The sequence below is a fragment of the Apium graveolens genome, chromosome 3 (genome assembly GCF_009905375.1).
Source record: "Apium graveolens cultivar Ventura chromosome 3, ASM990537v1, whole genome shotgun sequence".
NCBI lineage: Eukaryota > Viridiplantae > Streptophyta > Magnoliopsida > Apiales > Apiaceae > Apium > Apium graveolens.
The window spans coordinates 140,263,053-140,335,141 of NC_133649.1; the positions used below are offsets into that span (position 1 = coordinate 140,263,053).

General features: G+C 37.1%; 1 non-coding gene across 1 annotated transcript; it reads right to left on the reverse strand.

Annotated features, from left to right (window-relative positions):
• Positions 1-33,852: 33,852 nt before the first annotated feature.
• On the reverse strand, positions 33,853-33,959 carry LOC141715476 (small nucleolar RNA R71). Its single transcript, XR_012572238.1, has one exon. It is a non-coding gene; the product is annotated as a small nucleolar RNA R71 (small nucleolar RNA).
• Between the last annotated feature and the right edge of the window lie 38,130 nt (positions 33,960-72,089).

A 72,089-nucleotide genomic window follows, 5' to 3' on the forward strand; every position in this document is an offset into this window, starting at 1 on the left:
GAGAAACCAGTAGTGGATCAAGAGAAGGCTGACACAGTTAAGGCTTTTGCGAAGTGGGCTGAGAAGGATGGAGTGGCTAGAGCGGCCATTCTGGCGGCACTAACAAACATTTTGTTTTATGTCTATTCTTCTGATGCCTACTCTGCAAAACTCTTATGGGAGAAGCTGGACCAGACACATAATACTGACTCACAAGGTCTAGAAAAGTATTATGTGGCAAGGTTCCTCGAGTTCAAGCTGGTGGACAATAAGTCCATGACTGAGCAGGTGCATGAGTTCGAGATGATAGTGCATGCTTTGAAAGAGTCTGGAATGAATCTCCCGGAGAAGTTCAAGGTGATGAGTGTGATTGAAAAACTCCCGAAGTCTTGGGAAGAGTTCTCTCTCTCCCTGAAAAGACAGAAAGGAGAGATCACCTGGACCAACCTTATGCTGGACATATCGGTACAAGAACAACACAAGTCCAAACAGGGACATGTGATGCCAACTGAACACGGTACCTCGAAGGTAAACATAGCAACTGTAGGACAAAAGAGGAAGGCTTTTGCTAAGAAAGCTAATAGTAATAAACCTAAGAGTGACAAGGACAAGGCCAAGAAACCCAAGGCAAACAAACCATGCTGGTCTTGTGGGCAGGTTGGGCACTGGAGTAAGGACTGCCCTACGAAGAAAGCGAAGAAAACCGAGGTAGCACAAGCAAATGTTGTGCTTGGAACCGCAAGTGGGCCTGTAGTGAACATGGTTGTTGGTGAGGCTACGGCTTCTGAAACCAACGTTGACCGGTATGTATCCTACAACCCTGTGATATTTTCTACCTATCTGTCAAATGAATGGTTGATAGATACTGGAGCTAATGTACATATTTGTGCTGATATTAGTTTATTTGTATCTTATCAACAGAGTCATAGCCTGACTGTGAAGATGGGGAATGCTAGTGTTGCTCAAGTACATGGAGTTGGAAACGTGGATCTGAAGTTCCCTTCAGGACGTATTCTATCTCTGACGAGAGTGCATCATGTTCCCAACATGCGTAGAAATATAATAAGTGGAAGCTGTTTAGTTTCTAGTGGTTTTGAAATTTCGTTTAAGTGTAATAAAGTAGTTCTTATTCACACTGGTACATTCTTTGGCAAGGGTTACTTGTCAAATGGTTTATTTGTTATTAATGCGGATCCCATTTTGGGGAAATTTGATTAATAATGTTATTCCTACTGTTAACTGTATCGAATCCTCAAATATATGTCATGCTAGACTAGGTCATTTAAACTTTGGTGCTCTTAAGAACATGATGAACTTAGAGTTGATTCCAAAATATACCATAGAAAAGAATTCTAAATGTCAAGTATGTGTGTCTGCTAAACAGATAAGGAAACCTTTTCATAACGTTGTTAGGGATTCAGACTTGTTAGATTTAGTACACACTGATATTTGTGAATTTGGTGGTGTGTTGACCAAGGACCAGTTTAGATACTTCATTACTTTTATAGATGATAGTAGTAGATATTGTTATGTTTATTTACTTAGACATAAGGATGAAGCACTTAGTAAATTCATTATATATAAAACTGAAGTAGAAAAACAAACTAGTAAGTTACTTAAAAGATTGAGATCTGATAGAGGTGGTGAGTATACGAGTAATGCTTTTAATGAATTTTGTGCAAACAATGGTATAGTTCATGAAGTTACTCCACCATACACACCTGAGTCTAATGGGGTTGCTGAGCGAAAGAACAGAATATTTAAAGATATGATTAATAGTATGCTTATTAACTCTGGGTTGCCTAAATACATGTGGGGAGAGGCTCTAAATACGGCTTGCCATATTTTGAATAGAGTCCCTCTGAAACACATGGATAAAACACCCTTGGAGTTATGGAAAGGCAGGATGACTAGTCTTAAGTATCTTCGTGTGTGGGGGTGCCTTGCGAAGGTGCTTGTTCCTGAACACAAGAGAAAGAAACTAGGTCCAAAGACTGTTGACTGTATCTTTCTGGGCTATCTTGAAACCACTACAGCTATGTGATTTTTAGTGTTAAAATCTGACATAGATGGTATAGTGGCAAACACGATAGTTGAATTTCGAGATGCGACATTCTTTGAGGATGTCTACCCTATGAAGACTGGAATACCTGAAACGACTTCTGAGGAAGATCCTACTCACACATCAAGTTACATTCCTGATCATGTGGAAAAGATGACAAATGTGGGGGCAGAACCTAGTAGTAGCTCTATTCCTAAGGAATTAGAGGAACCAAGGAGGAGTAAGCGTGCAAAGGTAGTCAAGGATTTTGGAGGTGATTTCATCACTTACAATATCGAGGATGAACCTTTAACTTTCCTGCAAGCTATGGATTCTTCTGAGTCAAGACACTGGAAGGGCGCTGTCAAGAGTGAAATTGACTCTATTGTTTCCAATGGAACATGGGAGTTGGTTGATCTCCCTCCTGGGTGTTCTACTATTGGATGCAAATGGGTCTTTAAAAGGAAGTTGAACCCTGACGGCTCAATAGATAAGTACAAAGCTAGACTGGTAGCTAAGGGTTTTAAGCAAAAGGAAGGAATTGATTATTTTGATACATACTCTCCGGTTGCAAGAATGGTAACAATCCGAATGCTTATAGCATTGGCTTCAGTCCATGGTCTTATCATTCATCAGATGGATGTAAAGACGGCTTTTCTTCATGGTGAACTTGAGGAAGAGATTTATATGGATCAGCCTGATGGATTTGTTGCATCAGGCAATGAAAGGAAAGTATGTAAGTTGATCAAGTCCATCTATGGCTTGAAACAAGCTCCCAGAGATTGGCATAAAAAGTTTGATGAAACTGTATTGCCTTTCAGTTATAAGATTAATGAAAGTGATAAGTGTGTCTACACTAAAGTTAAAGGTAATGAGTGTGTTATCTTGTGCCTATATGTGGATGATATTTTATTGTTTGGAACCAATATTGAGATTATTAACGAGACTAAAGAATTCTTGAAAAGGCATTTTGAAATGAAGGATATGGGTGAGGCAAGTGTGATTCTTGGAATCAAATTGATTCAGTCCACTGAAGTAATAACCTTGACTCAATCTCATTATATAGAGAAATCTATACTTGAGAAATATGGTTATTCACAGTGTAGAATCGCTAGTACACCTTATGATTCGAAAGTTGTCCTTGTCAAGAATACTTCAGGAGTGCCTGTGTCTCAGTTAAGGTATTCTCAGATTATTGGGAGCTTGCAGTATCTTGCTAACTGTACTAGACCAGATATTTCATATTATGTGTCTAAATTAGCTAGATATACAAGCTGTCCAAACAGAACTCATTGGGATGCTCTTGATAGAGTACTTAGATATCTAAAAGGCACAACGAACCTTAGTTTACACTACAGGAGATTTCCTGGTGTGCTTGAAGGGTACAGTGATGCAAGTTGGATAGCTAAGAAGTCTGGTTCCAATGGAGTGACTGGATACGTATTCACCTTGGCTGGTGGAGCAATATCCTGGAAGTCAAGCAGACAGACTATTGTTACTCGGTCTACTTTTGAGGCTGAGTTGTGTGCACTTGATGCCACAGGGATGGAGGCTGAATGGTTACACAGACTTATGTCTGCAATACATGTAGTAAGCAGACCGCTCCCTGCTATTGCTATTCACTGTGATAGTCGAACAACTATCGACAAGATTAGCAGTAAAAAGCATAATGCTAAAACTAAGAGACACATCCAAGTTAGACTCAAGTCTATAAGGGGTTTAGTGACTGATAGGATCATAGCTATAGAGTTCATAGGAACTCAGAATAATATAGCTGATCCTCTTACTAAAGGACTGGAACCTGCAGTGGTCCTTAAGTCAAGGTTGGGGATGGGATTGTCAACCCATCATAATTCATCAACAGTGGGAACCCAATACACATGAGAGGAGATCCCTCGAAGTGTATTCAATGGGTAATAACAAGCTGTAAGGATGAGTTGGTAGTACCTTTGCTACATAGATGATACTATAGTATCTGAATCTATCCCCTGTAAACCTAGAAGGTACTGACACTGCCAGAAAAGCAAGAGTGTTAAAACTCTGAATGGGATCAAGTTATTTGACGAGATAGAGGCAGTATATCTCTGGAGATGCCCAGCTAAGCGAATGTAATTGTGTGGTCGCAATTAGAGGATAGGGTTAATCCTTGAAGCATTCGACGAACAGGATCGAGACATGACCATTAATGTCTCAAAGCCGTAGATTGGCACCATAACCTTTGACTTGTCGTCGTCTATGGAATATGGTTATACCAAACGGATTAAGATTCAAGGTGAAACATTCCATCTGAGTCCGATAGCCATTGAAGTAGAGGAATTAGGAGGGTTCAAACCCGGAAGGGTACCGACTCTGAAAAACAAGTCATGATGGGAAATTGATCACATTTCTGTATGGATTTGTGGGGGATTGTTAGAAAATTAGGATTTTAGAGCTTAATTTAATTATGTTCTTGATGTTAATCCTAAAATCTAATGATTGGAAATTGTTCAATGATATTTGAACTTAAATTTTCATGTATGGTTTTAAGAATTTTCTTAATGAAATCCATATGAAATGAGAGTTGAAAGTAGCTTGGAAAAGCTTGGAAAATTTGAGAATGTTTGTCCCACATTGAAATAAATAAAGGGGGTTGTGTGCTTTATATGGTATTACACACATGAGTAGTATACAACTACTAAGGTGTGTGATGGTCCATTGTGTTGTTATGTGCTTCACGCGCACACACGCGCGCGCCCGCCCCGCCACGCACCGCACCGGACCGGACCGGACCGGGTCGGGTCGGGTCGAAGGGCGATTTGGGCGAATGTCTCGGCGTCTCGCGTACGCGAGGCGACCTGGGCGAGGATTTTATTTTTTTGAGTACTGATGAATCAAATCAGAACTTAACTTAAGTTCTGATAATAATGTGGGTGTTAATGTGAAAAGCTGTTACAAATAATTTAAATTTAAAAGCTGATCAGTTTTGATTTTTTCATTAATGAATTCAAAATCTGATCAGTTTTGATTTTTTTTATTAATGAAGCAGTTTAATTCAGACATTAAGTGTGTGGACAGTTTCATTTTTCCTCTCCTATAAATAGAGGCTAAACTGAATGAATAAGATAGAACACACTACATTCTCATCTCTTCTCTTCAACCTCTCTGCATTTCTCTCCCATAAGTCCTGAAGTGCTGATATTTTCCGGCGACTGAGGTGCTGGTCGAAGTGGAGGTTTTGTTGCTGCTGTTAACATAAACTCCGAGCTGTTTTATCCTGGTGGAGATATTGCGCACATCCCAAAGGCAGCAGGTAGGGGGCAATAATCTCTTCAAGAGCAGTCAGGACTTCAAGTAAGGCCTGGTGACTCAGCTGTAATCATTTTCTTGGCGTTTTGTATCTGTAAACCTTTATTTCAGTAACTGTTGAAAGCTATGGTTTCGGGTACATCTTTCTTTCTCTCTACGTTATTTCAGTTACTGATTTTGTTTACCTGCATGTTTTGTTTTGTTAACTGTGGTCTTGGCCTAAACTTGTTAAATTCTTTATACACTTGCCTCTATGTTGCTATACTTGTTAGTGAGATTCTCAACAGGAAGTACTATAAGCATTTCGAAGTTGGAAGTACTTCAGGCATTGCTATGTAGAAAGCTGAAAAGATTCTTGAATAATGCCTGATTGGCTTCCCAGTTTTACAACGTTGATACAGCCCTCTAATCGTGTTACCAAAAGTACGTCTATTTGTTTATGATATGTGTAGTACAATTTTTATAAATAAAGCTTTACTAATCATTCTTATTTGCTTACGGTGCATTCCTGCAAAATTATTTACAACAAATTTATCATAATGTCAAAATCTTTAGCAATGAGGAAACTGTGACACAAGTTTGCATTGCTTCACCTAAAGTTAGCATTAGCTCATTCCAGTTATTTGGTAAGATCATCCATCTGCAACAGTCTGTTAAAATACCCTATTAAAGCTATTATCAAAGAAACTAGCTATGATGGTAGAGGAATGTACAAGTGAAAGAAAAGCTTGTATACAATGAGATCATAGTAGTGTAGTCAAAATATTTATACACTCAAACATTATAATATTTCAATGGTTATTGCAGTCTATGTTGAAAGGTTACGTATTGTACTCTCACCTTAGTATGAATCTGTTGTGAGTAATGACTAGGATATGTATATAAATTGTATCAATAAGTGATGTTTATATATTTTTGCATATAAATTTTCACCAAAAGTTTGAATTTGACACAATTGCACCGATGTGTTTTGTTCGAACCAAAACACATCATTTGTTGAATAACAAAATGGCAGTATTTATAATACAGCTCTACAATTAGGTCTTTTTCATAAGACACACATATTGCAGGATTCGAACTGGTGACCTCCAGCAAGGGCACACGAGCTCTATAAATATGTCTTTTTTAGTTGTTTCATTTGTTTCATGCCTAATCTTGAAATGTTGCCATGTTTGTCTTAAGATAGACTAGAGCAGTTGGAGAAATAGTGATTTCTTTGAAGATCAGCTTTCGTGTTTGAAGAAAAATATGGGGTTACTTGTTCATCTCAGTTTTTATTTATAATATTTAGCATTAAATTAATTCTAGAATACATAACACGGAAGGTTACTTGAGTGTTGATAAGCTAATGCAGTGTACTAAATGTATGGTGAGGGAGAATCTATTTTTTGTTAATTAATTACATACACATGCAAGGAATCGAACTCCTGACCTCCAATAAGGGGTACCCCTCAACCCCTTCACTAACACTTCTTTAGTGGAGAATTTTTTCTCAATGCGTAGTTTCAAGAAGCAGATTCATAAAAACCCGCAGCTTGCTTTCTTACATTTTAGGATGATTTATACTTCGCTAGTATAGTTAAACCTCTTTAAAGTAATAATACCCTTGGGACCGGGAAAAAATATTACTTTACCGAATTTATTACTTTATCGATATAATAATATTTTATTACTTTATCGATAAAGTAATATTTTATTACTTTACCGAATTTTTATGTTTACGTGGTACAGTATAATATATAATGCACGTATAAAAACTAGAATTAATCACATGCAATGAATTTTTATGATGCGGTTATGGAATCACCTACGGATGAAGAAATCATTGAGTCGGTAATGAGCACTGATGAAGGGACTGATCCTGAACTCGACGATAGCAATGTCATCCCAAGCGTGTCATCAAAGAAAGCATTTCAAGCACTCACCACTTTGAACAATTACTTGTTACAACACGAGCAAAACATACGGAGTTATTTTTGCTTTACATAAAGTCAAGGACGAGATTAATTTTGGCTTTGGTGGAAAGAAGAAACAAGCTACAATAGATTCATATTTTAATAAGAATTAAATTTTGTAATCATATACATTATACAGTATATATATATATATATAATTATGGAATTATTACTTTACATATTACTTGGGCCCTTAATGACTTTCGAATTTTTTATTATCTTATGCTTTTAGCGAGAATATTACTTTACAACATTGACCCAAGTTGGGACCGATAAAAATTATTACTTAAGCGAGGTTATTACTTTATCGGATATTACTTAATCGAGGTTTAACTGTAAGTGTTGTTTAGTTTGGATACATTGCTAATGTGTAATAATTTGTAATGCATTAGTTAATTCCTTTTTCAGCAAGGTATGCCCTCAGATTTTGTACATTTGTTCTATTATAAAATTTTAAGAGTTAAATATGTTTTGCATGCTCAAACTTTCTTCAAAAAAACATATTTGCACCCAAACTATTAGAAACTCAGTTTGCAAGCATTCAATATGCACTCCTTTAATGAATTTCATGCAATTGGTCACATGCAAAATTGGAAATTTAGCAAAAATTTAATCAAAGTAATTTCATAGTTTTCAAAAAATATTAAAAATTGATTTTTTTAACAAGCTACAAAATAATAAATTCTAAATTTTCAAATCATATTAGTAATTTCAATTTTATAATTCTATTAAAAATTATTTTTTAACATTAATTTTTATATTCTTAAATTTAATTTTAGTAGAATTGTAAAATTTAAAATTATTACTTTGAAATGAAAATCGAAACTACATTTAATACTGTAATTTGACAATTCATAATTTATTATTTTGTAGTTGGTATAAATAAAAATTTAATTTTTAATATTATTCAGAAAATATGAAATTGATTTTGAATTATTTTTTTGCTCATTTTATGATTTTGCCCTTACTCAATTCCATGAAATTCTGAGAAGGGGTATTTATTAAATGCTAAAGTCTAAGTTAAGGGGTGCAAAGTGAGTTTTCAAAATTTTAGTACTCGTTTGTTTTTGAAACAAAGTTTGAGGGCCCAAAGTAAATTTAACTCAAATTTTAATTAGCAACAAAATTAGTTTGCAGGTACTTTCTAATAAGAGCCATTTATTTATATCCCTTTCTTCAAACATTGATTAAAAAATCAATGTACATAAACGAGTTTATATACTGTTATAATTCTGTATTTAAACAGACGGCGATTATTACACTAGTAAATTATTAAATTTTTATTCTAATTCACATACATATATTTGATTTATTTGTTTTTAGTTATTTGTATATTAATATATTTTTAAATTTTTTACTTCAAAATTTCGGATTAAATGAACATAACTTTAACAAAAAAAATTAACTTATAATTAAAATATCTTTAATCACTTTTAAACACATAAATAACTTATAATTAAAAACATACTTGTTTAAGTTATAAGTTATTTTAAGATCTCAGCTCATGTAAATTTTATTATTCGTTTGTTATTCATGTCTGAGAAGATTAATCCTACAATCCTATAAGTCACACATAATACATGTATCTCTTCTCCTTTGGGAGCCTAGGTTTTCTCTCATCTCTGAGTTGTGAGAGTTCTTTTTTCTTGCAATCATGGCAAGGGTGGAAGATATCAATGAACGTATGGCTACTATGGGTATTAAAGATGAATAAAATGAGGGGTTATACTTTAGAGAGGAGGCAGATGAGACAGCCAATAAGTTTGAGTTATGCTTGATGGGGCATTTTTTGACAAAAAAACTCAATATTAGAGCAATGAACTCGAAGCATGCAGATGTATGGCGGCAGGTTCGTGGAATCAATATCATGGATCTTAAACCTGGTATTTTCTTATTTCAAATCTATCATATTGATGATTCGTAGTGGGTCATATCTGGTGGTCCATGGTCGTTTGATGGGGCAATGCTTGTCCTCAACACCATTGACAAGGGTGCGGATCCGCTTGAAGTTCCCTTGTTTGAATTACCCTTTTGGATTCAATTACATGAATTTTCAAATGGTTTCATGACTAAAGCAGCTTGCAAACTATTATGAGATTTTTTTGGTTCATTCTTGTCCTATAATCCAAACAACCCCCCCATCATCTAGCGAGAGTGTGTGAGGGTTATAATCATGATTGACGTAAGGCGACCTTTGAAAAGGAAGAAAAAGATTTGTAAAATGAATGGAGCTGAGTGCATTGTACAATCAAATATGAGAGATTGGGAGACTTATGTTTCACATGTGGCATGATAACAGACATAGAGAGATTTTGCAATAAAAGACTGAACATGAGTCCTAATGATTCTTTCAGAGAGTGGGTTGGCTGGCTGAGAGCGCTGCCACGACGCATGGCGGGGAAAGAACGGAGCAAATGGCTTGGTGATGAGAAGGACGAAATATGGGGTGCAAATTACGAGAATACCAATTACTTTCAGGGCTATTCGAAAGGAAATGTAGATGATGACAGAGTCAAAGATCAATCAAATAGTGAAATATGGAAACACTACAACAACAATGTTATTATCTCGGGATCAGATTGTCATCTGGATTATTTAAATGTATTGGAGGGAAATAACATACCTAACAATGTTATTGGCCCGTCTGCTCAAGAATTAATTGGGCTTAATATGGATGAGCGTAAAGGAAGACGCGGCCTTGCTGTTACTGAGTTTATGGAAATAGAAGGTGGAAATAATGGTGTTTTCTCTAAAACTGCTATTTCTCATAGTGATTTTGCAGCTTCTCCTCCTAGACTAATGGCTAAGCATGCAGAGCAAGCTAGCAGGACGCAGTAAATGCCTTAAGATGGAACTGTTAAGGGTTGGAGAGCCCTCGAAAAGTTCGTGTTCTTTGTGATTTAATTAAATCACATAACCCGGATGTACTTTTTCTTTCTGAAAGTATATCGAGAGCAAATAGAATAGAGCAACTTCATATTAAGTTTGGATCTTCTCAATGTTTTGCAGTAGATTATATTGGCAGTAGTGGTGGCCTTGGAGTTTTTTAGAAAAATAATGTAGCGTGTGAAATAACGAGGTATTCCCAGAATCACGTTGACTTATTTTTTTTGAATAATAATATTATTGTGTAGCGACTCTCTTGTTTCTATGGTTTCCCAAACGAACGAGGAGACAAAACTCGTAGGATCTTATTCGCACTATGGCTAACAAATTAAATCTCACTTGGTGCATTATGAGATACTTCGTTGATCAGTTATTTGATTCAGACAAATGGGGTAATGTGCCTCATCCAAAAAGCTTAATGGAGGGTTTTAGAAATGCTATTGATGACAGCTTGCTTGCAGAGATTGATTAGCAGGGTGGCAAATTCACGTGGGAAAAATGTCGGGGAAAACCAGATTGGGTCAAGGAAAGATTAGATAGATGTTTTGTTAATCAGGCATGGTGGATCCTTTTCCTCTCTATAAGTTAACTATTTACCATGCTTCTATCTTTGATCAGAATCCCATATTTCTTGACCTAGTTAATGTCTCGTTCCCGAAGAAAGTATTTCAACTAAGGTTCAAGAATACGTAGTCGAGAGAGCCTAATTTCAGGAAGGATATTGCAGACTTCTGGCTTGACATGCCTTCTATTAATATCTTACGCAAACTTATCTCGGTTTTTGGTTTTATGGCTCATTGGAGCAGGAGTTTTTTTCACAAATTCCATAACAAAATATAAAAGCAGAAGAAAATCATAGCCAGTTTGTGTGATAAAACTAATATTCTAGGTGTGGAATAGTATTTCAATGAAAAAGAGAAGCTCAATACTTTATTGTTTGACGAGAAAACTTATTGGAAACAAAGAGCGAAGAACTTCTGGTTAGTTGAAGGGGACGCGAATACCAAGTTCTTTCATGCTACTGCTACAACATGGAAGAAGAAAAATCATTTATCATTTTTGGAATATGAGATGGTGAACGAATTCATGAACATAAGGCAATGTGCCATATGGTTAAGAATTATTTTACAAAGGTATTCACAACTGATCGAGAGGTGGGTGATGTCCTAGAAGTCACCATTGACAGGTGTGTCATAATAAACAAAATCAAATACCTGGTTAAAGAGTTAAATTTTAATAAGTTCACGACAACAGTAAAACAGATGCACCCAGACAAAGCAGCTGGGCCAGATGGATTAAACTCGGCTTCCTTCCAATAATTATGTCCTATTTTAGGACATGAGGTCTTCAACTATTATAAGGAATGGTTATCCAGTTGCTCAATTCCAACAAACTTAAATGTACGAACGTGGTGCTTATACCAAAGAAGGAAAATGCCAATTTTATGAGAGACTTGAGACCAATTGCTCTATGCAATGTCTTGTACAAGATATTGGCAAATATTCTAGCAAATCTCTTGAAGGTCATTCTTTCCTCTCTTATTTTTGAACACCAATCTGCATTTATACCTGGAAGGAGTATTACTGATAATATCTTGGTCGCATTTGAGGTCATTCATTTTACGCAAAGAAAAAATCAAGAGAGGAAGATGAAATTGCTCTAAAACTCGACATTCATATGGGTTACGACAGGGTTGACTGGGCTTTTCTCAAGGAAAAAAATGAGGAAAATGGGCTTCAACCAAAAATGGATAAGTTGGATGATGATGTGTATTACCACTGTATCGTACGACTTTTGTTTTAACGGTTCTTCTGTGTTATGTTTCGTGGACATAAACATAACGGAAACAGTAATTAAAAACATAAAAAAATCAGAATTTTCGAAACCCACCGCAGGATCCATGCGAAAAACATATCGTAAGTCAGATTGTTTACCTTAAGAATCTTACCAATTGATTGACTATTGGAGATCCAAAGCTTGTTCAATCACCACGCATCCCGCTCTCGTGATCTACGCTCTATCGGTATATAAGAATGTTTGAACTCAAGGATTGGATGTGTACTAGTTTAAACCCGTTTCTTTTTGTTATGGATAAAAAACTAAGGTTATTATTTGCTGTACTTATTACTAAGGCTCGGGAGCTCAAGGCCTTTAATGGCTGCTCTCGTGTTTCGTAGCTTAACTCTGCCTTTACGAGATGCCTACGTATCTCTGTGAATTAGATAATCAAGCCAAAAAATGTAGTTCTGATTTGTGGGGGTGAGGCCCCTTATATAGATGTTGGTGGTCCTTGAATTGGACTTGGTATAGGATACTTGGTAGCCAAGTCTCAGAATTAGAATGGACTTTGGAGTCCTAAATAGTAGGAAACCATTACCAAGGCTAGAGCAAATTTCTCAATAGTTGAATAATTCAACTCAACACCATGCAGAATTTTGCTGACATAGTATACGGGTTTCTGGATTTTCAGTTCCTCCTTAACCAACACAGCGCTCAAGGCACTCTCTGAAACGGCCAAGTACAAGTATAAAACTTTATTCAAAACTGGTTTGGCCAACAACGGAGCCTGGGCCATATATTTCTTTAACTCCTTGAAAGCCTTCTGGTTTTCCTCACTCCATACAATGTCCTTAATGTTTTTTAGTGACTTGAAGAATGATAAGCACTTGTCTCCTGACTTGGAGATGAATCGTCCTAGCGCAACAACCCTTCCTGTGAGCTTCTGAACATCATTGACAGTTTTTGGTGGTTCTATGTCCAGGATTGCTTTTATTTTATCAGGGTTGGCCTCGATCCCTCTCTTGGAGACCATCAATCCCAAATATTTTCCAGATCCTACTCCGAAAGCACACTTTGTAGGATTTAATATCATCTTGTGGTACCTCAGGTGCTCAAAAGCTTCCCTCAAATGGGTTATATGATCAGTCTTTACTAGACTCTTGACTAACATGTCATCAACATAGACTTCCATAGTCTTGCCAATAAGATCCTTAAAAATTTTATTTACGAACCTTTAATAGGTGGCTCCTACATTCTTAAGACCAAATGCCATAACAAGATAACAATAAATACCAAAGTCAGTGATGAATGATACCTTTGGAATGTCATCCTTGTGCATCTTAATCTGATTGTATCCACTAAATCCATCCATGAAGCTCAGCATTTCGTGCCCAGAAGTGGCGTCTATCAAAGTATCGATCCTTGGTAACGGGAAACAATCCTTAGGACATGCATCATTTAGATCAGTGAAGTCCACACACATTCTCCATTTTCCATTGGCCTTCTTCACCATTATAGGGTTTGCTAACCATTCTGGAAATTGAATCTCCTCAATGAAACCAGCCTTTAAGAGCTTCTCCACTTCCTGTTTTATAGCTTCTTGCCTTTCTGGAGTAAAACTTTTTTTCTTTTATTTCACTGTCTTCGGATTTGGGTCCACATTCAGCTTGTGAGTAATCAGTTTCGGGTCTATGCCTGGCATATCAGCTGCTGACCATGTGAATACGTCACTATTTTCTTGCAAACATTTCACCAACTTCCCTCTAAGGGGCTCCTCGAGCGTTGCTCCAATAAAAGTTCTGCTGGCTTTCCTCTTTTCTCATCATTCTCTCAGATATCCAGATCTTCAATAGGAAGAACCTGCCCCCCAACTCCATCTGCCCTCAAAGAGGCCACATAATAGCTTCTAGCCATTTTTTGGTCTCCTCTCTCTTCTCCGATCCCATCCCGGGTTGGAAACTTCATAACTGAATGGTAGGAAGAAGGGACTGCCTTGAAGGCGTGTATCCCTGTTCTTCCCATGATAGCGTTGTAAGTCAAACTAGCCTTCACCACCACGAAGTCCAACATCTGAGTTGCTTGCCTTGGTTCCTGTCCTATGGCTGTTGGCAACTTGATTATCCCCTCTATGGGGCACTCCACTCCCGCAAACCCATATATTGGCATGTCGGTTGGGGTCAATTGGGAGTCATTATATCCCATCCTCAAAAAGGTATCATGGACCAAGATATCCACTGAAGCACCATTATCCACAAGGACCCTTCTCACTGGGCTGTTCCCTATTATCGGGGTTATAACCAACGGGTCGTTATGGGGAAATTTCACACCCTCCAGATCAGAATCATCAAAAGACATTGTTACTCTTGTCCTGGCCCTCTTCGGGGCTTCCCCAACAATATGCATAACTTCTCGGGCATACGCTTTCCTGGAGTTCTTGGATAACCCAGCAACAGTTGGTCCTCCAAAAATTGTGTTAATCACAGGCCCTCGGGGGCGCGGTCCTCTGAAGATTGTATTTATCACCGGTCCCCTAGGTTGGGGATTTCACCCCTGATCTTCTTGATCTTTCCTTTGGTCATCAAAGTTTCTCCTCACGTTGTTGCTTCTATCCCCTCCTTCTCCAGTGTATTTGTTCAATCTTCCTTTTCGAATGAGGAACTCAATTTCATCTTTCAGCTGTCTACACTCATCGGTGTCATGACCAACATCTTTGTGAAATCTGTAATACTTGCTTTTATCTAGCTTTGCAGGATCAACCTTCAAGGGCTTAGGCCAACGAATATCTCTATCTTTCTCGATTTCCATCAAGATCTGGCTTCTAGGAGCATTTAGCTTAGCGTATTCAGTGAACTTTTGCCCAGGTCCTCCCTTCTTGGGGGTTGAATCAGGGTTTTGTTCAGTTCTAGGATACTTGTCCTTAGTGATATATTCCAGGTCAGTTTTCCGCTTCTTGCCTCCAGTGGGCTCATTACTCACTACGGTCTTCCTCATGCTCTCTTCCACCTTTATGTACTTCCCTGCCCTATCCTGGAGCTGCAACATGCTTTCAGGGGGGCGTTTGGCCAAGGACATCTTGAAAAACTCATCCCTACTTCCTTGTTGTAGTGCTATCATTGCGACCTTGTCATCAAGGTCCGGGACTTTTAGAGCTTCCTTTGTGAAACGATTCAGGTAGTCTCTCAAAGATTCCTTTGCTCCCTGCACAATGCTCATGAGGGATGCTGAACTTTTCTCATGCACTCTCCCACTGGTGAACTGTTTAATGAAATCCTCACTTAATTCTCTGAACGACCCAATAAAGTTTGGGGCAAACGACTATACCACCTTTCAGCCATACCCGACAGGGTTTGAGGAAAGGACCGACACTTAATAGCATCATTCACGGGCTGCAACAACAGTGCATTAGAGAATGTCCTAACATGATTAGCGGGATCTCCCGTGCCGTCATAAGCTTTTATAGTTGGCATTTTGAACTTCCTTGAGATATGGGCATTCATTATATCTTCAGTGAAGGGCGGAGTAGGATCATCAGGATCTCCAAGGGGAAGAAGATTGCTTGGATCAGCCCTTGGGACAACAGCCCTTCTCTGCACTGGACCATCCAGGTCTATGATAGGAGGAGGATTTCTCCCCCTAGGAGGTACTGAGGGTCTGGTGGTCTGGTGGCCCTCCAAGTCGCACCTCAGCCTTTGAATCTCAGCCTCGTGAGCCCTGATCCTTTCCTGCACTTCTTGGGGATTCGTCCCTTGGGTGCTTTAAGGACGTTGGCTGCCATCAGCCATCGGCCCTTTGCCAGCACGTCTCCTTCTCGGGGCTACTTCATCATCCGATGATTCAGAGTCTCTCTCAGTGTAAGGACCAGAAAATTCTTGATCCTCAGGGATAGGAGCCAAACCTCGTATGTATGGGGGCGATCGCCCTCGTGCTTCACTCCGTCCAGCATGTCCACTTCCTCCAACCTCGGGGTAAAGGGGCATCCCATAAGGGGGGTTAGTAGTAACAACAGTTGAATATTCGTACTCGATGGGTCGAGAATTCACAGATGCATGTAGTTGTTGAACTTGTGGATTCGTACCTTGAGTAGCCTAGGGAATCATCCCTTGTGGCTGAGGTTCAGTTGCCCCTATCTGGGCTTTTCCTGGCGTGGTTGCATAAGTTGAATGAGGAGGTACCTCCACAGTTGAAGAGATCACTTGGGTTGTCCTTGTTGGTGTTCCTCCTTCAAGGACTCTAACTGTTCTCCCTGTTTTCGCCATGGTTGTTGTTTTGCGTTCCCACAGACGGCGCCAAATGTTATGGATAAAAAACTAAGGTTATTATTTGTTGTATTTATTAATAAGGTTCGGGAGCTCAAGGCCTTTAATGGCTGCTCTCGTGTTTTGTAGCTTAACTATGCCTTTACAAGATGCCTACGTATCTCTGTGAATTAGAGAATCAAGCCAAAAAACATAGTTCTGATTTGTGGGGGTGAGGCCCCTTATATAGATGTTGGTGGTCCTTGAATTGGACTTGGTATAGGAGACTTGGTAGCCAAGTCTCAGAATTAGAATGGACTTTGGAGTCCTAAATAGTAGGAAACTGATTCCTTATCCTTCTAGGTCCCTTAGAGGCTAATCTGCATGGATTTATGTCCTCATTGGGACTCTTCTCAATAGCTGATTTTTCCCTTATTAATTAATTACGAAATTAATTAATATTCAGGGTTTTTGGGCCTTCTTTGTTTCATCAGGCCTAATCTGGTCCATCAGGCCTGATCAATGTGTTAATCTTTTTGGCCTGAATGTCATACATCTTCTTATTGGGCCTAGTAGCCCAAATCATGTATGATTAATGTAATATTTAATTATACAATCAGGATTTATTTATCCCTATCAGAGATCCAAAGCTTGTTCAATCACCACGCATCCCGCTCTCGCGATCTACACTCTATCGGTATCCACAGGAATGTTTGAACTCAAGAATTGGATGTGTACTAGCTTAAACCCGTTTCTTCTTGCTCTCTCCATCTTCTCTTTTTGTGGCTAGGGTTTTAGTAAAAGCTTTTCACGCAAAATCAGCCACCCAAGAGATATTATATAGAGAGTATAATAAGAATTATAACTCTTAACTAATTAGGAGTTATTGTTAATTCAAAATTCCTATTTGTATAATAATTAAGTCACACTTAATAATTTAACAAATGAATTTCATAATTAATATTAGTAAATTCGAATATCAATATTTATCTAATGAATTTCATATTAATATTATAAATAATTTGAATTACTTTAATATAATTTAAATCCAATTTAAATTAAATAATCCTTCAAGCATTCTTAGTTTGTGACCCTATAGGTTATTATTACGTTGACAACGAATTTTAAATATAATTTAAAATCGTAAACAATGAGCGGCATCTAGTAATACATCATTGCTACCCAAGTAATAATAATTGAATCGGTGATCGATTAAACCTTTCGTGAATAATGTACAATGTAATATAATCCCTTTAACCAAATATTGTAGATTAAACTAGAGGCATGTAATGTGTCATCCTCATCATAGTTTAATCTAAGTTTCCTTGATCAATGAGTAGACTATTATATCAAATCAACATATGAGCGTGGCCACGCATTTCATAGTCTAGCTCACACAAGAGGCCAATAATATCACTTCTAATATAGGAGGGTTAAATCCCATCTAGATTATTCATATTTCTCATACGATTCATAATATACCAAATGCCCATTTTTATCATTACCCGATCAAGGATAACTTTTAATGGAATCAACGTATATTAATTCTCGTATAGAAATATAATGACTTCAGGTCTAAGGACCATTACATCATTATCACTGTGAAAATTACTTATGACACAACAGACATGTAGAATCTCACATTGGGTCTGTCGAGCACCATGTACATATACATCTTCCTGTGTTTTTTACTTTAGTATCACTATACCTATGATCAATGAGATGTGATCATCAGTCAACAAACACACCAGTCTTAATGCATTATTATTGTCCCTTAATAATAATACTCGACTAGGGACCTTTAGGAATATTGATACTATTCTCATCATCTCATTTCTAAGTCACGTACTTAGAGATATAGAATTGCATATCATATTCCAAGGACATTTATTAATCTAACATTTATATCGCAGTAAATTAAGAATTAATAAATTATAAAGAGAATAATCGATAGAACATAAATATTAATAATCCTAATGTCTTAAACTAAAACATCATAGTGTTATCTCTAGGGCACAAACACTAACATTCTATTGGTCCTATTTAGCCTACTTGGGGACTTCGCTAGAGGGATCCTCTATCCCTATATCTATTTCTTCTTTGTGTTGAGAAATTATCTACAAGCTTAAGTAAAGGAGCAAATGAAGGCCTCATTCATGGTTCTCAAATATTTCAGGTAGTTTCAGTAGTTACTCATCTTCTTTTCGCGGATGACAGCTTCTTATTTTTTCGTGCCAACTGGGAGAAAAATGTAATTATCAAGGAGCTCCTTAATACTATTAAGTGGCATTTATATCGACTTAGAACGCTTCGTAAAGACTCGAATTGGTATTTTATACTCAAGTTGTTTGTGTATTTGATGTGTTTTTGTAGTGTTTTGTATTTCAAGACATAATCAGGAAGAAGGACTGGATCTTGCATGCTTTATGCTTGGAAAGGTGTTAGGATGGAGCCTCAGTCAAATGCGCAAAAGAAACCAGTAGTTGAAGGCAAGAAATAAAGAAGAAATGATTTTTTCCAGAAGCTCAGCGCGGCCGCGCTACACTTGGGAGCGGTCGCGCCATACTCAGAGCGGTCGCGCCGGATCCCAAGGCGGCCGCACTAGGTCATTTTTCAGAATCCTGATTTAAGTAGAATAATGATCTGTTGCACTTCTGGATCGATTTGGGCTGATACATAAAGACCTTTTAAAGATGTGTTTCACACACACTGTAGAGGGGGTGAATACAGTGTATAGTACAATCAAATCAAACTTTAATAACTCAAGTAACAGAAAACAAACTTTATTGAAACAATAAACTCTGTTACAGTATGGAACTGTTCTCTCTCAGTGATGAACAAATATCATGAGAGCTGCTAGGGTTACAATAAATAATATTCTCGATTGTGATAACACTTATAGTGTAAACCCTATGTCTGTGTTTATATACTACACAGTTACAAGATAATCGCTAATTGATATGGAATATAATTCTGCTTCCTAATATATATCAATCAGATATCTTCTATTCCAAGTATTCCATTCTTCACGGAATTCCTTCTTCATGCATATCTCTTCTCATGTTTATCTTGATCTTCTTAACTTCAATCAGCTACTGTCCTTATCTGATCGTCCTTCAGCACTTAAGTTCTGATATCTATCTCCTGATGCTTATCTCCTGATAATATAAGTACTGATATCCTTAAATCCTGACTTCTAGTAAGTATTGATTTATCCTGTTTAAGTAAGATCTGAAAACTAAACATAAATCACATTAGCCATGACATTATCAAATATATCAAACAATCTCCCCCAACTTGTAAATTAGCATAATATACAAGTTTAACAGATATTTGATGATGTCAAAAACATTAAGTACAAATGCATGAGAATTTGACTAGATAACTACAACTTACAGTCCTTAAAGCTTTACCAATCTTTAACTTCTGATAACAACTTCAGCCTATATTCATATCAGAATTTAAGCAGTTGTAGATCTTGACTTGGCTTCATCTTTTGATCTCTCTGATGTCAGGAGTTGTTCTGAGATAGTTCTTCAACAAACATCTCTCAGCATATCTGAGTTCATCAATCATCCTCCTTTTAGCATCTTTAAGTTCTGCAGTATCTTCACCAATTTGAAAGATTGCAGCCCTGAGATCATTAATTCTAGCTTTTCTTATATCCTGATCCAGTCTGATCAAATATGCCTTATCAGACTCAAGATTGAATTCCACAGCCCTCTAACCCAGAAAGGTAGTTATAATCTTAGCAGTGTTGGGCTTCATCTCAACTATATCACCCTTGTGATCTCTGTACTTTGGAAGATATGTGCTGTCAGACTTAACAGAATAAAGCCTTTTCTGTCTCTGAATCTGATTCTTCAAATAGTTTGCAACACTTTCTGTTATTCTGTCATTCACTTGAAGTAAGAATAATACATGCTCCAGTTCTACAAAATACTTCAGTGGAATGGCATTTTCCCTTATATGATAAACCCTACCATATGTCATGAAGTAAAACAAGATGTGTTCTTTCAAGTAGGTATGGTAAACCATTTGTACAGATTCCATTTGATTCAATCTCTCGGGAGTTGCTCCAATACCTGGTTCACTTAAGGAAGTTGGATCATTGGTAGTGTTCTGTATTCTTCTTTCATCAGCACTTCCCAATCCAGTTTTTTCTCTTGCTTCCTTTCCAATAACCACTCTTGCTTCAAAACCACTTGCAGCAGTCTTCAAAGGCTGAGTCTGTTTAGCTTTAGTGAATCCTGGTAGGAGTTTCTTTGAAGATTTAACATGAGCAATGTCAGAGGTTTCCTTTGATTTATCTTCTGATATCAAGTTAACTTGAGCTATGTCAGAGGTTACTTACTTCTTCGAAATATCAGAACTAACTATCTCTTGACTCTGAACAACTTGAGCCATGTCAGAGGTTGTCTTAGAAAATTTTCTTGAAGTCAGAGCAAGATCATCATCTTCATCAGTAATTTATTCATTCACAGGAGGCACATAAACCTTGATAGGTTCACCAACTTTCTCTTTGCCCTTGGACCTTGGATCTATCTGCAGTTGTGATTTAGCCATGGTTGCTTCATGATTTGTCCTTTCTTTAATCACAATGCCTTTGAGTTTTGGAAGTTTCTTTTTACCAGAAGCTTCAGATTTAGATTTGACTTTTTCTGATATAAGTCTGGCTTCTTCTTCCATTAGACTCTCCAAGTCCATTCCTGGATTTTCCTGAAGAAATAACTGTCTTGACATTTCTTCATCAAGATCTAAAAGTTCATCAGAACTTATCCTTTTACCAGTAGCAGAAGTAATTCTTTTTCCAGCATCAGAACTTGTCATGTGACTTGTGATTTCAGCTTTTCTTGATGAGAAACCTCTACCTTGACTATGACCTCCACCCATTCCAGAGTTTCCTTGGTCATCTTTTTCATCATCCTTCCTCTTCAGTGTCTTATCAGTTTTGCATTTGGACTTAATTACTTTCTCCCCCTTTTTGGCATTAGCAGGTAAGAGAAGAGAGACAAGCAATTCCACTGAGGCTTGGATTTCATGAAGTTGAGATTGCTGAGAAGCTTGATTTTTTAAAATTTCATCAATCTGAGATTGTTGTTTCTCTTGAGTCTTCTCAATATAAGCAACTCTGTCAAAGGTAGGTTGGAAGAATTTTTTCTTATCAAGTTTCTAAACTTGTTCTTGCTTTATTAATTCTTCCTGAATTTTATATAAATCTGCATGAGTAGTTGAATGGAGACCTTGTAGATGTTTAGTACTCAATACAGTGACTCGAAGCTGTGTTTTAAAATCATCAGTAATTAAAATCTCATCAGCTTTTGTCAAGTGCTCAGCAAGATGCTTTGCAGATGGAACACAGGTAACTGAGTTCCATTCCTTACTCCACTCCTATCCTACAGGAGTTTCACTCCAAGGCACTGGTGCTTCTCTTGTAACAAACTTCTTAACTAATTCACTTTTAGGAACAGTTTGTTGAGGTGCATGTCCTGAAGGACCTGCTTCATCAGCATCTGCATTTGGAGCAGCATCACCAGTATCATCAGCATTTGCAGCATTAGAACTTACAGAATCAGCTACTTCTGATAAAACAACAGTATGAGAAACAATTGAGGCTTCAGCATCATCCTCTGAGTGCTGATCTGGTTCCAAGTTCTGATTAACAACCATATTCGGATGCTCACCTATATTCTGATCATCATCATCTAGATGCAGAGAAGGTGTAGTTGATAATTCTGGAGTTTGAGTAGCATCAGTAACATGTGTTGTTGATGGATTAATTGATGTCGGACCTTCTAAGTAAAGTACCTCAGGCACAACCAGGTTCTGAATATCAATTTCAGCACTTGTGCCTGGATCAACAGGAGATACAGTCTTTTGAACAGGAGACACAAATGGTGTGTTTTCCATTTCAGTAACTGCTTCCTGAGTTGGAGTCAATGGAGAGGCAGTGGCTTGAGCAGATTCTGGTTCTTGTGAGATCAGAGATTCCTGATCTCCTTCCTTAGCTGCTGCTTCCTCATCATCTGAAACTGGCCTTTTAGCTCTCTGTTTCTTGTATCTCTTTGAAGGTGGGGATTCCTTGGGAGGTTCAACAGAAGTCATTCTTCTAAGCCTTTTGAGAAGCTTAGATCCTCCAATTCCAGAATCCTTCTGAGAATGAACTTGCTCAGCTTCTTTAACAACAGGTTCTGAAGTAGAAACCTGTTCCTCACTATCAGACTCATCTCTCAAAATAATCCTCCTTCTCTTCTGAGGTGTATGAGGAACAACCTTTGTCCTCTTAGGCTTGGAATATGAAGGCTTCACATTAGGTGTTGAGGATGAAGGTTGAGCTGTCTGTGAAGTTGAGAGATATGATTGGAGATATGTTCTGAGAAATGGTTGAGGTATAGATGTATGAGTGGTATGTTCTGATGGTTGCTGTGGTATTTGGGAGGTGGTGGTAGGCTGGACATCAGGATAAACAGATCTATAGATTTGAGGATCAGCATTTACCAAGATCTGTTTTATAGACTGAGGAATCTGTAAAGGTCTAAGCACCTTCTTCTTAAGGTCAGCATTTACCAGGTCATTAAAAGCTCGTTTTGCAATTTTGAAAGGTGGAGTTAAGTCAGTGGAAGGTTGGGGTTCATCAGCACAACATAAATTATATATAAGCTGACAGAATCTAGCAAAGTAAACTACATTCCTATGCTCTGTCATCCTATCCCCAATAAAACCTATCACAGCATTTGCAAAATCAAAATGAGTTTGGTTAATGATAGCATACCCGATGTGCTGACTCATTATAGGAATGACATCAAAGTTGGAACACTTATTCCTAAAAGCTTTAGTGATGTAGTCGAAGAAGAAGCTCCATTCCTTTCTGATATGAGCCCGTTTCAACTGCCCAAGCTTTGCCAAACTCTGCTCATACCCCAAACTAGCCATTAACTCTTGAAGAGCTGATTCCTCCGGGGTTGAAAAAGTACATCCTTCTGGTAAATGTAGGGCCTTGCGAGTTATACCAGGAGTTACCACATCTGTAGAATCATCCACTTCGAAAACAATACTGGGAGTACCATTTGTACCACCATTATCAAAGTGCCCAGTCCACTAAAATGTCAGAACTTGTTGTCTTAAAAAGACTGAAGGCTGGGTCAATGCATACCCAATTTCACTGTATGCAAGAAGATCTTGCACAAAATGCAACTCAGACGGAGCTTCAGCATGATCAAGAATTGCAACATAGTTATTTGGAACGAACTTAGCTCCATCAATGATCAAATCCTTAGGTGCCATGAGAAAAATCGAAAATTAAGGGTTGCCTGTTAGGTGTTTCAGAAAATGTCTGTATGAAAAACGAACATTAGGAGATGAAAGAGAGTAAAAGCAAACAAAGAGAGATAAGTGTAAAAGTAAATAAAAGATTGGAAAATCTTCTCTCTGTCTTACTTATACTTGGAAAAAAAAATATAATCGTTGGACACCTGTCAGACATGCAGTAATAATGAATAGTTAATGGGCACGGGAAAACAGTAATCATTACTTACCCACTTGCAGTTTTTCAAGGAAACACCGTTCCACTTACCCAGTAATTCCATTAATTGAGGTAAATCAGTTTTAACTCAAAATTGAAACTGTTCCCACTTATTCAATTATTTTTCACTGCAACACCAATATTCTGAGAAGAAATTCAAGTATGAGAATGACCAAAATTAAATCAAGTAAATAAGTACTGATATTGTAAGATCAGAACTTAATTTAAATTACAATGGAAATGGTCATCAGAATATGGATATATCAGGATTTATCAGTGCATTTAAATTACAAACATCTCAGAGACAAAAACTTGCAAAAAGTAGAAATTTCATTAATATATTAAGAGAATACATTCATGAAATTTAAATTACATCAGAACTTTACAAGATTGTCCTAAGCTTCTAAACCTAACATCAACAGCCTTAGTCCTAGCTCAAGAAGCAGGGCAAGGCTGACGATTAAGGAAAACAGGAAGAAGAAAATAAATTATTTCTTCTTCCTACTCTCTATAAAAAGAATAGCGAGTCTGATGATTCGCTCTTGCTGGCAGAGAGCTTCCAGCCTTTCCTCCTCCAATCGCTCCAGATGGCGATGGTAGTCCATGTAAAAGAACAGGAGGTGAGTGAGAACCTCCTGGGGAACCGAGTCCCAAATCTCATCAGGAATGGCAGTGACGTGCCATTCCTGCTGCCAGGCTTCACAGCTCAGCTCCATGTTGAATGTTTCATAGTTCAAAAACATGTTGTAGTTGACTATGGTGTTGTTGGTATGAAGAAAATGAAGGTGAGTTTGTGAGAAAAGAATTGATGTGTAGGCTATTGTGAAGTGTTTGTTTATATAGGCAAGAGAATGCCAGGAGATGCAAGGAAATTTAATGCTGACAGGTAGAATTAATTCTACCTCGTCTCCCTGAACTTGGAAGAGGAAAAACAGTCATTGGAAAGGTAAAACAGGGTATAATGCGCACAAGAAACAAGTAAGAATTACTGTGCATGTACGTGTACCACTATCCCTAATTATAGTGACTGTTAATATTCCGCCTCAACATATTCTGATTTAAAATGAGACTGTTTTTAGATTTTATCCACAAATAAGTCAAGTAAAGGATCAGAATTTAATATCAGAACTTAGACTTATATCAGAACGTAACAGTTATCAGAACATAATTTCTTAACTCAAAAAATGAATGCCTATCTTTGTAATTTTTCACACAAATTCTGATATAGATTCTTCAGAACTTAATCATCAGAATGTTCAACAGAACTTGTCCTCAGAATTTATGCAATGTGACACATAAACTGTTCATCTAAAATAACATAGATCACCACATTAATTTTCATCATTCATATGGAGTGTTTAGTGTGTGCATTAAGCTAAATATCAGACAAGGAGTAAAGTCTGAGTCACTTCAGTATATCTTAGAAATAAGGCATAACTAAAACTTTACTAAAAATCTGTCATTATTCTGAAACCTACTATTGAATGAGTTCATGCTTGAGTCCACCTCAACTATTTTGTGCTAATTTTGTGCATCTTTTTAAATTCCATTTTACAGTGACTTCTCAGTGTAAGTGAGTCACGACTGCTGATCAGAATTTATGCTATTATCAGAGTATTTCTCCAGTAATCATAGAGTGTGAAAAGTCACCAAGAAAATATTTTTCTTTTCGGATGCATATTACTTAATACCCGCAATGCACTTGGGTCGTCCCTTCCACATTTTTACTCTAGACCTTAAAGGAGTACCTGATTTTATTTCTTTTTCTTTTTTTTCTTTTGATAAGTGAGGTTTATCAGCACTTAGTACATTCAGCAGATTTACTAACATCAGAACTTAACAGATGAGAAGTATTATTCTAGTTTGTGACTTAGTAATAAGATAGACAAAGTAAACTCAACTAAGCTCAATATCAGAATTTGCTTGTGTCAATGGATTTCCACATAAATAATTACTTCTAACATGGGATCTCTAGTATATTGAAGACTACTAGGTCAGCATCTAGCACAGGTATCCTCATAGGATAGAGTAGTTACTTAAACAGACATATCACTATCAGAGTTTAGAAAGTCACATTAGACACCAGTCAGTACTTAAGCAATTTTCAATTAAGCACAGAGTACACAAAGAGAGTAATTTCTATAAATACTGATCATAAAGTCTGATGCATCAGAACAAAACTAAGCATATTTAGAGAAAGAACCTGAAACCATTTCAAGTTCATTTACTAATCTTATAAAAGTAGCTTCACACAGTGGTTTTGTGAAGATATCGGCTAGTTGTTGATCTGTTGGAACAAAGTGCAATTCCACTGTACCTTCATCCACATGTTCCCTTATGAAGTGGTACCTGATGCTGATGTGCTTTGTCATTGAGTGTTGAACTAGATTACCTGTCATAGCAATAGCACTTTGATTATCACAGTAAATAGGGATTTTGAAATATGTTAACCCATAGTCCAGTAACTGATTCTTCATCCAAAGAATCTGTGCACAACAGCTTCCTGCAGCAATGTACTCTGCTTCTGCAGTGGATGTGGAAATTGACTTTTATTTCTTGCTAAACCAAGAAACCAATCTGCCTCCAAGAAATTGGCAGCTTCCACTTGTGCTTTTCCTGTCAATTTTGTAACCTGCAAAATCTGCGTCTGAGTAACCTATTAGTTTAAAATCTGATTCTCTGGGATACCACAATCCCAGATCAGCTGTTCCCTTAAGATACTTAAAAATTCTTTTCACAGCTGTTAAGTGAGGTTCTCTTGGATCTGCTTGAAATCTTGCACAAAGACAGGTAGCAAACATAATATCAGGTCTACTAGCAGTTAGATAGAGTAGTGAGCCAATCATACCTCTGTAATCAGTAATATCTACTGATTTACCAGTATCCTTGTCCAGTTTTGTTGCAGTGGCCATGAGAGTGGATGAACTTGAACAATCTTGCATTCCAAATTTCTTCATCAAATTTCTGGTGTACTTAGTTTGACAAATAAAAGTGCCTTCTTCATTCTGCTTGACTTGAAGGCCCAGAAAATAGTTAAGTTCCCCCATCATAGTCATTTGATATCTTGACTGCATCAGTTTGGCAAACTTCTTTCAAAGTCTGTCATTTGTAGAACCAAAGATGATATCATCAACATATATCTGGACCAGAAGTAAGTCCTTTCCATGGTTGAGGTAGAACAGTGTTTTGTCTATAGTTCCTCTGTTAAATCCACTTTCCAGAAGAAACTGAGCTAGAGTCTCATACCATGCTCTTGGAGCTTGCTTAAGTCCATAAATTGCTTTATCAAGCCTGTAGACATAATCTGGATATTTGGAATCTACAAAGCCTGAAGGTTGTTCAACATATACTTCTTCCTCCAATTCTCCATTGAGAAAAGCACTTTTCACATCCATTTGAAAGACAATAAACTTTTTGTGAGCAGCATAAGCCAAAAATATCCTTATGGCTTCCAATCTAGCAACTGGTGCAAATGTTTCATCATAATCAATTCCCTCCTGTTGAGAATATCCTTTTGCAACCAGCCTTGCCTTATTCCTTGTAATTATGCCATCACTATCAGTTTTGTTTCTGAATACCCATTTTGTACCAACAACAGATCTGTTCTTTGGGCTTGGTACTAGGGTCCAGACTTTGTTTCTTTCAAATTCATTTAACTCTTCCTGCATTGCTTGCACCCAATCAGCATCTTGAAGAGCTTCTTCCACTTTCTTTGGCTCAGTCTGAGAAAGAAAAGAATTGTAAAGACATTCACTTGAAGTAGCTGTTCTAGTTCTGACACCTGCATCAGGATTTCCAATTATCAAATCAGGTGTATGTGTTTTAGTCCACTTCCTTGCAGATGGAAGGTTTTCTCTAGAACTGGATGCTCCCTCATGATCCATTCTGTCTTCATTAACATTTTCTGATGCTCCCCCTGAAACTATGCTCTCTGAGTTGGATTCTTCAGAATTTAGATTTTCAGAACTATCAGTACTTGGCTTATCAGAACTTGACGAATCAGAACTTGAAGAGCCAGATGTATGTTCTGATGCTTCTTGAGATGTGGTTATATCCTGAGTATGCTCCCCCTGCATAGGTGCATCTTCCTTTGGCGTAGTTACCACAGTTTCAATAACATCAGAGTTTGATCCATCAGACTTTGTAGTATCAGGATTTAGATTGTCAGGATTTTCAATATCAGAATTTGAGTCTTCATTTTCAAATCTCAGCTGATTATGATCAATAAAATCTTCAAGTCCAGTAATCTTCTTATCATCAAAAGAGACATTGATAGATTCCATGACCACTGTTGTTCTCAAGTTATAGACTCTGAAGGCATTTGTGGAAAGTGGATATCCAACAAAGATCCCTTCATCAGATTTAGATCAAACTTGGATAGCTGTTCAGGATGAGTCTTAAGAACAAAATACTTGCATCCAAATACATGAAAATACTTCAGATTTGGCTTGTTTTTCTTCACCATCTCATATGGTGTCTTTCCTTGCTTGTTGATGAGTGTTGCATTCTGAGTAAAACAAGCAGTCTGCACAGCTTCAGCCCAGAAATAGGTTGGAAGCTTTGCTTCATCAAGCATTGTATGTGCAGCTTCAATGAGAGTTCTATTCTTCCTTTCAACAACTCCATTTTGCTGTGGAGTTCCAGGAGCAGAGAATTCCTGCTTGGTCCATGGTTTTTGCAGAACTCTTCCATTATCAAATTCTTGAACTCAGTACCATTATCACTTCTTATTATCTTCACTGAGTCTTTGACCAATTTATCCAGTTGCTTGACATGATCAATCAAGATAGATGATGTTTCACTTTTGGTGTGCAAGAAATACACCCATGTGTATCTGGTGAACTCATCCACTATGACCATAGCATATTTCTTCTTTGCAATAGACATGACAATCACTGGACCAAATAGATCAACGTGTAGTAGATGATAAGGCTCAAGAATTGATGATTCAGTCTTGCTCTTGAATGAGGATTTTCTTTGTTTGGCCTTCTGACAAGAGTCACAAAGGCCATCAGGAGCAAATACTGACTTTGGCAGTCCTCTCACAAGATCTTTCTTGACCAACTCATTTATATTGTTGAAATTTAAATGAGAGAGTTTCTTGTGCCAATTCCAGCTTTCTTCAATTGATGCTCTACTCATCAGACAGATTGCAGAACCATCAGTACTTGTTGAAAGCTTGGCTTCATAGATGTTACCACGCCTGTATCCTTTCAGAACAACTTTGCCTGTAGATTTTCTTACAACTTCACAGTGTTCTTCAAAGAAATCCACATGATAACCTATGTCACAGATTTGACTAACACTCAGCAGATTGTGTTTAAGTCCTGAGACCAGAGCTACTTCTTTAATGATGACATTCCCAATATTGATTTTTCCATATCCCAATGTTTTTCCAATGTTGCCATCTCCATAAGAAACACTTGGGCCAGCTTTCTCCACAAAGTCTGATAGCAGGGCTTTATTTCCAGTCATATGTCCTGAACATCCACTGTCTAGAACTAGGATGTTTTTCCTGTTGCCCTGCAATCACAAAGACCACTAATGATTAGTTTTAAGGACCCAGACATGCTTGGATCCTTTGGCCTTATTAAGTCTATTAACATTTGCAGCGGATTTAGCATCAGAGTTTATGTTAACATTTTTCTTATCAGAATTTACACTATCAGACTTTCAACCAGAACTTAGACTAGAAGGAACAATGGAAACTTTCTTTAAAGAAGGTTTTATTTGATAATAATCATAGTACAAACTATGATATTCCTTACAAGTATAAATGGAATGCCATAAACTACCACAATGAAAACAAGGATTTTTTGGCTTATATCTAACAGACTGACTCTTAACTCCTGACTTTGAAGGTAAGGAGTTTATGTTCTTATTCTTCCTGCAAAAAGAAGCCAGATGGTTAGAACTTCCACAGTTATGACACGTTTTCCTAGGAGCTTCAGAAACAGGCTTATAATCATTGCTTTTATTCACACCTTCCTTTCCATTCCTATTTTTCCTAGGTGATTTTACCTTGTTTGCATTCTTAACATCTTTCAGCTTATGCTTAAGCTGTTTCTTTGTCATTAAGCCTATGTTTACTTCAGTTGTCTTTTCCTGTTTTAGTTTGTCAGAAGTTACTTCCTTTTTAACTTCTGATTTCTAATTTTCAGACTTTACAGCTACAAACTTAACAGGTTTTATCTTTGGCTTTTGTTTAACAACTACAGGCTTAATATCTACAGTTCCTTTATCATTCTTATCCTCTCCATAACCTAAGCCCTCTTTCCAGTTTTCACTACTTAACAGATTCTGAGTTGTTCTGCCAGAGTTAGTCCAAGTCCTGATAACCTCTCTTTCCTTTTCTAACTCAGCTTGTAGAGATTCATTCATTTTTAGCACTTCATCCCTAACATAAAAAACATCATCTCTATCTTTCTAAGTTTGATGGAACATAACTAACTCCTTTTCTAAGAAATCATTTCTTTTCTTAAAAGCCAGGTTTTTAGAAGTTAATCTTTCACATGTTAAAGTTTGATCTCTATAACTTATAAACATGGTTTTAAGATATTTTCTCAACTCATTAATATCATCAGTATGAAAAGCATAAGTAGTTTGAGGTACCTTTGATTCAGCAGCTTCAGAACTGCTTTCAGCACTTGCTTTATCAGCATTTGCCATCAAGGCATAATTCTCCTCACTTTCAGAATCTGAGGTATCTGTCAAGCTTTTCTTCTTTATGACAAGTGCCTTGCCTTTGTCACTCTTCACTTTCTTGCAATCAGGACATATGTGGCCTTTCTCACCACAGTTATAGCATTTGACATTTGTATAATCTCCTCTGTCAGACTTTCCTCCTCTGCTCTCAGATTTTCTGAAATTCTTCTTATCAGAACTTGTGCCTTTCCTCGAAAACTTCTTTCCCTTCGTGAACTTCCTGTATACAATCTTTGTGATCCCTTTCACCATAAGAGCACACAGCTTCATCATCTCTTCATCAGCATCCGTCTCAGGCAGGCTTTCAGATTCTGAGTCTTCATCACTTTCAGAACTTGATGACTCAGTATCAGACTTTGTGAAAAGAGCTTTACCCTTGTCTTTCCTTGAGGTAGCTGCTTTGGGGGATTCTTCTTTCGCCTTAAGAGCAACTGTCCTTGACTTTCCTCCTTTCCTCTTGCTTCTTTGTTCCATCTCAAGTTCATGAGTCTTGAGCATTCCATAAATTTCATCAAGAGTTGTTTCATCAAGATTATAGTTGTCTCTTATTGTTGTTGCCTTCAGATCCCAGCATTCAGGAAGAGCTAACAGGAATTTAAGTTTTGAATCTTCAAGATCATACTCCTTATTAACCAGTGACAAATCATTCAAGAGTTTGACAAATCTATCATATAAATCAGTCAATGACTCATTAGCCTTTGAGTCAAAGTGTTCATACTCTTGAGTGAGTATTGTCTTCCTGTTCTTCTTAATCGTATCAGTTCCCTGACATCTTGTTTCCAGGGCATCCCATATCTCCTTTGCAGTCTTGCAGTTTATTACCCTGTTTGACATTATATTATCAATGGCACTATGCAGTAAGTGTCGTACCTTAGCATCCTTAGCAATTGATGCGATATCTTCAGCAGTGTAATCACTCTTCTCCTTTGGTACAGTCTTTGATGCTTCACTTGCAACTGTAACAGCGAGCTTGGTTGGTTTGTGAGGCCCTTCCTTGATTCTATCAAGATATTCTGGATCTGTAGCTTCCACGAACATGGTCATCCTCACCTTCCATATGCCATATTCAGATGGTCTCAATATGGGAACTTTGATAGTCTCATATCGGCTTTGAATTTGTGTCTTTGGAGGTTCTTCAGTTTTGGTGGGCTTAGTTGGAGTTTCTGTTTCAGACATGATTGTGTTTGGATCTTAAACTGTTTGTGCGTTAACAGATAGGCTCTGATACCACTTGTTAGGTCACACACACTGTAGAGGGGGTGAATACAATGTATAGTACAATCAAATCGAACTTTAATAACTCAAGTAACAGAAAACAAACTTTATTGAAACAATAAACTCTGTTACAGTATGGAACTGTTCTCTCTCAGTGATGAACAAATATCACGAGAGCTGCTAGGTTACAATAAATAATCTTCTCGATTGTGATAACACTTATTGTGTAAACCCTATGTCTGTGTTTATATACTACACATTTACAAGATAATCGCTAATTGATATGAAATATAATTCTGCTTCCTAAAATATATCAATCAGATATCTTTTCTTCCAAGTATTCTATTTTTCATGAATTCCTTCTTCATGCATATCTCTTCTTATGTTTGTCTCAATCTTCTATCCTTTAACCAGCTGCTTTCCTTATCAGAACGTCCTTCAGTACTTAAGTTCTGATATCCATCTTCTGATGATTATCTCTTGATAATATAAGTACTGATATCCTTAAGTCCTGACTTTCAGGAAGTACTGATTTATCCTGTTTAAGTAAGATCTGAAAACTAAACATAAATCATATTAGCCATAACATTATCAAATATATCAAACAAGATGTTTTTCATAACAGAGAGCAAGGAGATAACAGAGAGAAGACCTAGAAGCACAATACAACGAAGGAGAAGAAGAACTTGTTTTACTTGTGATTCTTTGCTAAAGTTGTAATCTTGGATGCTTGTTTTCTTGTTTTGTTGAACCTAATACTCTTGTTAATGTAATTTGATTATTTATTTAGTTTATAAAGACTTAGTTTATTATACCATGCTTTCATCGGAACCCACGGTGATGATGAGTTCGGTTATGAACTAATCGTTATCGTGGGGTTCTAACGGATTTACTTATGGATTTCAATAGTTAATTTGTTTCGATATCTTAGTGTGTGATGATTTTATGATATCCTAGTATTGGTTGTGCTTATTCATCTTATGAGTGTTGCAAACTTATAAGATAGCGTGTTAATCTCTATTGAAGCAACAGTGAATATAGAGGTTTAGAACTTGCCATGCTAGCATAGGTTCATGTATTTCTTATGCATGATTCATAGGTAAATTTAACCATCTTACTTGCCCTATGTAATCAAGATAGATAAGTTGTGCATTAAACCTTTATGTTGTCAAATTCTATAGACATATAGGGTCTCAACATAATTGGTGTCTATCCAGCTTCTATCTCTTTTGTGGATGTCTGGTAGTAGGGTATTCGTACAACGAAAGTTGGTGTTTACTAGTTTCGTGTTATCTGATTAGTTGTCATCACCATTGCATGCTAAGATTAAGAACAATGACTTTGAATGAAGTAGTAATAAAGTTAGAATCTCATATTTGTCTCATATAAGTAATTCAACCTCAATTCTTTTAGTTAATGCTATTTAATATAATCTCTTATTTTAATCAAAACCAATTTGTTATTTGTCTTAGCATTGAACGATAGTCATATCATTGTTGCATAAGTGCATAAATTAAACTTAACCTAAATCAGTCTCTGTGGGAACGAACTAGAAATAATTCTATATTACTTGCAAACGCATATACTTGCTCGTAATTTTAGCACATGTTTTCGTCCTAACAAGTTTTTGGCGCCGCTGCTGGGAACTCAGTGTTAATTTTTAGTTTATGTGCTTGACATCAGTGGTCGTTAAAGTTTACTGACTCGGATATTTTACTTGTTTGCTTGTTGCTATTTCAGGTACTCTAGAGAGCGTTTATGCTAATGCGTTCTCGATCTCGCAAGAGAACTATGGATAAAGCGGAGAAAGTAGTTGAAGAAGTTTTTTTTGAGGAGAAAGTTGAAGAAGAAGTTGTTATTACAATGGGAGAACCAACAGCGAATCTGAAGGCTTTGATGGATTACTCTCAACCGAAGATCGATATTAGTTAGTCTAGCATTGTCAGACCAGCCATTGCGGCTAATAATTTTGAAATCAAGGTTAGCACGATTCAGATGGTGCAGAACTCAGTCCAGTTTGGGGGTTCAACGGAATATCCCAACAAGCATATTAGAGATTTCATCGAGATCTGTGACACTTTCAAATTCAATCATGTTTCTGAAGATGCTGTTAAGCTGAGGCTTTTCTCATTCTCTCTGAGGGATAAAGCTAAGTGTTGGTTGCATTCTCTACCATCAGGCTCTATTACTACTTGGGAAGATCTTGCTCAAAAGTTTCTTACTAAATTCTTCCCTATTGGAAAGACAGTTGCAATCAGAAACACTCTTACTCATTTGGCGCAGCAATCAGAAGAGTCTTTATGTCAAGCTTGGGATCGTTATAAGGATATGCTTAGAAGGTGTCCTCATCATGGGATGCCTGACTGGATGATTATCAACTACTTTTATAATGGCTTCGGAGCACAATATAGAACCATACTTGATGCAGCATCAGGTGGAGCCTTATGGGCTAAGAGCTATGATGAAGCTTATGAGTTAATTGAACTGATGGCTGCTAATGAATACCAAAACCCTTCTCAGAGACTACCTCAAGAAAAGGTAGCAGGAATTCTGGAGGTGGATGTAGCTCCTACTATAGCTGCTCAGCTTAAAGCTTTAACGATGGAGGTGGATTCTTTGGCTAATTATGGAGTTAATCAGATCACTAGTGTTTGTGAGCTTTGTGCTGGTGCGCATGAGACAGAGCAATGTGCTATTTCTAGTGAATCAGCTCAGTTCGTGAGCAACTTTCATAGGTCGCAACAACCTGTTTCAGCCACTTATCATCCCAACAACCGTAATCATCCTAACTTCAGCTAGAGCAACAGAATGCGGTACAACAGCCTTATCAGCAATATGCAGCAAAACAATTCAACCCTCCTGGTTTTCAACCACTGAAATATGCACCAATACAATAACTCCAACTTCAACAATCTAATGAAAAATCTGAATTGGAGGAGTTGAGGCTCATGTGCAAGAGCCAAGCAGTTTCTACTAATACCTTAGAGAATTAAATTGGGCAGATCGCCAATGCCTTATTGAATCAACAACCTGGAACACTCCCTAGTGACACAGAAGTTCCAGGAAAGAAGGAAGCAAAAGAACAGGTAAAGGCAATTACATTGAGGTCTGGGAAGGTTGTAAGCCCCGAAAAATCTCAAATTTCAGAATCTAAAGTTGTGGCTGAAGAAGATGTGCAGAAGTGGAATCAAGGAAGAAAACTATGGAACACACTCCTCTTGAGGGTAATACAGAGGAGAAATAGGTCAATCCTCCCCCTCCTTTTCCTAAGAGGCTGCAAAAGCAAAAGTTGGATAAGCAGTTTGATAAGTTTCTGGAGGTGTTCAAGAAACTTCATATCAACATACCTTTAGCTGAAACTCTTGAACAGATGCCTAGCTATGCGAAGTTTATGAAAGGTATTCTCTATTAGAGAGTGAAGCTTGATGACTAAGAGACCGTTTTTCTCACGGAGGAATGCAGTGATGTGCTGCAACAGAAGTTGACTCCAAAGCTTAAAGATACTAGAAGCTTCACTATTCCTTGCACCATCAGAAACTTGTCATTCGACAAGTGTTTATATGATTTGGGAGCTAGCATCAATCTGATGCTTTTGTCTGTCTTCAAGAAGTTGGATTTACCTGATCCAAAGTGTACATATATGTCCTTGTAGTTGGTCGATTGTTCTATTACATATCCACGAGGCATTGTAGAGGATGTTTTGGTCAAGGTGTACAAACTCATCTTTCCTGCTGAATTTGTAATTCTTAATTTTGAGGAGGATAAAAAGATTCCTATAATTTTGGGAAGACCATTCTTGGCTACTGGCTGAACCTTGATTGATGTGTAGAAGGGTGAGCTCATTATGTGAGTACTGGATCATGATGTGACTTTTAATGTTTTCAATGCCATGAAATTCCCTACTGATAATGAGGAGTGCTTAAAAGTGGAATTGGTTGATTATGTGGTTACTTCATAACTTGATCAAATGCTAAGGTCTGATGCCTTAGAGAAGACCTTGATGGGAAATTTAAATAGTGAAGATGATGAAGGTGATGAGCAGTTACAAAATTTGAATGCTTCTCCTTAGAAGCAAAGGCTGGATATGCCTTTTGAATTTCTTGGAATGTCAGAACTTAAAAATGCTGAGGGGCGTCTCAAGCCATCTATTGAGGAAACTCCTACACTCGAGTTTAAACCTTTTCCTGAACACTTGAGGTATGCTTTTTAAGGTGATGCATCTACTTTGCTTGTTATTATTGCATCTAACATTTCAGGTAGTAACGAGGAGAAGCTCTTGAGAATTCTCAGAGAGTTCGAATCGACAATTGGATGGACTATAGCAGATATCAAGAAAATCAGCCCTTCTTATTGCATGCATAAAATTCTGCTAGAGGAAGGAAGTAAGCCGACTGTTAAGCAACAAAAAAGGCTAAATCCGATCTTGAAGGAGGTCATGAAAAAGGAAATTCTCAAGTGGCTAGACGCATGGATTATCTATCATAATTCTGATAGTTCTTGGGTAAGCTCAGTTCAGTGTGTGCCGAAGAAAGGAGGCATCACCGTGGTTGCTAATCAAAAGAATGAGCTCATTCATACTCGAACAGTCATGGGGTGGAGAGTTTGCATGGATTACAGGAAGCTGAACAAAGCAATGAGGAAGGATCACTTCCCTCTTCCCTTTATTGATCAGATGCTTGAAAAGTTGGACGGGCATAAATACTATTGTCTTCTGGATGGCTATTCGGGTTATGATCAGATTTGCATCGCTCCGGAAGATCAGGAAAAGACTACCTTCACTTGTCCGTTTGGTACTTTTTCCTTCATAAGAGTTTCTTTTGGGTTGTGTGGTGCACCTACTACATTTCAAAGATGCATGATGGCTATCTTCTCTGACAAGATTGGGCAGAATGTGGAGGTGTTCATGGACGATTTTTCTGTGTTCGGAGATTCTTTCGACGAGTACTTGCAAAATCTTGGCACAGTTCTTAAAAGGTGTGTTGAGACCAATCTGGTTCTCAACTGGGAGAAATGTCAGTTTATGGTGCAACAGGGTATCATTCTTGGGCACAAGGTCTTTAGTAAAGGTCTTGAGGTGGACAAAACCAATGTGGGGGTCATTGAAAATCTTCCTCCACCAAATCCTATTAAGGGAATCCACAGTTTTCTTAGACATGCGGGTTTTTATTGGTGGTTCATCAAGGACTTCTCTATAATCTCTAAACCGTTTTGCAATCTATTAGAGAAAGATGTCCCTTTCAAGTTTGATGATGAGTGTCTAGCTTCTTTTGAGAGCTTAAAGAAGAGTTTAATCACGACACCAGTCATAACTGCACCTGGTTGGAATGAGCCTTTTGAAATGATGTGTGATGCAAGTGACTATGCAGTTGGCGCAGTTATTAGGCAAAGGAAGAACAATCTATTTCATGTGGTCTAATATTCTAGTAAGACCCTCAATGGTGCTCAACTGAACTATACTACTACTGAGAAGGAACTCTTAGCCATTATCTACGGCTTTGAGAAGTTTCGATCTTATTTGCTTGGGACGAAGGTGACAGTTTTCACAGATCACGCTGCAATCCGCTATCTTGTCTCGAAGAAGGACTCAAAGCCTAGATTGATTCGATGGGTTCTTTTACTTCAGGAGTTTGAGTTGGATATCAAGGATAGGAAGGGTACTGAGAATCAAGTTGCTGATCATCTCTCTCGGTTAGAAGATCCAAGTACAGCTTCACATGACAAGACCTTGATAAATGAGTCTTTTCCCGATGAGCATTTGTTTGGGGTGCAAGAAGAAGAACTGTAGTTCACAGACATTATGAACTACCTTGTGAGCAACATCATGCCTCAGACTTGTCTTCTGCTCAAAGGAAGAAGTTTATTTATGAAGTGAAGTGGTACATGTGGGATGAGCCATTTTTATTTTGGCAAGGAGCTGACCAAATCATCAGGAGATTTATTCCGTACAGCGTGACGGAGGGTATCTTGCGAGACTGTCATTCGACTGTTTATGGAGACCACTATGGTGGAGAAAACACAGCAGCTCGTATCCTTCAAGAAGGATTCTTCTGGCCTACATTGTTTAAGGATATGCATCAATTCGTTTTGAAGTATGATCGCTGTCAGTGTGTTGGTAATATATCCAAGAGGGATGAGATGCCTCTTAATGTGCTTCTCGAGGTTGAGGTCTTCGATGTTTGGGGAATTGACTCCATGGGGCCATTTGTCTGATCTTGAAATAATCAACATATCTTGTTGGTGGTTGATTATGTCTCGAAATGGGTGGAAGTTAAAGCTTTGCAGACGAATGATGCGAAGGTAGTGCTAAAATTTCTTCACAAGCAGATATTCACAAGATTTGGGACTTCAAGAGTCATAATCAGTGACGAGGGATCGCACTTCTGCAATCGCAAGTTCACTACTATGATGCAAAGATATAATGTGAATCATCGCATTGCTACAGCCTACCATCCTCAGACTAATGGTCAAGCTGAGGTATCTAATAGAGAGATCAAGCGAATTCTGGAGAAAGTTGTATGTCCATCAAGGAAGGATTGGTCTTTGAAGCTGGATGAAGCTATTTGGGTGTATCAAATAGCATTCAAGACTCCGCTAGGCATGTCACCATTTCAGCTGGTTTATGGTAAAGGATGTCATTTTCCTGTGGAGTTAGAGCACAAAGCATATTGGGCTTTAAAGAAATTGAACATTGATATGGATGCAACTGGTAAGAAAAGGATGCTTCAATTGAATGAACTTGATGAGTTTCGACTTTAAGCGTATAAGAACAATAAAATATCCAAGGAGAAAGTCAAGAGGTGGCACGATAGGGGTCTAGTGCTCAAATCATTTGTGTCGGGGCAACAAGTTCTTTTGTTTAAGTCTCGTCTCCGTCTATTTCCTTGAAAGTTGAAGTCAAAATGGTCAGGGTCGTTTGTTATCAAAACTGTGTTTCTATATGGAACGGTGGAAATTTTTGAGAATGATCCGGGCCAGTCCTTCAAGGTAAATGGACAGCATCTGAAGCATTACTATGGGAATACGGCAAACTGTGAGGTGGAAATTTATATGGGAATCTCAATCACCGGTGTCTCACATATATAAAGCTCGGTATTTTTTCAATACTCATTTGTTGCAGGCAACTATATAGACCTGAGCAAGCTTTATTTAGGTTGGCTTAATGACTGCAAAAGATGCTCTATATGGGGGCTTCAGATGGGTTTTAGGTGATGAAATGCACATAAATCAAGTCAAGGACCCTTGGCTTAGAAAAAAGAATGGCTTCTATATTGATCAAACTGTGAATTATGGAGTTTCTAATATTCCTATTTCTAAGTTCATCCTGCCTGGTTCTAAAAACTCGGATGAAGCAAAGGTTCAAAATTTCTTTTTTATTAGTGATGGTCCTCGTATCCCTCATGGAATGGTTGAGGACCGTATGGAATGGACTAGATCATCGAATGGTCATTACAATGTTAAATTGGGTTATCAGTTTTGGTGTGACAACAATACGGGTAACACATCTGTTGTGCAATGCAGTGGCTGGAGTAAACTTTGGCGAATAAATGTTCCTCATAAGGTTAAAACCTTTCTATAGAGATTCTATTATAAAAATGTTCCCGTTAAAAATATATTGGAATCTAAAGGTGTGCATATCCACTACTAGAAATAGTAGATACGACATCGGTCCTTAGACATCGGCTGTCACACCCCCAACTTAACAAACAAAATAAATATAACTATTACAATATTTAGAAGAAAGTAAACATAACCAAATCCAAGATCTTACAGTTTAGGGTTTGGAACAGCCCAACACTACCATCTATTACAACTGATTTTAATATCGAATCCTCACACAAAACTATCTCTTATTCTACCTGAGCTCGAACATACGCATCAGCGTCACAGGTCTTACGTGCTGTCTGCTTGAATTTAACCATAGCTGCTAGCTGTAATATCAGGGTAAAGCAAGGAGTGAGCCAAATACTCAACAAGTGCTAAACAATACGGTACAAAGCATAAATTGAGATATATATTAAAGAATGACAATGTGAAGACATAACCAATAATGTCAAGAGATAAAACTTTGGGTGATGGCATCATTCGCTTGTATCAAAACATTTTCAAAATCATATCTTAATCAAAATCATTTTATGACGCTACGGATTACAGACGGTGATCAGCCGCGAAGTAATCCCGAACCTCGCTGGGTTGTAAAACATTAATGAGATCCCTAGGCAACTTTTAAGCCTACAATATAAGTGTGGAAAGGACTCGCGTCTCAGTCCAGATCCACTATTCAAAGAAAACATTTATCCCCCTTTGGGATTAAAAAAAATCCATATTTTAATCATTTCAAAAACCGATGCCGATTGATAATAAAATCTCTTAAACAGTATACATTTTTATCAAGGGATTATAGATCAACTTTGAAATATTAGAAATATGTCACAAAATCTCAAGGCCATGATCTACTAGACTTTACTCTATTAGGGTAACTGAAAGGTTTCTATATACAAGAACTTGGACAAGGAAATTTAGCAAGGCTATTGAATATTATGAAAGAGTAATGCCAAACTTGTGGCACTCCCTTATCCAACAATTCTTGTAGCTGGTTCGCCAACTCTTTCATTTCTGCTGGTGCCATTCTATATGGGGCCTTTGAAACTGGTTCCGTGCCTGGAGCACGGTTGATCTCGAACTCGATTTGTCGATCTGGGGGTAAGCCCGGTAGTTCATCTGAATCCACTACATAAGCTAGGAACGATTCACAACCTTTTCTAAGTAGCTTCTTAGCCTAAACGATTGTAAGAAACAAGTGATCTTGCCTCTGCCCCTTAAATACTACCTTCTCTCCACTCTTTGTCTTTAAATACACTTTCTTGGTCTTACAATTAATCTGGGCGTTATTCTTCCCTAACCAATCCATACCTAAAATTATATCAAACTCTCCCAACTTGAAGAGTATCAAGTCGGCTGAAAACTTATACCCCGAAATATCAATCTCACACTTTGGACAGAATTGACTCACATGAATCTTCTCTTAGTTCGCAATTACCACAATTACTACCTTGCTCATAATCGTTTTATCACATTGTAGTTTATCAACAAAAGTTTCTGATATGAAAGATCTTGTTGCTCCCGAGTCAATCAATACTTTAGCTTTAACATTATTGAGTAAAAGTGTACCTGCTATCACCTCTGAGTTCTGAACAACGTCCTTCATTTTCAGATCGAATGTCCTTGCTGTTGCTTGCGGAGTTGTTGTAGGTGGTGGAGGTAATGCCAATACCTCGGCTGGCACGCTTGCACTGGTACTTGCCACATTCATTAGAGCTTTGACTGGTCCGGTTGTCTTGCACTCCCTTGCTATGTGTCCAGTCTTTCCACATTTGTAACATGTAACTCCTGGCTTCGGCATCTTACACTCATTTGCCAAATGTCCCTTCTGGTTACACCTATAGCATGTCATGTTCAGTTTATTACACACTCTGGGGTGCCTTCTTCCACAGTGCTTGCATTCCGGTCTCTGGAACCTGTTTTCTCCAACTTTTCCTTGGCTTGCCTGGTTGTTCCCCTTCGATTCTTGCCTTTTGCCCAAATTCCCTTTCTTTTTAAAATTTCCGCCCTTATGGAATCCAATCCTCTTTACATTCCGATCTTGTGAATTTCCGGCTTCATACTTTTCTCCATAAAATGGAACATTTCTCTTCTTGTTATCCCTTTCCTTCCTTGACTGCATCCCATTATTCTCAATCAGAGCAGCTTTCTGTACTACTCCCGCATAAGTATCAAGCTCAAAAATAGCCACTCTATCTCTGATCCAAGGCTCCAATCCTTGCTGAAATTTCTTCACTTTTTCTTCCTCAGTGCTGGTATACTTTGTCACAAACCTTGACAACTCAGTGAACTTCTTCTCATACTCCAGTACAGTCATGTTCCCTTGCTTCAACTCAAGAAATTTAAGCTCCATCTGATTCTGCATGTACTTAGGGTAATACTTTTCCAGAAATAACTTCTTAAATCTCTCCCAAGAAACCTGCTGAGTTGCTTCCATAGCTTTTATTGATTCCCACCAATATATGACTTCGCCCTTCAAGAAGTAAGTAGCATATGGCGTCTTCTGATCGTCTCCTAACTGTACCAACTCAAAAGCTCTTTCCATTTCCTTAATCCATGTGTTATCTATTACTGGATCAGTGGTATCATGAAATGCAGGTGGATTCACATTCTGAAAAGCCTTGAGAGTGACAATTTGTCGAGGTGGTACTGGTGGCTCGGGTGGTTGGTGTGGTTCATGGTTATCTTGGTTTTCAATTCGTTGTTGAAGAGTTAGTTGTTGTTGAGCTATAACATTGCTTTGTTGTTGCAAAGTTTCCAGTAATCGAAGAATATTTGGATCTGTGGTAGTTGTGGTTGTTGGGTTCTTCTTTTTGGGTGGCATGATCCTGAAATAAGAGTTATGTCAAAACAGATACGAATGATGAAATAATTCGAGGGTATCGCATGGCATTCTTATTTATATATGAGGTCAAGTTTTCAAATTAAACATATATGGTTATACATATGAAGGCGTAGAATAACAATTGAGAGCAAATGGAAAGACAGTGCATAATATTTGAAATTTAAAGGCCACAATACATAGGATTAGGACAAAGTCTGATTCTAGGAATAACATGTTTATTTAAAGGAAACAACTGGGAATTCTACGAAGTCTGATAGTACGACAACATGAAAAGGTAAATAATGGAAAGAACTAAGGCTCCACTTTATCAGAACGGGGCTTGGTAGTCTTCTCCTCTCGAAGCGTCTTCACAATGCTCTGGAGCTCATCTGCCACCATCCGGATGACATACTGGCTGGTGCGGTCCCAGTGCGCTGGCATCTCCTCAAGCTTAGTGTTGACATACTGAGCCAAGGTCTCAAGTCTCGCAGTCATCTGCTCCTTGGGCTTCCCTTCATAGTTTCGGCTGTCCGGGTACACGTTCTTCAGTCGGTCGTACTTGCCCTGAAGCATGTCAACCCGCGCCTCAACTCAGCATACACGGAGAAAGCAATAATATCGTCCGACTCAGAAGGTGCCGAGGAATGTGCCCTTTGCTGACAAACCAATAAGAGGAGTATTAATAATAAATTTACTTAACCTACTCTCTCGCATATTATCTATAGCCTATACATAAATCCTATAACCTATTTGGGCTGTCCAGGGACTCTAAACCGTAGCTCTGATACCAAAACCTGTCACACCCCCAACTTAACAAACAAAATAAATATAACTATTACAATATTTAGAAGAAAGTAAACATAACGAAATCCAAGATCTTACAGTTTAGGGTTTGGAACAGCCAACACTACCATCTATTATAACTGATTTTAATATTGAATCCTCACACAAAACTATCTCTTATTCTACCTGAGCTCGAACATACGCATCAGCGTCACAGGTCTTACGTGCTGTCTGCTTGAATCTAACCATAGCTGCTAGCTGTAATATCAGGGTAAAGCAAAGAGTGAGCCAAATGCTCAACAAGTGCTAAACAATACGGTACAAAGCATAAATTGAGATATATATTAAAGAATGACAATGTGAAGACATAACCAATAATGTCAAGAGATAAAACTTTGGGTGATGGCATCATTTGCTTGTATCAAAACATTTTCAAAATCATATCTTAATCAAAATCATTTTATGACGCTACGAATTACAGCCGGTGATCAGCCGTGAAGTAATCCCGAACCTCGCTGGGTTCTGGAACATTAATGGGATCCCTAGGCAACTTTTAAGCCTACAATATAAGTGTGGAAATGACTCGCGTCTCAGTCCAGATCCACTATTCAAAGAAAACATTTATCCCCCTTTGGGACTGAAAATCCACATTTTAATCATTTCAAAAACTGATGCCGATTTATAACAAAATCTCTTTAAACAGTAAACATTTTTATCAAGGGATTATAGATCAACTTGAAACATTGGAAATACGATAATAAATCTCAGGGCCATGATCCACTATACTTTACTACATTAGGGTAGCTGAAAGGTTTCCATATACAAAAACTTGGACAAGGAAATTTAGCAAGGCTATTGAATATTATGAATGAGTAATGCCAAACTAGGCTTAAAGCAATGGTTTTTGACAAGGTACAAGTGCTGGAACATCAAGAAGATAAGCTTCAAGAATACCAAGGGTGTTAAGGTATGAAGAAATGATCTTTAGCTCAAGGTATAACAGGATTGCCAAACTTTAAGGTAATAAAGAGGGGTATCAATCAATTATGGACAACTTTAATGAATATCTGGCTTTTAGGTATCAAGGTAAAGTTCTATAGGGGTTCAAGCATCAGGGTGAGATATCAATACTTTATGAATCATTAGTATGTTAATCAAAAGGATCAATCAAGTATTATAACAACTCTTTATTTTATCATGGCATTCCAATTACTTTGATATACTATCATGATAAGACTTTTGATCTACTTGCAATACGTACTTGAGGGTTCATAACATTTCTATATAATTCAAAGATAAACTTAAGATACGCTTGGTTCAAATATATCAAAATGACTCAGGATAATCGCATCAATATATATGAACTATTTGTAGTGAATACGAAAGACAGCTTGAATCACTTGCCTTGAGAAAGGCTGGTCTGGTCTGGATGGTAGGAGCAACTGGAAGCTTTACTCGACCTTTATGGCAAGTTTACCCATGTCTCGAGATCCTACATAAATAATAATAATCCTCATTGTAATATAATCTCACCAACTTAACCTATTTACAACACAAATGGCACTTAGGCCTATATGCACGCGATTTATATTCACCTTATAAATATAAGCGTACACATAGCCACATATACTCACATATCATATTTTAATACCAAATAATATCACACACACCATAATGCAACACTAGGCTTGGATGATCTCGAATCACAACTTAAGTCACTTGGTCGCTATACTAGACAAAGTCTCCAAATTTTGGCTTCCTAACTCGATGTGCCTTTACTAAACTATCCAAAAACTATTGACCCTCACTTGGGCCCTTTGCTCTAGTGACTTTATACTATCTTACAACCATAGTGGTCAACCTAGATCTCACTCCTAAGTGTTCTAAAACTATGTGATAAGTGAAAGTGCTCACTGGAGTAAATTTCAGAATGACATCTATGGTTTCTTGAGTGCATTAGACACCCTTAAATTACAAGTTTTCCTCCAAAACTTTTACACTAGACTCTTCTGACCATAAGGCATCTCCCAAACTTCATGTGGCTCAAGGGCCTAGCTTGGGCCTCCTTGGGCCTAAGCTTAAAGTTCAAGGTTCTCCTGTTTTCTGGGCAGAAAACGTCCTGAATTGAACTAACTTGTGACACATGGTTCTAACTCATATTTTATGAACTATGGCTGGAAAAACTTCTCTGACATTCCCTCTAACTAAGGCCCAACAGGGCCTAATGAGGGTCCTACCCATGACATGGTCAATACTTCCTATTTCTAAGTTGCAACAAAACTGTCCCCTGCTGGACAGATTTTGTGATTCCACTTGTGCACCTAACCAAACGACTTGCAAACCTCCAACCAACACCTAAAACCTTTCATAAACTCCTAATGCTAGCTTCTGTTGGCTTGGGCCTCAAGGTGCACATCAATGACATGGTCAAAACTCACTCTAAACCTCAGGGTACTAAACTGATTTTCTGCAGAAACTAAGACTCTCCTTTCTCCAAGGTTTTTACTTGACAAACTCAACCACCAATAACCCAAATACCCAAACCATGACTTAACTATGGTGATCTACTGAACTAACTCCCTTACACTCAAAATAATCTTGGTGGAGATCATCCTTACTGTGGCGCCCTCCAAACCCGGGTCAGAAGTTTGATGTCCACAACACATACACAATATATAATTCTGTAAAAGAGATATTAATTATAATGACCCTGCTTCACGAAACCACGGATCACAACAGGTTAAAGTATGAAAACAAGTCACAACCTTAATTATTATTACAACATACCAAATCCCAACTCATTTAACTTACAACTGATAATAAAATTATTCTTACAATCTTACTATCTCACTACCTCCATAAGCTTCTGCTAGCTCGAACCAACTCAATCTGGAATCCTAGCTCGTCCATTGAACTGGGAAACCTCGCTATCAACCGTACCAATTTTAACTGTAGAATAAATAAAAAGATTCGCAAGAGTGAGCTAACTAGCTCAGCAAGTCATAATAACGATAAATGAGGTTAAACAATGATCAAGTGAGATGATTCAGATGAATCAAGTTTCTGTTTAACTAATCATTAGAATTGGATATTCATTTTAAGTTTTAAAAATCAAGGTTAGGCTGCTGATCAGTCACGCACTAACCCCGAGCAAGCACACAGCACTGCTCTAATTACTGGATCCAAGGCACACATTGGCCTAACTTGACCATTGGTATGGTCTGACCACGGATCTTGTCCACATATATAAAAACTATCCAATCCTAAAGCAGTTCAATACGATAACAATATGATTGAATAAAACAAGATCATAATCAATAACGGTTAAACATTTGCATAAAAATGTAAGGAAACTCATGGATATCTCAAGGGTATAACAGGGTATGTATAAGAAATGGTTTTCAGTTTGTACAGGGGTCAGGTATTTGACCAGTAATGATTTTTCAAGATATGGTTCTTTGATATTATTACGAATGATTGGAGTATGAAAGTTTATGTGTTTTCAAATCATTCTCTTTCAGTGTTTGGTGTTGATAGTTATACCTTTGGGAAGGAATATTATATTTGTATAGTTTGGTGCCTGAGGATCAATTAAGGACCGATTACAAAGAACAAGGCTTATGGCTCAAGATCAAGAGAAATCAGGATTCAAGGTTAAATAGTTTAAAAACACTTGCAATACAAAACAGAAGTTGTTTTAAATAATAACGACATGTTATGAAACAGTTCGAAAATAATTGCAATATATCTTGAAGAAAAGTTTGGAAGTACTTGCCTTACAAGGCTTTACAACTATTACTGATCAACTCTGAGCCGACTTTGCTGTTCAGGCTCTAACGTCCAACCATTAGATCCCATTGGATTTGATTTCGACACTCAGGTCTTCTTTTTGAAACTCTACTGAGCTCGTCGACTGACCACTAGGTTATCTTTAGTCCATCATCCACTTTCAGGTTCTCGACTATAACCTACAGGGTCGAAATACCCTACGTTAGACGTCTAAGTATGCTTGACATATCCTATGATACTAATTCTTACCCAATGATATTCAAACCCGACCCGTAATTATGTACATTATTACAATACCATAACACACCCAATAGTCAGGGTTCACGTTCTCGAGAAATCGGTTTGGTGTTCATTTTCAGAAAATACGTATACTCATTATTTTACGAAATTAGGGTTATTGGGTTTTAACAGAACATTCACCACCACATACAATCACGTTTCGCACAGAATATATATATATATATATACTTGTTTATACTCGTTCGACGTTCCGATTATTACAGGGTATGTCCCATATTTCTGAATTTAATTTCCAAAAATTCGGGCAACACCTTCTCTGTTTATCGGCCTACCCGTCGAACAACTCGACGTCAAAACACAACCAATCAATCCAGTCCATACCAATCACGCAATTTACCTTCCCCAATTTCTCAACCACCGATTTAATTCAACTAATTATTATTATTATTATTATTCTTATTTTATTTTTATTTAGTCTAAAAGATTAGGACTCAGAATAATTCATCACAGTCCACCGTTAGCTCACTGATGTTCATTGCTGACGGCGGCGAAATCTATCGGTGCCCGAATAATTCAGGTGTCCAGACCGATTCCGCCGATTATTCATTAATTTCACACCAAAACAGTAAATTTTATTTCACGCAATCAATCAACCATTCCTGCATAGAAAATAATATATAAAAAATATGAACTACAGTCGTACGCGCCTCACGCGCGGAAATGGAAAAAGAAACAAAGAACAGTCGAACAACCATTGCAGTGACAGGGTAAACCAGTAGCGACACCAACCCATATAATTGCACAAATAAACAGTTATGAATACACCGAGTGAACCAATAAAAGCATAAAAGCACACATTCCGGAATAATCCTCCCACCGTCGCCTCTCCGGCGAACCGGCGGCAACAGGCGGCCGGAGAAATGAAGAAGAACGACGGCATATATACATACACATATACTGTATACACATACACCATACTGGAGAAACAAGGTTGGAAAAAGTGAAATCGGAACTCGCATGGCTGCCTTACCAGAATTATAGACACGAGGAGGAAATAATTCGGCGAGAGGATATAACCCCTCCCCCGTGTGCGTGTTTATTTGTTTTTATCTTTACTTTAGTTTATTCCTCCTTTCAGTTAAACCCACAAACAAACAACACGTGGCCCAGATTGCATATAAATTGCACACGTAGCTTAAAAGATAAATATAACCTTCTGGGAGCCCATTTTTTAATTTGAAATTTAATTTTAGCGAACCGAGTCGTACTTAAAACAGATTCAGGAAATCACGGAAATAGTCTTAAAATTTTCTAAAAATCCCGAAACTAATAAAATAAAATTTTCATAATTTTTAAAGCATTTTTAAAACGTAACTCGTACTCGCAATTCGCAATTAACGAAATGAGTTGCACTTAAAACAATTTCAGAAAATCACAAAAATAATATTATGATATTACAAATATCCCGAAGTAAATAAAAATGTAATTTTCATAATTTTAACACAATTTTTGAAACGCCACTTATACTCGCTTTTATCAATTAAACGAAACAACGTGCGGGTGAAATTAATCCCGAAAATTTCCAAAATAATTTTAAAATTCTCAGAATATTCCAAACTTAAATAAATATGAGTTTCATAATTTTTAAAGAATTTTAGAATTAAATATGAATTTTACCATTAAATATACTCAGAAAATCATTTAAAGATAAATAACTAATGAAATATTGATTTCTCAATTTTACAAAATCCTAAAAATAATTATTGTAATTATAGAATCATAAAAACAATTTTAGAAACATTCCCAATATTTATGCAAATAAATTTGCACTAAATCCACTTTTGAAAGTGAAAATAATTGAATACGATCCCATAATTAATCGCGCGGACAATCCGGTACACTATAATTCACATATGAATACTAATCAAACAACACATAGCGATCAAAACCAATACACATATCTTATTTATTTAATAATTTCCATAATTGCACAATTAAATAATTCAAAAAGAATACACGAGTCGTTATATCCTTCCCCCCTTAAAAAGATTTTGTCCTCAGAATCTGGTCTAGTTACACAAGTCAGGATATTTGTCAAGCATATCTCATTTTAATTCCTAAGTAGACCCTTCTACTCGAGGGTTCAAACGTACTCCCAATAGGTATGCACTCATTTCCAAGGACTTGCCTTTGACGATCAAGAATTTGGATTGATCACTATATGCAGAATAACTTGAACAAGAGCCCCATTGGCTCCTGATCAATCATTTAATCCAAACTCAATACTTATCACTGTAACATTGACAAGTAAAATACATTAGGTGTACACACAGGTGTGACGTTCATATCATTTATGAACAACTTTATCTATATTTATCAATACCTCAAATGGTTCACTAATTTTAGGACTTATCTTGTCCCTTCTATTCAAATTTATCCATTCTTTTTCAAGACGACACTTTTACTAACACTACTGGTCCTATTTCTATACTCATACTTTCTCTCAATATAATTTCGCCTTCTTTCTTTGTCTACTCCAAGCTGCTTCAATCAATATCACTACGCTCTTGGTGTGCCGATTTAACTTAGAATTTGATAACTTTCTTTCTCTCACTTTATTTTAATAGAAATGGGGACCTACACTTGCGTTTATATAAAGCTTGGTAAAGTGGCTTTCTAAAGCTGACATCATTGATAAATGATCATTCCAATGTTTCCTTAAAACTCAACCTCTCAACATATCTTACAGTTCCTGAACCATTTCCGTACTTTGACTCTTCGTTTAAGGATGTTAGGCGGTGCTCGTTTTCAACTTAGTTTTCAAACATTTAAACATTTCTTACTCCTTTTCATTAGTTAAGGCTGAAAAGTAATCTCATATATTCACGTATTATCATCTTTAAGTATTTGAACTTCAGATTCCATTTTTTTCCAATTCATTTATTAACTCCTCAGTGGTCTTAATTACATCCAATTCTTTCTGTCAGCATGAGGCATCTGCTACCACATGGCTTTGCTTTGCTTAGGTAGTTGTTAATGGATTAATTCAGAATCTTTTGTTAACCTTAGTCAGAATTTCATTCTTGAAAACTCAACGTATAATTGCTTTCCTTCTGATTTTTGGAGAAAAATCCTTGGGTATTCCACACATACTTTCTTATTCCTTGAATGGCCGAGGATGTTATTAATAAATACAATTTACTTATCTGAGTACTCCTTATACAACATATTTCTTAATTTCTTATAGCCAACTGTTACGCTTGTTATTTCACATAATATCACCAGATCTTGCAATGCTCTTAACTCATTTTGGTCATAATCTTGGTTATGTTCTCAGGTCGGATCTTAAGTTAATCCTTGATACATATCACATTTCTTGAATTAGGTCTTATAAGTAGTCAATTCTTTATGGGGGTCACTTATTCTTATTCGTTGTTTTGTTAAACTCCCGATAATCAGTACATACTCTCATAATTTCATTCCTTCTTCTCCTTAACATCATTGATATACTTCACGATTCGCTTCTTGTAAAACCACTCCCTGGGTCTGCGTTATCCACTAGGCCTCTCATACTTCGCCTTAATTCTTCGACATATCAAACACTCCCTAATTCATCTTGAAATTTCCTTCTTATACCTAGTTATCACTATTTTTTTTCTTTAAATTTCCGTACATCTGGGCATCTCTCAAATAGATTAAATACTTTATATTGTAAATTCCCTGTGGGATCTCATTTCTTAATCCTTTTACTTGTAGCATTCAAGTGTTGGAAGAAAACCTGGGGATATCGTGCTCGTTCTCCTGGGCGCATAAATTTCCTTTTACTAACTGCTAACATCGTGATCCATTATCTTCTCTTGACATATCCTTATCTTTCTCCTAACAACTTCGACTAAAAGGTCATACTATTCATCCTTGCTCCTTTTTGGATTATAAACCCTGACTTCCAATTCCAACTTCTAAAATTTCATAGATAATTCTTCTGGTACAGTTTCTATGTGCGTTTTCTCCTTTTTGCTTATTGCTTGCCTCTATATTTACTTTTCCTCGTGAATACATACTTCAACCTCTTATGGTCCATATAGATCTTACATCTTTCTCCGTACATATCATGTTTCCCCAATCTTTCAAAATAAATATTATTACTATTAGTCCCAGTTATGATTAGGATACTTCTGCTCATAAGGTTTCGGTTGTCTGGGTGCATATACAACAACTTTATTGTGCTGCATCAACACACATCCTATTCCTTTATGAGAAGCATCACTATAATTACCATATCTCCTTGATACTTTCGAAATGATAAAACAGGTGATGTAACCATTCTCTCCTTTAACTCTGCAAAAATTTCTTTACCCCTCTCCATTTCGTATAAATTTCTTGTTTTTTTCCTGGTTAGCTTCGTTGAAGGTATTGCAACTTCAGAGAAATCTTGCACAAATTTTCAATAATAACCAGTCCATGGTAAAACTCCTTACTTTTGTTGGTGTTTCTGGTCTCTTTTCATTCATAGTAACTTTAATTTCTATTGGATCTTCTTTGGTCTCCTCCTCACTGATTACTTATGCTTTCTATCATCAAAACTTTCACCTTGCAAACTTTACATACAACTTCTCTCTTTTTTTTTCCAGACTCCTCAGTTGTCATTAAATACTTTGCATGGTCCTCCATTGACTTTAAGTAACACAAGTACGACTCATCCATATATTCCTTAAAGATTATTTCCATAGGTTCAATCTCCAATTGGTAACGCCCAAATCTTAAATCAATTTTAGGAAATGCTTTGCTTCTTCTATTTGATCAACAAATTAGTAGTTCGAGGTAATAAATACTTACTCTTGATAGTAAACTTGTTGAGCTTTCTTTAGTCGATGCATAATCTCATACTTCCGTTTCCTTATTAACAATTAGTACTGGTGCATCATGGGATACACTGGGTTTAATCGCTTCTTCTTCTAGCATCTCTTGCATCTGCTTTGCTAACTTCCTCCTTGTAACTGGTGCCATTTTATGTAAGGCCTTGGTCACTAGCTTCGTCCCCGGTGCTACGTCAATCGCGAGCTTCATTTCTCTATCTGGAGGAAATGTTGATAACTTATCTGGAAACATATCTTCAAACTCTTTAATTGTCATAAAATCTTCAATTTTGTTTGCCTCTAACTTTTATTTATCCCATAATTACCGTAATACTCACATCTTGATCATCGTAATCATTGTTAACCAATTCTTTACCTCCCTTTTTCCTTTATGCCTCATCCTATTCTTATTTAACATCTTCAGGACTATCTCTTCATCATGATTGTTCGTTTGGGCATCATGTTTCCATAGTTAATCCATTCCTTAGAATAATGTCAAATCCTCTTATCTCAAAGTATATCAAATCTTCACAATTTATTGCCAGAATACCTCAATTCCACCATTGGTACTTACTTATTTAACAACTACATGTTCTTGACTTGCTAATCCTTTTAACCATAATCTTATCAATTCAACAGGGTAATTTATTTCATCAACAAAACTTTGAGAGATAAACAATTAAGTTTCTCTCACATCTTTTAATACTTTAACGCATAAGGTATTTACCATCGTCATCCATGTTGTCACGTCCGTAATCTAAACAACATATTTCACAGGAAAGTCGCATATTCTCGTTCTCGAAGACGTATCCTAATTGGAGTAGATTCCCTTGATTCCTAGTGGCTTCTTCACCGGGACTAGTGATTTGCAATCCTCGCCAGGTGCCCTTATTTCCTTCCCATACATAAGATATAGATGGAACTTCATCCACTTGATTCAGGATACGTTGATTTCTGTTTAAAAACTTCTGGCAAAGAACGACATTACAACAAAATGACTAGAAGGATTCAAAATTTAACAAAAATTAGAGTTGAAAAGAAAGAAGAAGTAAGGATTTGAATATGAATGAGACAACCACATTGGTACTTAAGATGGCCAGTCTTTCATACCATATGGCATACAGTATATGATTAGGTGGCGTCCCACCCGACTCTTCGTCATTCTGACAAAGTGTCTCACCATAACATTGTTTGTCGCAATCAGAAAACAAAAATTGGGGGAAACAATTAAATTTGAAAGGAATGCAATATCCTCCTTTTCGATATCATAGCAAGGAGTTTATTTAAGAAAAGAAGTTCATACTTATTTAGGAATCAAAAAGGGAATATATGCTGTAATATTGAAGACAAGAACGATACCATGGGTCACCATCCACATTTCACTTCTATTCATCTTTTGAACTTGTTCGATCATATCTCCATTGTTTCATATAATAACTTTAGAAAGTACGTTGAAATGCCTTCGCAAATTAAGCATTATGGTAGATTCTTACTTGTCACGTCTGGCGTCTTTATCATCACACCTCTACATATAATACTTTAACAACTCGATCATAATGACGTCCCTACCGGACAACCTCGAGTTTCCTTTTTCAATTTAGAATAACCCCGAAGCATTCAACATAGCGATCCTTGTGTTAATAATATTCTTCTTTTTTTTAGGAAATCTGGAAATCTTCTCAATCTCCTTCAGTCATACTCAGACTTCTGTTAGATCAGTGAATTCTTTGAACTTGGATAATCCTGTAATTGGATGAGCAATTGCTCCGTACACTGATTATGTTGTTAATCTTATCAAACAATACTTGCACTTTACTGTTAGGAATAATCAACTTCTTCATAATCATAGGTTACTTCATCCTCGAAATTAGCAATACTAAGTCTGAAACAGCATCTTTCCAGGTAATCCGGGCTTTCTAACAAACAAGAAACTCAAGTAGTAACTTGACAACCAATATTTAAAAATTATTTTATTCGAAAAGGCTTATAGAAATTTGTTAAGGATAATCTTTTTCAAAAACTTGTTTAAAAAAGTTTGGAAAATCACAAACCTGGTTGTCCTTACTATATGAGTTAGTTATTGTCCTTCCGACCTATAACAAGGTACCAAATTAATGGAACGATCATATAAAGGTCCATTCACTTCAATCTACCTTTTCTCCTTTATCAGGTCCATTTGCCTTCCTTAATCGACGAAAACTTCAATTGTCGTTGCATGCTATCTTATTCGTAGCTTCACATCAAGCTTCCATACTGGTAATACTTCCGTTATCAACTATACGATCGTTAAGTGAAACAGACTATCCAATAGTCAACAAGTCGGCTAATGTCACATCGTCTTGTTAAAATAAATATCAAATCATCATAACACCATTATCTAACTTCAAGAAATCTCTAAATCCATAATCTCCTCTAACTCTCTCCTTTCAAAACTTATCTAGTACATTCCACAAGCCAGCCATGGGTGGTCTAATTACTAATGGCTTCTTTTAACCTGTTAACAGCTATCCTCCGGAACACTTAAATTTTCTTTCCAAACTTCTTTTCACCTTTATTTATATCTCAAGTACTCACCATTTACAGTAACCCTCGAATCCATCCTCGTAGGTACTATTGCTTCATAGGACAAGTTTTAAACTGAGGGTATAGAACAGGATGTAGGGTAACCTAAAGAGATACACTCACAGCCGAATATCCAGTAAAACAAGAATAAACAGATGGAGGTTCTTAAATAGATAGTCTTGTATTAAGAGATGGTAGAATAGCTTGAAGAAGTGCAACTGTTATAACAGAAGGTGAGATAGTACCATTAATACTGATGGAGGAACAAGGTGCAAATCAAATCTGAGAGAAGATGACGATCCTCGAATGGAAAGCTCCAAACGATCAGATGATACAGGAAAACCAGGATCCGCCATTGCCGTTGTCTGGGAATCACGTCGCAAGTTAAGAATCCCAAATCACAATACGAACCGTACCGAAGACCTACTATACAATCGCACTCAACCTCACAACGTCTTATCTTTCTATTTCCTAATCCTAATCCTAACCCTCTACCCAATCCCGACAATCTAGGCTTGTTTCAGTGACTTATAACCTGTAGCTCTGATACAATCCTGTGGCGCCCTCCAAACCCGGGTCAGAAGTTTGGGGTCCACAACACATACACAATATATAATTCTGTAAAAGAGATATTAATTATAATGACCCTGCTTCACGAAACCACGGATCACAACAGGTTAAAGTACGAAAACAAGCCACAACCTTAATTTTTATTACAACGTACCAAATCCCAACTCATTTAACTTACAACTGATAATAAAATTACTCTTACAATCTTACTATCTCACTACCTCCATAAGCTTCTGCTAGCTCGAACCAACTCAATCTGGAATCCTAGCTCGTACATTGAATTGGGAAACCTCGCTATCAACCGTACCCCTTTTTAACTGTAGAATACATAAAAAGATTCGTAAGAGTGAGCTAACTAGCTCATCAAGTCATAATAACGATAAGTGAGGTTAAACAATAATCAAGTGAGATGATTCAAATGAATCAAGTTTATTCTTAACTAATCATTAGAATTGGATATTCATTTTAAGTTTTAAAAACCAAGGTTAGGCTGCTGATCAGTCATGCACTAACCCCGAGCAAGCACACAGCACTGCTCTAATTACTGGATCTAAGGCACACATTGGCCTAACTTGACCATTGGTATGGTCTGACCACGAATCTTGTCCACATATATAAAAACTATCCAATCCTAAAGCAGTTCAATACGATAACAATATGATTGAATAAAACAAGATCATAATCAATAACGGTTAAACATTTGCATAAAAACGTAAGGAAACTCATGGATATCTCAAGGGTATAACAGGGTATGTATAAGAAAAGGTTTTCAGTTTGTACAGGGGTCAGGTATTTGACCGGTAATGATTTTTCAAGATATGGTTCTTTGATGTTATTAAGAATGATTGGAGTATGAAAGTTTCTGTGTTTTCAAATCATTCTCTTTCAGTGTTTGGTGTTGGTATTTATACCTTTGGGAAGGAGTATTATATTTGTATGGTTTGGTGCCTGAGGATCAATTAAGGACGGATTAAAAAGAACAAGGCTTATGGCTCAAGATCAAGAGAAATCAGGATTCAAGGTTAAATAGTTTAAAAACACTTGCAATACAAAAAAGAAGTTATTTTAAATAATAACGACATGTTATGAAACAGTTCGAAAATAATTGTAATATATCTTGAAGAAAAGTTTGGAAGTACTTGCCTTACAAGGCTTTACAACTATTACTGATCAACTCTGAGCCGACTTTGCTGTTCAGGCTCTAATGTCCAACCACTAGATCCCATTGGATTCGATTTCGACACTCAGGTCTTCTTGTTGAAACTCTACTGAGCTCGTCGACTGACCACTAGGTTATCTTTAGTCCATCGTCCACTTTCAGGTTCTCGACTATAACCTACAGGGTCGAAATACCCTACGTTAGACGTCTAAGTATTCTTGACATATCCTATGATACTAATTCTTACCCAACGATATTCAAACCCGACCCGTAATTATATACATTATTACAATACCATAACATACCCAATAGTCAGGGTTCACGTTCTCGAGAAATCGGTTTGGTGTTCATTTTCAGAAAATACGTATACTCATTATTTTACGAAATTAGGGTTATTGGGTTTTAACAGAACATTCACCACCACATACAATCACGTTCCGCAGAGAATATATGTATATACTTGTTTATACTCGTTCGACGTTCCGATTATTACAGGGTATGTCCCGAATTTCTGAATTTAATTTCCAAAAATTCGGGCAGCACCTTCTCTGTTTATCGGCCTACCCGTCGAACAACTCGACGTCAAAACACAACCAATCAATCCATTCCATACCAATCACGTAATTTACCTTCCGCAATTTCTCAACCACCGATTTAAATCAACTAATTATTATTATTATTATTCTTATTTTATTTTTATTTAGTCTAAAAGATTAGGACTCACAATAATTCATCATAGTCCACCGTCAGCTTACTGATGTTCATTACTGACGGCGGTGAAATCTATCGGTGCCCGAATAATTCAGGTGTCCAGACCGATTCCGCCGATTATTCATTAATTTCACACCAAACCAGTAAATTTTATTTCACGCAATCAATCAACCATTCCTGCATAGAAAATAATATATAAAAAATATGAACCACAGTCGTACGCGCCTCACGCGCGGAAATGGAAAAAGAAACAAAGAACAGTCGAACAACCATTGCAGTGACAGGGTAAACCAGTAGCGACACCAACCCATATAATTGCACAAATAAACAGTTATGAATACACCGAGTGAACCAATAAAAGCATATAAGCACACATTCCGGCATAATCCTCCCACCGTCGCCTCTCCGGCGAACCGACGGCAACAGGCGGCCGGAAAAATGAAGAAGAACGGCAGCATATATACATACATATATACTGTATACACATACACCATACTGGAGAAACAAGGTTGGAAAAAGTGAAATCGGAACTCGCATGGCTGCCTTACTAGAATTACAGACACGAGGAGGAAATAATCCGGCGAGAGGATATAACCCCTCCCCCGTGTGCGTGTTTATGTGTTTTTATCTTTAATTTAGTTTATTCCCCCTTTCAGTTAAACCCACAAACAAACAACACGTGGCCCAGATTGCATATAAATTGCACACGTAGCCTAAAAGATAAATATAACCTTCTGGCAGCCCAATTTTTAATCTGAAATTTAATTTTAGCGAACCGAGTCGTACTTAAAACAGATTCAGGAAATCACAGAAATAGTCTTAAAATTTTCTAAAAATCCCGAAACTAATAAAATAAAATTTTCATAATTTTTAAAGTATTTTTAAAACGTAACTCGTACTCGCAATTCGCAATTAACGAAATGAGTTCCACTTAAAATAATTTCAGAAAATCACAAAAATAATATTATGATATTATAAATATCCCGAAGTAAATAAAAATATAATTTTTATAATTTTAACACAATTTTTGAAACGCCACTTATACCCGCTTTTATCAATTAAACGAAATAACGTGCGGGTGAAATTAATCCCGAAAATTTCCAAAATAATTTTAAAATTCTCAGAATATTCCAAACTTAAATAAATACGAGTTTCATAATTTTTAAAGAATTTTAGAATTAAATATGAAATTTACCATTAAACATACTCAGAAAATCATTTAAAGATATATAACTAATGAAATATTGATTTCTCAATTTTACAAAATCCTAAAAATAATTATTGTAATTATAAAATCATAAAAACAATTTTAGAAATATTCCCAATATTTATGCAAATAAATTTGCACTAAATCCACTTTTGAAAGTGAAAACAATTCAATACGATCCCATAATTAATCGCGCGGACAACCCGGTATACTATAATTCACATATGGATACTAATCAAACAACACATAGCGGTCAAAACCAACACACATATCTTATTTATTTAATAATTTCCATAATTGCATAATTAAATAATTCAAAAAGAATACACGAGTCGTTATACTTACCTAAGGTTCAACATGGCAAAACAAAGGAAATCACATTACACAATTTACAAGTCATCAAGTTTTTGAAAACAACAAGTTATATATTCTTATAAAATATATATACGAATTATTACCACATATCAAGGAGAACTAATCAAGATTAATACCTTATCCCTACTGAAATTAAAGCTTACTAACAAAATCTTTCCAAATGATCAAAATCTTCCAACATTCCAAGGGAAATCTACATGCATGCATGACTTCGAGTCTTACAAACCAAAGCAACATATTTTCTAAATATATTCTACCATGAAATCGACATGCAAGCCTAGCATAAGCTATATCTAGATGATCACTTAGCATGCAAAGGGTTTTATTAAGTTTTTGATACAAAATTTATGTTATCACCACCAAAACATATAGAAATGAAACAAGGCAACAAGAATAATCTCAAGAACCATTCATTCGGCTCCCTTAAGGTCATGGCCGAATGAAATGGAAGGGAAATGGCCATTCAACATCAAGAGTCTCTTTCTCAAGACTTGGCATTTCACCATTCCTTGTAGCCCTCTAAAAAACAACCTTAAATCCATAAGAATCAAGATTGTACTTTGAGTTCCAACTAAAACTTTGACATGCAAACTTAAAACTTAAACTTTTTACTCAAAACTCTTTGAATTACATATGATCATGATATAGGAAGTAATATTTACTTGTATGGAAGGTGGGAGCTTGAATGAGGAATGAAGAAAAGGGGAGGGGGTAGGTTTTCGGCTAAAAACCCGAGAGGAGAGGGGGAGGGCCGAGAGGAAAGGGAGGAGGGAGGAGGAGTGTGGAAATGGTGGAGTGAAAGTGGTGTATTTGTCATGTTTACTTGGTTTTTATTTGCCCAAATGTGAGTGGATGAGAGAAATTACAATAATAACCTTCCAACATAGTTAGGTAGATTTGCATGCAAGGACAAAATAGTAATGTTGCTAGTAGAATGAAAGTGAGTGGGGTTGGAAATTCCCTCCTTGCCCCTTGGTTGAATAGAAGAGAGTTTGCATGCAAGGGTAATCATGTAATTTGATAATTATTAAGCAACTAATTTTCAAAGATTTATTTTTATATATTAAAAAAAAAGTTCAAAAATTATAAAATTTATACCATAAAATGATTTGGATTTTTAGAGATTTATGAAATCACTTTCAAAATTTGTGAACAAAATATATCTTAAAAGAAAATTTCTTCAAGGCTTAGAATATTCCTTATAAATCAAAAATAAAGGAAATAAATAAACTTTTGCTTTGAAAAAAACATGTACTACACATAAAAATTTTATAATGCAGAAATTCTCCCTCACACAAACGTGCAATCATTGAACATATTTACTTTCGGCTTTAATATTATACCAAAACCATAAATAATATTACACGAAAATGCCGGTCGTAACATCCTCTCCCCCTTAAAGGATTCTGTCCCCAGAATCTAAGAGGACAAATGAGGATACCAGGAACGCATATCAGACTCTAACTCCCAAGTCGATTCTTCGACCTTAGGGTTCCTCCAAAGTACTTTTACTAACTTTACTGACTTGTTTCTAAGACTCTTCTCTTGCCAGTCGCGTATTTTGACAGGTTGCTCCACAAATGACAGGTCTTCCTGAATTTCTACAGGTTCATATTCTATCACATGGCTGGCATCAAGATTGTACTTCTTAAGCAATGACACATGGAACATATTATGCACATGCTGATACTGAGGTGGTAAGGCTAACTCGTAGGCTACCTTCCCCACTTGACTCCAAATTTCAAAAGGACCTATATATCTAAGTGCTAACTTCCCTTTCTTGCCAAATCTAGATAACCCTTTTCTTGGTGACACCTTCAACAAAACGGCTTCGCCTACTTGGAATCGAACATCCTTATGCGCCGGGTCCGCATACTTCCTTTGTCTATCTTGAGAAGCAAGTAACCTTCTCTGAATTAACTTGACTGTGTCATGCAACTGTTGCACCAATTTCGAGCCGAGAATCCTTCCTTCTCCTACTTCATCCCAACTTGTCGGTGATCTACATTTTTTCCTGTACAAAGCTTCGTATGGTGGCATGCCAATACTGGAATGATAGCTATTGTTGTAAGAGAATTCAATTAATGGCAAGTGGTCGCCCCAACTTCCTGCAAAATCAATTGCACAACTGCGCAACATATCTTCGATTGTTTGAATTGTCCTTTCGCTCTGACCATCAGTCTACGGGTGGTACGCCGTGCTCATATTCAACTTCGTGCCAAGACTTTCTTGAAATTGCTTCCAGAATCTCGAGTTAAATCGGGGATCTCTGTCTGAAACTATTGATATGGGTACTCCATGCCTTAGTACGATTTTGCGCACGTACAGATGAACCAATTTGTCCAATGACGACTTCTCATTAATTACAAGGAAATGTGCTGACTTCGTAAGACGATCAACTATAACCCATATAGCGTCATGTCCAGATTTCGTTCGCGGTAGTCCCACTATAAAGTCCATAGCAATATTTTCCCATTTCCATTCTGGAATCTTTAGGGGCTGAATTAATCCGCTTGGTCGTTGATGTTCTGCCTTCACTTTCTGACAAGTATAACACTTCGCAACCCATCCCGCCACGTCTCGCTTCATATTTGGCCACCAAAAGTTCTTCTTTAAGTCCTGATACATCTTGGTGCTTCCCGGGTGGATTGAAAATCTTGAATTATGGGCTTCTTGTAGGATCTCATTCTTTAATTCAGGTACATGAGGAATCCAAATTCTTGAAGAAAACCTTAGTATACCTTGCTCATCCTTTTGAGTACTAATCTCCTCTCCAGTTAGCTGATTCTTCCCTTTCTCCATTACCTCTTCTTGACATTTCTTTATCTTTTCCACTAGTGTTGGCTGAAAAGTCATTGCACGACAAACTTCTTCAACTACTCCATAATTACACAGTTCAAATTCAAATTTCTTAATCTCTTCAGACAATTCCTTTGGTGTTGCCATCATATTTAATCTTTCCTTTCTACTTAGTGCATCGGCCACAACATTCGCCTTTCCCGGATGGTAATTTATCGAGAAATCTTAGTCCTTGATCAATTCCAACCATCTCCTCTGCCTCATATTGAGCTCCTTCTGAGTGAAAATGTACTTTAAACTCTTATGATCTGTGTAGATTTCACACTTCTCTCCGTAGAGGTAATGTCTCCAAATCTTAAGTGCGAACATTATGGCGGCTAGTTCCAAGTCATGTGTCGGGTACTTCAACTCATGCGGTTTTAACTGTCTTGATGCATACGCGATCACCTTACTGTATTGCATTAACACACAACCCAATCCTTTATGTGAAGCGTCGCTGAATATCACAAAGTTTCCTTGGTCATCTAGTAGTACTAACACCGGAGCTGTTACCAATCTCTGTTTCAACTCTTGAAAGCTATCCTCACATTCTGCACTCCATTCGAACTTCTGATTCTTCCTGGTTAACTTGGCCAATGGCGTGGCGATTTTCGAAAAATCCTTGACAAACCTTCTATAGTACCCTGCCAATCCTAGAAAACTTCGTACTTTCGTAGGTGTCTTTGGCCTCTCCCAACTCATAACCGCCTCAATCTTTGCCGGATCTACTTTAACTCATTCATTTCCAATGACATGCCCCAAAAATTGAACTTCCTTTAACCAAAACTCATATTTGGTAAACTTGGCATACAACTTCTCTTGATGAAGTATCTCCAATGCTATCCGGAGGTGTTGCTTATGTTCTTCTTCCGACTTAGAATAAATAAGGATGTCATCAATGAATACCACTACAAACTTGTCCAAATACTTCTTAAATACCCGATTCATCAGATCCATAAATGCGGCCGGGGCGTTGGTCAATCCAAATGGCATTACTAGGAATTCATAATGCCCATATCTGGTCCTGATTGCTGTCTTGAGAATATCTTCTTCCTTGATCTTTAATTGATGGTATCCTGATCTCAAGTCAATCTTTGAAAAGCACTTTGCTCCCTTCAGCTGATCAAATAGGTCATCTATTCTTGGTAGCGGTTAGCAGTTCATAATCGTTACCTTATTCAACTCCCGATAATCTATACATAGTCGCATACTTCCATCTTTATTCTTTACAAACAGAACAGGTGCTCCCCATGGCGACGTACTTGGCCGTATCGCTACTTTATCCAACAATTCTTGTAGCTGGCTCGCCAACTCTTTCATTTCTGCTGGTGCCATCCTATATGGGGCCTTTGAAACTGGTTCCATTCTTTGAGCAAGGTTGATCTCGAACTCGATTTGTCGATCTGGTGGTAAACCTGGTAGTTCGTCCGGAAACACATCGGGGAACTCATTAACTACGGGGATATCTTCTATGCTGGGACTGCCTTTTTCTGAATCCACTACATAAGCTAGGAATGACTCACAGCCTTTTCTAAATAGCTTCTTAGCCTGAACGATTGTAAGAAACAATTGTTCTTGCCTCTGCCCCTTAAATACTACCTTCTCTCCACTCTTTGTCTTTAAATACACTTTCTTGGTCTTACAATTAATCCGGGCGTTATTCTTTCCTAACCAATCCATTCCTAAAATTATATCAAACTCTCCCAACTTGAAGAGTATCAAGTCGGCTGAAAACTTATACCCCGAAATATCAATCTCACACTTCGGACAGAATTGATTAACAGGAATCTTCTCTTGGTTTGCAATTACCACATTTACTACCTCGCTCATAACCATTTTATCACATTGAATTTTATCAACAAAAGTTTCTGATATGAAAGATCTTGTTGCTCCCGAATCAATCAATACTTTAGCTTTGATATTATTGAGTAAAAGTGTACCTGCTATAACCTCAGAATTTTGAACAGCATCCTTCATCTTCAGATTGAATGTCCTTGTTGTTGCTTGCGGGGTTGTTGTAGGTGGTGGAGGTAATGCCAATACCTCATCTGGCACGCTTGCACTGGTACTTGCCATATTCATTGGAGCTTTGACTGGTCTGGTTGCCTTGCACTCCCTAGCTATGTGTCCAGTCTTTCCACATTTATAACATGTAATTCCTGGCTTCGGCATCTTGCACTCATTTGCCAAATGTCCCTTCTGGTTACACCTATAGCATGTCATGCTCAGTTTATTACACACTCCGGGGTGCCTTCTTCCATAGTGCTTGCATTCCGGTCTCTGGAACCTGTTTTCTCCAACTTGTCCTTGGCTATCCTGGTTGTTCCCCTTCGATTCTAGCCTTTTGCCTAAATTCCCTTTCTTTTGAAAATTTCCTCCCTTTTGGAATCCAATCCTCTTTACATTCCGATCTTGTGAATTTTCGGCTTCAGTCTTTTCTCCATAAAATGGAACCTTTCTCTTCTTGTTATCCCTTTCCTTCCTTGACTGCATCCCATTATTCTCAATCAGAGCAGCTTTCTGTACTACTCCCGTATAGGTTTCAAGCTCAAACATAGCCACTCTATCTCTGATCCAAGGCTCCAATCCTTGCTGAAATTTCTTTGCTTTTTCTTCCTCAATGCTGGTATACTTTGTCACAAACCTTGACAACTCAGTGATCTTCTTCTCATACTCCAGTACAGTCATGTTCCCTTGCTTCAACTCAAGAAATTTAAGCTCCATCTGATTCTACATGTACTTAGGGTAATACTTTTCCAGAAATAACTTCTTAAGTCTCTCCCAAGAAACCTGCTGAGTTACTTCCATAACTTTTACTGATTCCCACCAATAGATGACTTTGCCCTTCAAGAAGTAAGTAGCGTGTGGCGTCTTCTGATCGTCTCCTAACTGTACCAACTCAAAAGCCCTTTCCATTTCCTTAATCCATGTGTTAGCTATTACTGGATCAGTGGTATCATGAAATGTAGGTGGATTCACATTCTAAAAAGCCTTGAAAGTGACAATTTGTCGAGGTGGTACTGGTGGCTCGGGTGGTTGGTGTGGTTCACGGTTATCTTGGTTTTCAATTCGTTGTTGAAGAGTTAGTTGTTGTTGAGCTATAGCATTGGTTTGCTGTTGCAAAGTTTCCAGTAGTCGAAGAATATTTAGGTCTGTGGTAGATGTGGTTGTTGGGTTCTTCTTTTTGGGAGGCATGATCCTGAAATAAGAGTTTTGTCAAAACAGATATGAATGATGAAATAATTTTAGGGTATCGCATGGCATTCTTATTTACATATGAGGTCAAGTTTCAAATTAAGCAGATATGGCGATGCATATAAAAGCGTAAAATAACAGTTGAGAGCAAATGGAACGATATTGCATGATTATTGAAATTTAAGGGTCGCAATACATCAGGAGTAGGACAAAGTCTGATTCTAGGAACAACATGCTTATTTAAAGGAAACAACTGGGAATTCTACAAAGTCTGATAGTACAACAGCATGAAAAGGTAAATAATGGAAAGAACTAAGGCTCCACTCCATCAGAACGGGGCTTGGTAGTCTTCTTCTCTCGAAGCGTCTTCACAATGCTCTGGAGCTCATCTTCCACCATCTGGATGACATACTGGCTGGTGCGGTCCCGGTGCACTGGCATCTCCTCAAGCTTAGTGTTGACGTACTGAACCAAAGTACTGAACCTAAGGTGCAACATGGCAAAACAAAGGAAATCACATTACACAATTTAAAAGTCATCAAGTTTTTGAAAACAACAAGTTATATATTCTTATAAAATATATATACGAATTATTACCACATATCAAGGAGCACTAATCAAGATTAATACCTTATCCCTACTGAAATTAAAGCTTACTAACAAAATCTTTCCAAATGATCAAAATCTTCCAACATTCCAAGAGAAATCTACATGCATGCATGACTTCAAGTCTTACAAACCAAAGCAACATATTTTCTGAATATATTCTACCATAAAATCGACATGCAAGCCTATCATAAGCTATATCTAGATGATCACTTAGCATGCAAAGGTTTTTATCAAGTTTTTGATACAAAATTTATGTTATAACCACCAAAACACATAGAAATGAAACAAGGCAACAAGAATAATCTCAAGAACCATTCATTCGGCTCCCTTAAGGTCATGGCCAAATGAAATGGAAGGGAAATGGCCATTCAACATCAAGAGTCTCTTTCTCAAGACTTGGCATTTCACCATTCCTTGTAGTCCTCTCAAAAATAACCTTAAATCCATAAGAATCAAGATTGTACTTTGAGTTCCAACTAAAACTTTGACATGCAAACTTAAAACTTAAACTTTTTACTCAAAACTTTTTGAATTACATATGATCATGATATAGGAAGTAATATTTACTTGTATGGAAGGTGGGAGCTTGAATGACGAATGAAGAAAAGGGGAGGGGGTAGGTTTTCGGCTAAAAACCCAAGAGGAGAGGGGGAGGGCCGAGAGGAGAGGGAGGAGGGAGGAGGAGTGTGGAAATGGTGGAGTGAAAGTGGTGTGTTTGTCATATTTACTTGGTTTTTATTTGCCCATAAGTGAGTGGATGAGAGAAATTACAATAATAACCTTCCAACACAGTTAGGTAGATTTGCATGCAAGGACAAAATAGTAATGTTGCTAGTAGAATGAAAGTGAGTGGGGTTGGAAATGCCCTTCTTGAAAGGAATATGTCCTAAGTCCAATCATGTATGAGGATTTAGGAATAACTTTTATGTAATCTGTTTTGATTTCATTGATATTAATAAAAGACTTGTTTTCTTTTTATTACGGGCTCTATCTATTTAAGTGTTTAAATAAGATATACCATAGTTTAGAGTAAAGCTTTTTATGGATTATGATGAGATCATAATAGTGAGACCTAAAAGATGATAACTCTAAACTTAAATAGTTCCTGGTCATAGGATTACTAACTGGTAATTAATAATCCGCAAAGATCGGTACATATTATGCCTGCTTCATTATGAAGGATGTCTGTTCTCATAGATATTTGTGTGGTGACACTATAGCTAGTATGTAGGTGCTTATTATAGAATAAGTTCACTGAACATGACTCGCACAGCTGAACAACTGATGGAGTTCACTCACGTGTCAGCAGTTGTTCACATAGTGATAGTTGTACAAGTATCCTTAGACTTGAGGTCATCATAGTCATCTTGTGTACACTGAACTATGCTTTGGTTTAGTTCTTAGTCTCCAGGGACAATTATTAGGGCTCTACTGGGTATAGGAATTTGTACACAAAGATAGTGTATGATCAATAAAGGATCTACCCCTTCCGGTGAAGGAAGAAAATGTTCAAGGCTGATCCACTTATGCTAGTTCAAGAATCTCTGGCCAGAGTGAATGAAATTAGAAATGAGTTTCTAATTTACATAGAACTGAGCATAGTAAATGGGAAAACAAATGATTAAATTAGATAGGCTTGACACAAGATCCATGCCTTGTATTTAATCAGGACATTGGAGGGTAGAAGGAGTTAATTGTATAGTAACTATTCACTGAATAGGTTCTTGGTATTCTAAGCAGTGAATTCGTATTATCCGGATAGTCGCGATATGCTGAGAAGTATCCCTCACAATATAGAATAAATGTGATTAATTAATTAATCATATTTAATAAATTAGAGAATTTATATAAATAATGATAAAATAGTTTTGTTATTATTTATTTCTACTACCGGCTTAATATTGAACCTATAGGGTCACACCATAAAAGAGAATGATTTAATGGTGGAGGAATTAATTAATAATGGCTAATAATTATTTATTTATGAAATACATAATTAATTGGAAAATTTAATAATTGATTAAATGAGATTTAATTGATTATAAATTAATTAAGAAAAGTTCTTAATATTATTAATTAAGAATTTAATTTTTGGAAATTAAATCAAGAGAGAGAATTATTTCTAAAGTGTTTAGAAAAAGGATTAATAATTAAAAGATGTTTTAATTATTAATGTGAATAATAAAGGGTTAATTATAATAATATTTTATGGGAAAATTTCAGCTGAAAATTTTACCTATAAATATACTATTATAAACCCTATTTTTATTCTAACCAATAATTTTTAGAAAATCCTAATTCTCTCCACCTCCTCCTCCTCCTTAGCATCGTTTTCTTGGTGGATACCGGTGGAGTGCTTCACATTTGAGGAGCAGCTGCTAAGGATCTCCGATCGTTGCTTTTGGATCGCTATTAAAGGTTAGTAATCGATTCATATGTTTTAATCACGATTTATATGCTTTTATTTGGATTTTATATGTGTAAAAGTGTTTTTACCATGCTTCCGCTGTGATTAAAATCCAACAATGGTATCAGAGCCTAGGTTGTATGCATATAGATCTGTGGTAAAAATTTCAGAATTTTATGAGCTTGTATGAATTAATTATGATTTTTATAAGTTATATCATGGATTAATTATAACTGATGAGAAATCGTTTCTCAGAATAATTTTGAATGTTGATCTGGGTTCTACAAGTGTTGTAGATCGTCTGGGCATTTTTCTCATAATTTATGATGTATAGATTATTTATTATGAATTTTTGAAGTTGTATCAATTAAATTTCATAATTAAATATATGTATATATAGTATATATATATTTATTTGTATTGCTGCTGTAAAGGTTTTACAGTAAAGAGAATAATCTGCTGTGTTATGATTGGCACGGTTTTTCGTGCAAGAAAAAACGGCTGTCTGTAAGGTACGGTGTCAGAGAAAAGGCGGCGACAACAGTCGACTTTCGAAGCAGAAGGGAGGACCGCACGTCTGGCGCGCGCGCGTGGGGTACACGCGCTCGTTTGCCACGCGCGGCACGTGTCAGACACGCGCTGGTCAAGCAGTGCTGACGTCATCAGATGACGTCATGCTAACGTCAGCGTAGGGTTTTTGGCGCGTGAGGCGCGTGGGCGCGTGTGGGCGGCGGTGTGACACGCGCCTGACAGCGCGTGTGCGCGTGGCGGCGCGTGAGTCACCTTCTCGGGGCGCGTGAGGGGGCGTGGGAGCTCAGAATTGGGCGTTCCTGGTGCCGTTGGATTCGTCTTTTCGAGACGCTTCTAATGGTATATTATATGATATTTTATGAAATTGTTTCGAACTGTTTATAGCTAACAGAAGTGTTTTAAAGCTATTTTTTGACTGTTTTAATAGCTTTTAAATGCTTCATGTGATACATAGAGATGTAAAATGCTTAGACCAATATGCTAGATGATGTAACATGCCTACCTTGACATTTATTCATGTTTATATATGTGATATATGCTTAGTTTATCATGCGATGATAGATTTAGGTGAACTTAAATGAATATAAGGTGTTTGTTAGACAACCTAGTATAGTGAAATTGTTTCATAACCTTAATAATAATATTATGAATACAATCATGAGATTCTTGTGTTTATGAAACACGTAATTGAATATGAATTTTCAATATGAGAGAAAGGATGATTCTGTCAACAACAGATTTCTATCTATAAGAAAGGGTTATTAAGTGACGCCTCTTGACAATGCTCCACCCGATCTGGGAATCATCTGATTATTGATTATTGATTTGAAATATTTAATTTAATAGGAAGAATCTCTTTATAATATGATTATGATTGTAACGTAATATAATCCCTCTAAAATTAAATAATATCAAGTAGTAATTGGCCAATGACATAACGGGCTTGTGTCGGTCATAGCCTTCCAACATGATAGAAAGTAGTTCTTATTTTTGAATCATTGTCGGTTCATGCTACAGCCGAGGGCTTTGATTTTGAAATAAGAAATACTTGTCTATTACATCGAGATGTGTACATTGAATTAGAATCTAAAGGTCGGTACGTGCCACAACCATGGGCCTTTGGAGACTGATTCAATTGTACGAAATGTTGGGTTAGACTTGACTTAAAATATTGAGTTTGTCGTGCCACAGCCGTGACTCAATTATTCAAGAGGCTAAAGTTTGATTAGGGAATAACATAAGATGTAATTAACAAGAGTTGTCTGCCTATTGAACATTACATGGCGGTTCGTGCTACAGCCGGGGTTGTGTAATGGAATGTAGGATCCCTATTCCCACTAGCATTATGAATGCTTAATTTTTCACGTAGGGGGTTGAATAAATTAGATAAACTAGTGGGAGCCACTTATGAATAAAGACCCGATTCATATAGTGTTTTGAAATGAAATTGAATATTTGCTAAGTGTTGTTATGTGTTTATCATTTACAGATTTACTATATACATTATGTCTTTTGCACTATCACTCAGGAGCATACTAGATGCTCACAAGTTGACTGGTCCTAATTATGCTGACTGGCTTCGAAACTTGAGAATTATTCTCAGGGTTGAGAAGCTGGAATATGTGTTTGACTCACCTAAGCCTACTGAACCTGCTAGCGATGCACATAATGATGAACATGTTGTGTATCGTAAGTAGATAGATGATGCAAATGTTGCTTAATGCATCATGCTAGCTTCCATGAACATTGAGCTACAGAAGCAACATGAGCATATGGATGCTCACACTATCCTAATGCATCTACAAGAGTTGTATGATGTGGCGGGGAGGACAGCTCGATATGAGATATCGAAGGAGCTGTTCAGTTGTAGGATGTCTGAGGGATCATCTGTGAATGACCATGTACTTAAGATGATCAATTTGATTAAACGTCTTGGACAACTTGGTTTTGCCATGGATGGGGAGATGAGCCAAGAATTAGTCTTGCAATCGCTTCCGAGTTCGTTCTCGCAGTTTGTTGTGAATTTTCATATGAATAAGTTGGATGTCAGCCTGCCTGAACTCCACAACATGTTGAAGACTGCGGAATTGAATTTTCCCCCTAAGAAGAGTTCTGTTCTTCTAATTGGTGAAGGTTCCAATCCTAAGAAAAGGAAGAGTAACCTTTCCAAGAAGAAGAAAGTAGGTGAAGAAAAGCCGGTTCCACCAAAAGCTGAAGACCCCAAGAGCAAAGTTGTTTGCTTTCACTGTAACAAGGTGGGGCACTGGAAGAAGAACTGCAAGGTTTACCTTGCAGAATTGAAGAAGAAGAAGAAGGGTAGTGAGACTACCGCTTCTGATTCAGGTATGTTCATGATAGAAGTGAATATGTCATTAAATCAAATTTCTACTTGGGTATTAGATACCGCCTGTGGTTCTCATATCTGCAATTCGTTGCAGGGACTAAGGAGAAGTAGGACTCTTAAGGAAGAGGAGGTGATTCTACTGATGGGAAATGGAGCAAGAGTTGCTGCTGAAGATGTAGGATCCTTTCATTTACATATGCTTACGGGCAAGACTATTGTTTTTTTTAAATAATTTTTATTTTGTTCCCTCGATTGTGAGGAATATTATTCCCATGTTAGACTTGGCTAAATTTTCGTTTATTATTGAGAATAATGAATGTTCTATTCTTAGAGATAATATTCTTTATGGACGTGGTACTTTAAATAATGGTCTGTATGTATGTGACATAATTTACTTCAGATTGAACAAACTAATAAAAGAAAAGGGATGATGAAAATCTCACTTTCTTTTGGCACTGCAGACTTGGCCATATTAGTGAAAATAGACTGCAGACATTGCATAAGGAAGGGTTACTTGACCCCTTTTGATTTTGAATCATATCCTACATGCGAGTCTTGTCTATTAGGTAAAATGACCAAATCTCCATTTAGTGGACATGGAGAGAGGGCTGTAGATTTGCTAGGATTGGTACACACAAATGTATGTGGACCAATGTCTACGCAAGCCATGGGTGGATTTTCATACTTCATTATTTTCTTAGATGATAGATCTAGATTCAGATATGTGTTTGATGAAACACAAGTCTGAAGCCTTTGAAAAGTTCAAAGAGTATAAGTATGAAGTGGAGAAACAAACCAAAAATGGTATTATAACTCTTCGATCAGATCGAGGTGGTGAATACTTGAATGGAGAGTTTCTGGATTATCTCAAAGAAAAGTGTATAGTCTCCCAGTGGACTCCTCCAGATTGGTATCTGAAAGGAGAAATCGAACTTTGTTAGACATGGTTCGGTCCATGATGAGCTATGCGAATCTTCCAGTATTCCTATGGGGTTACGCATTGGAAACCTCAGCATATTTACTAAATAAGGTGCCTTCCAAATCTGTTCCTCAAACTCCATATGAGATATGGAAAGAAAGGAAACTGAGTCTTAAACATGTTAAGATTTGGGGATATCCAGCTTATGTCAAGAAAGTTGACCCAGATAAGCTGGAATCTCGATACGTAAAATGTAGTTTTGTGGGATATCCTAAAGAGACTTTAGGGTATTACTTTTACACCGATCATCGGGTGTTTATCTCCAGACATGCTACCTTCTTGGAAAAGGAGTTTATCCTTGAAGGAAACAATGGGAGCAAAATTGAACTTGATGAAGTTCAAGAAGCACAAACTACTACGGTTCAAGTGGAAACACCTGTTCAGACTGAACAACCTTCTGTGGAACAGCCTGTTCGTAGGTCAGAGAGAGTGTCTCGCTAACCTGAGAGGTATTATGGCCTTGTCATTGAGAATGACAATGAGTTGTCAATCATCGATGAAGACGACCCTGTGACCTATAATGAGGCTATGAGTAGTGTTGACTCAGAGAAATGGCAAAGTGCCATGAAATCCGAAATGGAATCTATGTATACGGTATACAAAAGAAAGATTAGAGCAGATGGCCAGGTGGAGACCTTTAAGGCCAGGCTTGTGGCAAAAGAATTCAAACAAAGGCAATGGATTGACTTTGATGAAACCTTTTACCTGTAGCCCTGTTAAAATCAGTTCAGATTTTGCTAGCGATTGCTGCTTACTACGACTATGAAATCTGACAAATGGCCAAATGGTTTTCTTTCCAAGGGAAATGAAAACCTAGTGTGTAAGCGGCTGCGAACCATATGTGGTTTAAAGCAAGCTTCTCGTAGATGGAACATCCGTTTTGATGAGACAATCAAAGAGTTTAGTTTT